This window comes from Onychostruthus taczanowskii, unplaced genomic scaffold (assembly GCF_017590055.1).
Source record: "Onychostruthus taczanowskii isolate IOZ18803 unplaced genomic scaffold, ASM1759005v1 scaffold4, whole genome shotgun sequence".
Lineage (NCBI taxonomy): Eukaryota > Metazoa > Chordata > Aves > Passeriformes > Passeridae > Onychostruthus > Onychostruthus taczanowskii.
Genome location: NW_024501459.1, coordinates 11,411,667 through 11,483,755, shown reverse-complemented (window position 1 = coordinate 11,483,755; position 72,089 = coordinate 11,411,667). Strand labels below are relative to the sequence as shown.

At 38.3% G+C, this 72,089-nt stretch overlaps 1 protein-coding gene across 1 annotated transcript; it reads right to left on the bottom strand.

Annotated features, from left to right (window-relative positions):
• Window positions 1-36,904: 36,904 nt before the first annotated feature.
• Window positions 36,905-58,206, bottom strand: PI15 (peptidase inhibitor 15). Its single transcript, XM_041412924.1, has 6 exons — window positions 58,035-58,206; window positions 57,140-57,481; window positions 41,704-41,822; window positions 41,343-41,475; window positions 41,062-41,177; window positions 36,905-37,327 (listed from the first exon to the last, which is right to left on the bottom strand). Exons 2-6 carry the CDS (start codon window positions 57,410-57,412, stop codon window positions 37,192-37,194), a joined length of 777 nt encoding a protein of 258 aa, XP_041268858.1. The 5' UTR covers window positions 57,413-57,481; window positions 58,035-58,206; the 3' UTR covers window positions 36,905-37,191.
• Window positions 58,207-72,089: the final 13,883 nt, after the last annotated feature.

The following is a 72,089-nucleotide window of genomic DNA, read 5'->3' as shown; positions in this document are numbered from 1 at the left end:
TTTTTTTGTAATGCAGCCTCTGTTTCTAGGGTGTCATAAGAAGCAATCCAGTGAGAAACATTCCAGAACTGAAGCTTAAGTCCACACAATAGTGACACTTTTTGCCAGGAGCTAAGAGAGCTCAAATGCAATGGGCTTCTATGGAAAATCTGAGCATCATCTCAATTTAAAAAAAAAAAAAAAAAAAAAAAAAAAAAAAAAAAAAAAAAAAAGTCTTGTGCCTCAAATCCCTTTCCCCTCTGCTGGGAAAAGTTTTGCTCAAGGGAAAGATTTGCATTTGACAGAAAATGTCTAACAAGTACACCACTGTTTAGAACTTTTAAAACTAGATAAAATGCTAAAACCAAAAGAACTTCTGATAAACATGCCTTTTTTAAAAACACCTAAATCTATTTTCTCTGAGACAGTTGGAATAAGATTGATTTTGTTTCTGTGTACTTAAGTTTGTTTCTTTCATTCTCATGGGTCCTTTGAGTAAAAACCAAAACGAGACTTGTTGTCTTCTATAATTAAATTTAAATAGATTACGATAAATATTTACTTTGTGCAGGCTGCTTTAAATAATTGGCATAAAGTGTTCAGAGGCAGTCTTTGAAGTTCCTACCACTTCGGAGGAAGTTATGAAATTTCACTCTGTATTGGTGCTAAAGATTCCCTGGGCAGACTGACAATAGCTTAGTAGCATTATGACAGTGAGCACTAGAAAGTAGGAGGATCAAGATACATTTAAATGAAAATTTAACATCTGTCAGACACAGTAAAATCTCTTCTGCTAGGTTTTTAATGTAAGAATACATTGAGGATGCCATTCTTACAAGTTTTTGAAAAAGAAACATGATTATTTCCTTCCTTCCTTCCTTCCTTCCTTCCTTCCTTCCTTCCTTCCTTCCTTCCTTCCTTCCTTGGAAGACATTGCTGTAAATATTATCACAGTTGTAATTATTGCTGCATAAAAATAGACAGTTTCCTTTTTAAGGAACTGATTTGTTGTATTTGCATAGACATTTAGAAAACCATATCAGCTTCTGCATGAAATACAGTAGAAAATTTATCAGAATTGTCTCAAATGTTCCTTTATAGCATACCTAGATTATACATGAAAAGTTTCAAAGTCTGTGAGCGTCCCTCATGAAAAATAACTAAATTATTTCTCAACTTTATTTGTTTAATGAACAATTAGTTGCTTTCATGATTTACATAAGCAACAATTTGAGCTTTGTGTGGTTTATTTGTATTCCTATGTGATGTTGAATTTCCCACTCTTGATTTCTGGATTGTTTTTCAAAGCTTTTCCAGGCACAGTTTGTTGTAGTTCCTGATCTTCTAGTCACAAATAGCTTCTTTTACTTTTGAGAATACATTGGATGTCACTGCAGTGAGATCCACAGCAGAGCACCTGCCTCTGCTGCTGTGAGCGAGCCAGATCTGTCCCATGCTGCTGTCAGCCATCCAAATCTTGGTATTGACCACTCTTGCTCCTAGTCCTCAGCACATAAGTACCATTTATCAAGACGAAGAAGTAGTCACTGTATTAGGAAGTCTTTATGGTCCATGTCCCAGTTCTACTCCCTGGTGTTTTTCCACCATTCTTTTTTTTTCTCCATTGCAAAGTGGCTGTGCCATTTCTTCACATCCTTAAACAACTCTCCTCGTCTAACATCCAAACCAAGTGTCATTGAAATTCATTCTCGCTCTTACACTTGGAGAAACTTCAGTACTTTCTTCTCAATTAAACTTTGTTACATTTCTGAGCAAGAAACCTACAATCCCTGAAAATAACAGCAGCATTTACTCTAAATAACTCCTTATCCACAAAGAAAAAGGCTCCAGTGGATTTCTTTATGGTAAAAACTTCCTGTAGGTTCAAAAATCTCATGGAACAGAGGTCCTAGACTTCGAAAAAAGAAGAAAAATCCATTTTGCAGAGAATTATATATTCTGTGCTGGTAACTCTCCTTGCTTATTCTGTCTATTTAGTCTTCTTACAAACAGGGTTGTGATGTATGTGTAAACTATGTTCATTCTCATGCTATTTTTCGTATGTTCTTCCTTGAACAGATGATCATAATATAGCCAAGCCTACCTGCCCAGTTCCTGTGTGACCAGCAGTTTCTCATTGCTTATTTTATTGGTCAGTTTTACTGCATGAAATTATCCTTTGCTTTGTTTCTGTCTTGGGTTAATGTAAGTTATTATGAAGGAAGAACCATTTTCAGCAAAATATGTAGATATTTTAACAGCAGCAGTGTAGACATTGCAAGATAGACAAATGGTAAGGAAGGTATTGGAAGGCCCAATAAAGAAAAATTTGATCCCTTGAGAACTCAGTTTACCCTTCTAGGCTCAAACTAAAAAGTGCTTAGATTTCATTCTGATGAGCCACAGAAACTGCTGTTTGTAAAGGATAGAAACATTATGGACCTGTAGAATAATTATTTGCAGGCTCTTTTTAACTTCCCTGTTAATGCAGTTGTCTATTCTTCCCTGCTCCATTAAAGGATATGACTGAAGTGTGAATGTAGCTGAATCCTGAAAAATTACAAGAGTCATAAAAAGGATAGATGGAAATGAGTTGTTGACTCTCGCTGCCTGGATAAGATCTGAGGAAGGAGGAGCACTAAATGAAACCATTCAGCTGAAGCTGCTGGAATGGAGAAATGTATGTACATTCACTTTACTGACCTCTTAACAGAGTTTTGTGTCTTCTGTGCTTCAACCTCCAGGTTATCCATACCTGAGGTAGCTATTTAACGTCATCTACATCTGATGTAGAGCACACATGGCTCAAAAATTGATTTTTTTAATCCCTAAATTTGTTTAAAAAATGTTAGGCATATGACAAAACCAACAGAAAATACATGTGTTAAGGGAGATGTCATCTTTCCTTATGGAGGGAGATTTATGCACATCAGCCCTCATTTCTTCTTGTGGCCACTAGATTTTATTTCATAAGGGGAATATGCTGCCAGCCTTACTACTCCATCAATATGAAATTCATCATGATCTAGAACAGCCAGATGCAGTCTTAAATTGTTACGTAAAATCACTTAATCACTGTAAATCACTTTAATTCAATAAAGAAGACTAAGCCTATACATGGCAGTTCTGTGCTTTCCTTCTCAAAAGACAGAGTATAAAACATCATAAAACACCTCTGAGCCATTTACTCAATCCAGAAGAAATTTTGGAGCAAGCAAAGGAAACCTACCGTGAGAAATTTTGCTGGTCATGTTCCAGCCTCTAGCACATGTAAATAGAAATAACCTTACTGTCAGGAGAACACAGGCAGTGAGGCTGTTATGTTTAATCCTTTTGAATAAGCTATTTAAAGAGGGCCAAAGCACCATAAAAACAATTAGAGGCTGTTTACCTGTTGGTTAGAGAAATCTTTGGATCTGTGGGTTTTGCTGTAATGGGAGAGGAGGAAGTGGCCATTTCTACCACCAAAGACTGCTAGTTTCTCTTCTGGATGTAAAGAATCACTTTTTAAAATATATTTTCCAAATATGAATATTGTCTGAGCAAAACACTTGAAGAAGTTTTCTTTGGGTATTTTGAAAATGCATGATCCAAAAGAAATAGTTATTTTGGAATTGTTTTCTTTTCAACAGTGTAGATGCATCTATGAATATGATAGTTCTGAAGCTGTGTGTTTCTGCTGGGAGTGAATCTGTTGGCTCTAGGCTGGGGAGATGAAGTGTTGAGTTCCCACAAACACACCACAAGAAAGAAGTTTTTTACTTTTTTTGCATGAAAGACAACCTGCATGTATGAGTTTATTATTCAGTGCACAGGACTCAATGCCTCTTCTTTCTCTCTAGGCTTCAAGAGCTTCGAGTTTGGTCCCTATGAGTGCTCTAGCCCAGTGAAAGCCTGATGCACATTCTCTGCCGTACCACGGTCACTGAAGGTGCCAGGGCAGTGGGGTGTTCTCCATCTGTAACAGGGTGAGCTGCCCCAAAAGCCCTCCTGGCAGGCTGTGGTAAATGATCAGACTATGTACAGAGCTGCCTTCAGCCACTGAAGAATTGATAAGGCTTCTTGAGGACACGAGCTAAGGCACTTGCTGATCCTGCACTAGGCTGGAGCAAGGCTTGACAGCGGAACGGTGCCTGGGGGGAGGGAAAAGTCTCACAGCCAAGACCCTCATTAATCCCTATTTAGCATATTAACTTTCATACTTCTAAGAATGCAGATGAAAAGAGAACATGCCTTATATGTACGATGGCAGTCACCAAACCCCACCTATAACATGTAGTTGTTCCATCCCTTTGCAAAGGGACAAAAATTATTCTATAAGAAGAGGGTTTTGGGAGCAAAACAAAGAAAAGCTTAAATTATCTTTTTGACAGCCATACTTATGCAAATACAATATAAATTGATTATCTACTTGTCAATTAGTCCTCTTCAGCCCTATTTATTTTTCCTTTATAGGTCTGAAAATAAAAAAAATACTTGAAAATATGTGTGGAAGAATCATATTAAATTGCTTAAACTTTTTAAGCCAGGAAAATGCTGAAAATGTACATTTATAATTCTGAAAAAAAAACCTCCTTGCCTTTTGCTTTGTTTTCAAAACAGATGGAAGTAGCTTAAAGTACCTCAAAGTACCTCAAAGTTTTCCTCCTTGGCTTGGGGAGTATATGACTCCTTCCATTCTTCTCAGGAATGTTTAGACATGGGTTTACTAAATGGGTTTACTAAAAATAATCTTCAAAACCTTCACTAAATTATTTCTTAGAAAATGTTAGGAATGGTGAATAGGATGCTGCTTTTTCCAGATGTCTTTCCATTTACCTCATTTCACCACATAATTTTGCTGTCTTATACTGATGACAATTGGATTTACCTAACTTGATTAATTATTGTTTAACTGCAAAGAAATGTTTTAACAAAAAAAAAAAATTTAATGCTTATATTGTTTTAATTTTGAGGGGTGGGGATGTCAGTGGGTGGGTGTATTCTTCTATAATATTTATAGAAGTAAGGAAATTAGTCAGGAAATTAATTTTATAGCATTTTATAGATAAGCTCTTTAATGAATGCATTGGAGTTGGGGTGAATGCTAAAATTAAATATAACTCTTTGCTGAGCAAAATTTAAGAAGCACTCAATCTCCATGAGTTTGAGAGTCCTGTACCAGATGTCACTATTGTTCCCAGTTGACATTTGTTGGTGAAGAATAGCTAAATCTAGTTTGCCTAGATAAGAAGTGATTTAGGTAGAATACTCACAAAATTAGAACTGCAAGATAGAATAAAATAAAAAGAAATTTATTACTGTTATATTGAGAGAAGGATGGCTATGTCTTCTTCAAGACTCAAGGATATCTAACCTAACAGATGGGCAAATCTAAATAGGTAAATATTTTCATAATTCTGTACTTCAGAAAGAAAACAGAATTGAGATGTACTATGACTGCTCTAAGGGAAGTCTGTGAAAAACAGAACATTTGTGTTTGGTTTTTGGAAAACTTTTCTTTTACTCTAATCAACGCAATAAAAACCTAATTAAATAAGCATATAAATAAATCTCATTGTTTATACTGTATTTTCTTGCTTTGATCTCTTTGTAAATGGGAAAGCCCTGTATTGCTTGTCTTAACAGGAAGAGAGACTATTCAAGGATGTCCCACTTTCCCATTCTCTTGGGGCTCCTTCAGCTGACCTTTTTCTTGACTTACATAAAAATTTCAGATGTAAGATTTCCCCCTGCATTTACTGCAATATCATCACAACTTGGAGGGGTGGGAGATCCGTGGTCCCATTTTGTGGAGAGTTCATCTTTTTTCACTGATGACTTTGATACAGAATCACTAATTTGAAGTTGCTTTGCTCATCAGCTTTCTTTAAGATCACTCAATACACTTTATGCCCAATAGATGGCAGTGAAGGACTGGAAAAGCCACCAGCTTTGTTTATGATTTTACTTTTAATGTCTTCTGCAGTGAAAATAATGAGCTAATGCACTACAGCCTAATGCTGCCAAGGAACAGCAGGAAGAATTTTAAATTATCTCCAAATTCTGACCTGATGTTTCATAGGAATCTAAAATTTTCATATGCATCATAATCTAGACTTTGCTTTCAATTTTTTTTTTTTTTTTTTTTTTTTTTTTTTTTTTTTTTTTTTTTTTTGGTGACTGTTTTGGCTTCTGTTCCTCCTTTCTTAACTCTTATAATACTTTCGTAACCTTCACAAAATTCGGTGCCACTTTTTCTAATTAGATGTCAATCATTGTTGACAAGGTGATGATAAATTCCAGTGCTTATCTCTTGATTAAAGTGGCATAATCTCTTCCATGTCTCCAGGATAGTGGCCAATTGAACCTAAGTATATAAAGAAGATCTTTCTGTGTTCACACTTCTGAGAAATACAGAATATTTACTGAATTACTTGAAGTTTTTGTATTAACTGCACAAAAAAGTAGGTTTTGCAGCAATCAAGAGAATGAATTGTGTTTGAAGTTTAGAGGAGGAAAGTTGTTTTCCACTGTATGTAATATTCCAAGTTTCATTACATAGCAGTAGGATTTTTTCATAAAACCTTAGAGTAAAAATGCCATATGTCATTGACTGATTGTTCTAAGGGCCTTGCTGTCTTTCCATCATGAGGCTTCAAGCTAAAACAGATCATTTATTTGCACTTCAGAACAATGTGTGTTGCAAAAAATGGTAATGCCCTATTTTATGATTGTGCTTTCACTCTGGCAAGATCTTCAAAGTAAAGTACCTGCAAAGCAAAATTTGCTATTTAAAAACTACCTGAAAGGGAAGAAGGTATGAATTATTTACAAAAGGATGCACATGACATCTGATAGCCATAAAAATTACACATTGTTTATCCACACTGTATAAACATGATTTATATTTCACAACACGTCTTCCCCTTCCATGGAACAAATGCTTCCTTAATAAAGAGTTGTATTTATAATTCCATTTACTAAAAATTGCTTTCTTTATTGCTTCTTACAAGAGTGTGGAATTTCTCTAAGGTTTCAAAATTTTGTCCTCATTTTTTCAGATTGTTGGCCAACTTTAAAGGAAGATGTGCATACAAAAGAAACCTTGAGAGGACCATTATGAGACAAAGAAGCAAAGGGAAGATAGTATGGAAAATACCAATGGAAGGTTCCTAAGCAGTGGTTTTACCTGTCAGATGGTTAAATTCTTTGAAAGAGATTTCTACCAAACTAATTTCACTAGGTGACCTCTGTTGTCAGGTCATAAGGACTAAATTTAACATCTGTTTTGTGATATGGAATGCTTCAAAGCACACTCTAAGCAAAGACATTGGGGATTTGCCGCTAGTGGTAGGTTTCACTGCTCCCTTTCTAGCAGTAAAAGCCCAAAATACAGGCCTGCCATTTTGTGCTCCCTGCAGCTATTCCACACAGTCCATAAAGGGTGCAGTTTGCAAAAGAGATTCTAATTTTCTGCTTTGGTAGTAGAAAATTAATAAAATTGACCATGGTTTTTTCTTGGATTTTTTGTGTGGTAGGGTTTTTTCTTTTTTTTTTTAACCATCAGTTACTATGCAGTAATATTTTCCTAACTTCAGTGTTCGTATCATTTTGGCTCACACCTCTTTCCTGTAACAACATTATAATAGTTTAGTGGTTTGGATGGAGATGATACATCTTTAAATATCAAGTCAAAAATCAGCTAAATAGTTCAAAGAACTGTTTTGGCATTGGATCAAAATTCACTCAAAAAATGTAAGTTTGTATTTATACAATAAACTGTGCTAAACAATGTAATTGTGGTTCATCATGTCAACTTGAATAAACTTGAAAGGTTTCACTATTTTTAATGCCATTGTAAAAATGTACCAAATGTGAAAAACTGAATACTGTGTATTTTCTATTGAACCACAAAAGAAGTCTAAGTCCAGATAATACTAAGGGTCTCATTTAAAAACCACAAACTGTTGAGAATTTAGATTTAATACTAAAAATACAGTCTAAACTTATTTTGTTGCATTTAGGTACTAAAGAGGTGGAACTACCTACACAGAACGGGGTTAGTTAAGGATCCTAAACAGAGTTTGAAAATATCCACAGACGAACCATTATATGTCGCCAGTCCCATTTACGGATACTGCTATATTAATGACACAATATTTGTTTTAGAGGCCACCAAATATCTCTGCCAGATTAAACATTTGTAATCTGGATCCAACTTTAATATACTCTTTCAAATGGGAAAGCCACAAACAGCTATAGGCAACATCAACACAGTCTCCCTCAATCTGTTAATTTGTCAGAATTACAGACAGGGTAGAGCCAATAATAATAAGCACCTTCCATGAGGACATTAATTAGAGTGTTAAAATAATGAGACTCCTTGCTATAAACAAATCTGAGTTTAGTGTGTTGGAACAAAAATCCTACACTATTTCAACAAAAGATTGGCAGTAAACAGATCAGTCCAGATAAATGAGAGCAGACTATAAACCTCCTTCCCTCCTTTTATCCAAAGATGCTCATGATCTGCCACTTTTGAATACACCTGGCCATCTCCTTTTTTTATGACTTGGTCCTTGCTTACCATTTTAGGCATGTCTGCAAAGTATATAAGCTCACTTAAAGACAGAATATAACTCTCTCACAAATGTCCACTTCCCTTCCTTAGGTGGAACTAAAGGGATTGTCCTGTATTTTCTCTACAGCCCCTAGATTTGCTTTTTCAATTCCATGGGCTTTTGATGACATGGCAATAAGGCAAATGGAGAAAAAAGTGGGAAAACAATATAAAATGCAACACTAATCTCTTACCAATTTCAGCAGTAGAGACCTTTTTGTGGACAAGAGCTGTGATCTGGACTAGTGGGATAGATTAGTGATACAAATATGGGACACCTGCCCATGATACTGAGCTCAGTAGTAAACAGCTCATTTTCTGTGAAAATCTTCCTTACTCCCACCCCTCCAGTTCTGGCATTTCTGTCCTCTGCTCTTAAAGAGGAATACTTCTGCAAAAACAAAACATTTTCAGTGAAACACTGTCTTTGTAATGCAAGGTTAATTTTTGAAAGGTTTGATCAATATTAAGGTTGCATTTGGGATCCATGCATATTATGGCTGAAGTTGTTGTGTGGCAATACAGCAATTCTATTTGTGTCTGGTACCTGCCTCACCAGGTATAAATGTTCAGAAGTCACTGGGACAACCCTCTTACAAAAGGCAAAGAGCAAACTAACAGCAGATATTCTGCTTCTGTTTTCCATAAAAATTTGCACTGAGATTGCATAGAAATAAAAGAGAAGCTCAGTCTGTAAGGGTTATTTTGCTTTCAGTCTGCTTACCCAATATACTACAACTCAAAATGGAGACACTGTACGTTTTTTATTATATTTTGTCTTTTCTGTTTATCTCTGTGTTGCCTGATGTATTGGTTTTGCATGGCCTGGATTTTTTGTAGTGGGGTGGGGGGTGCTGCAGGGGTGGCTTCTGTGAGAAGCTGCTAGAAGCTTCTTCCACATCCAGCAGACCCAATCTCTATTGGCTCCAAAGATGGACATTCTGCTGGCTGAGGCAATGAAATAAAAACAAAAAGCTGGTTCACAGTTTTAATTGCGGCCAGAGAAGAGTGGAGTGAGAACACTGCAGGCACCAAGGTCAGTGCAGAAGGAGGGTCAGGAGGTGCTCCAAGCACCAGAGCTGGGATTCCTCTGGAGCCCATGGTGATGGCCATGGAGAAGCAGCTCTGCCCCTGCAGCCCATGGAGATCCATGGGGATGCAGAGATCAACCTGCAGCCTGTGGAGGAGCCCCACACCAGAGCAGGTGGGTGCCTGAGTGGAGGCTGTTATCCCATGGGAGACCTCTGGAGGGAGAGACCCTGCTCCTGTACTGGAGCAGCCTGGCCTCGAAGGACTGCACGGCATGGAAGAGTCACCCGTGCTGCAGGAGTTTGAGCATGGACTGTTGCCCGTGGGATGGAATCACATTGCAGCAGGTCACAGAGAGCTGTTGCTCATAAGATGGACTCACTCTGGGGAAGTTCATGGAGAACTGTCTCCCATAGGAGGGACCCCACAGTGGAGCATGGTAAGGACTCCTCTCCCTGAGCATCAGGAGAAGTCATGGGTGATGAAGTGACCATATCCCTGCCCTGTCTCCTCATGCTGCTGGGGTAAGAGGTAACACTGAAAGGAGGGAGGGGTGGGAGGAAGATGTTTTTTAAGAGCTTAATTCTCATTGTCTTGCTTTAATTTTATTAGTAATAAATTAATTTCATATCTGTAAGTTAAACTTATTTTGCCCATGGTGGTATTTGATGAGTGATCTCCCCCAGTCTTTATCTCAACACATGAACCTGTTGTTACATCATATACCAGAGGGCAGCAAGTGAGCAGCTTTGGTGGGTGCCTGGCATCAGGCCAGCGTGAACCCACAACACCTGACAATGCAGTCATTGTTATTTTTAATCAGTACATATTGACAATTAGGGGTGTGGTTTCGTGGTAAACTTGGCAGTGTGAAGTTGACAGTTGCACCGAATGATCTTAAGGATCTTGTCCCACCTAAATGGTTCTGTGATCCTCATAATGCTGTCAGTCAGTGAAGGCCAGAGAGAACAAAGAGGTGGGAGGTTGCAATGGATTAAGATGGTTGAATGGGTGGATAAATAAGCAGAAAATGGATTGGAGAAGGGGCTGGTGGGACTGAATGCTAGGAAACAAAGACTGAAGTTTGATAAATGCAGCATTTTTTAACATATTGAGAAAGAGCAAGGAAGAAGACAACAGGGAAAGTGGAAACCTACTTGCAGAGCACCACAAGCAAAGCATTAGTTCTGCCTTATTTAGCCCACATACAGAAATCTGTGGAAACTACATGGTGTAACGTCACACAAAACAAAACTGCAAACATAGTGACACATTTTCAGATTTGTTTGGGAAAAACTCCTGATGACCACAGTGCTAGTTTGCCTGTCTCCAAATTAAGCAAAGCAATGCCTATATCTGTAAAATCAGAGTTTTGGGCTGCTCTGATTAAGAGCTTTGTGGCTGGGGCCCATGTGTTACAGAACAGGGTGCCCTGTACTGCATGGGGGTTTTAAATCATAATTACAGTGGTTAATTTTTTTTCATTATTTGATGTTAAAATAAACTTACAGACCACTTCCTTATCTTTTAGACAGCATAAGATCCATAAATCCTCCCTTTTCTGCCTCACTCTCTAACATCTGTATAAGGATGCCTGTGTTCTGTCAGTTCTCCAGAGGCATTGAACATGCTCCAACACTGAATATGCTCCAAGCAGGGCAATTGAGTCCAGGAACTCTGGCACACCCAGATGTGGGGACACTCTGTGAGTGATGGTATAATTATTTGCCTCCATTTTCAAACTACAGCTTCCTGAACTGCTGCATGATGAAGTGGAGCACCTGGAAGTGCTCAGGATAGGCAGGTGCCTGAACAATACCAAAACACTAAGAAGTGGGGGGTAGAAGTTAAGCACGTTTAGAAAAGTGGATTTAGACACACCCAGATGGAGAGACACAGGACCTCCTAATACTGAAGAGAGATTTACTTCTTTCCTTACTCCCTTGCCTTACTCCTTGAATCATGTACATTGGATCAGACAGAAAGAGATCAGCACAATAGGCAACAAAAACACAACTGGGATATTTACCTGCATTCAGATATTGAATTATGCAAATACTAATAAGGTTTTTTTTAGAATGGGAATCAGTGCTGCTAAAATGATGGCTCCCACCAAAAAGTACAGCTTGTAAACAGAGGAGCTACAAACTCAATTCCCTAATGCAACATCTTAACATTAAAATTAGCAACATTTCTGCAAAGTGAAGTTTCTTCCATTTAGGACAATGACAGAGGCCTATTTGTGCTGTTTGCTAGAAAACAGTGAAGTCTGGAAAAAATCTTATGTGTGAAAGCCACTTAGTAGTGAACTCATTAAAACTGTTCAGATTTGTCTTTTTGGCATTGAGACGTGTTCTTTTTGTCTGTAATAGTCTGCAAGCACACAGTCTAAACTATGTTGACACTGAAGTACCTGGGTTTTTTTGTTTTGCTGCTTGGTTTTTTTTACTGCAGTTGCTTTATTAATGGATCTATACCTTGAAAGATCATAGCTGGAGGGGGTGACATTGAATTATAAAATTAGTTTTTAGTGTTGTTATTGATATGCCTCCCAGCACATACGTTTAAAAGAAGGTGCTCTTGAGAATCCTGGTAGATTGGGAAATAAATCAACTAATCTATAGTTGTGCATTATATTTTTTCTACTTTTTCAGGAGCTCAGATAGCCAACAGATTTGCAAAATCAAACTCTGTTAAAGTGCTCTAACACATATATTTTCATCCAATGGTTAAAATTGCATATTGCAAAGTATTTTTAGAAGAAACTCTAAGGAAAAAAGGTCCTCATATTCTGTCTTATTTCCTCATCCATAAAAGAAGCTGGTTAGTGTTCTCACATATGCCAGGCCATTTTTAACCAACATTTGTTCATGTGCAGCCAGCAATTACAGAAAGTTGCAGGACATCCAGAGACACATAAGAAAGCCTCTGCCTCTTCTAGTAATGCAGAAATGGACTCCAACAAACAAATATTTATTCAGATCTGTGAGTCACAGATGCTTTAACTTTGGGATACAGCTTCATCTTCAAGCCTGCAAAGTTCATCCAGTTCATATTTGCCAACTGCAGCACCGCTGTGTGTGCTCTTTTGGTTTGCTCCAAAAGCAGAATGATTTTGATTCCAATTCATTCAATGTCTCTTTTAGGTAAAGATATAGGAATCATTTATGTAGAAAAATTGAGGATGCACATTTAAGAACTTATTTAATTTTTCCAATATATGATATAAGGAAGCAGTGCAAGCTTTAGCCTGTTTGTTATTTCTGTGCCTGATCTGAATTTGACATATTCTTGTACTCAGAGACTGATCCAACACCTACTGAAGTTAGTGGAAGGATTGTGTTCTTTTTCCATAATAGATGCTCTCAAATTACTTTATTTGTGATGTGCTAATGTAAAATAATTTCTCTTGTGTTCATTAAAAACCAAGAAAATTACTATATATAAAAAAATTCTTAAAATATGATAACATTTAAAATTCATAAACCAATTTTTTCCAAAGCAATTAATATACACAATCTTCAAAAAATTAGTCATTTAAAATATTCGGATGGTTCAGAAGACATGCCTGTGTTCACAGAGTATAATTTTTGGTGATGTGGTGTGAGAGTCGCTGTCTACGGGGTGTAATGATCTGTGACCACAGACAAACTGACCCCAGGATCATCAGCCAGCCACAAACACAACACTGGGATTTAAATGTGGCTTCCAAACCCACAGACCTCCACCCAGAGAGCTAAAACAGCAACTCTACTAGATCAGCTAATAGAGGTCTGATGAGCAAACAAACGAGGAGATGCATCATGTTTTCACTGCAGCACATGTGTACTTCAGTGATCACATCATTAGCAGGTACCAGAAGGTTAAGCAAAATAAAAGCTTCTCACACAGACCTATATTTGACAGCAGCCTTGGGATATGCTTGGTCTCTTTTGAAATAGATGAGCATTCTTCTCGGCTATTGGCTCCTTTGGAGTCTCTTCTCAGCCCTGCCTAATTCATAATGGCTCAGTGTTTTCTGTCTCTGTAACTAGAGGTGGAGTGCTGTGATAGAGCCAAATAAACAGGAAAGTAATGGGTGTGCTGTAGAAAACTGAAGATTCAAAAGGCATAGTAGCAAGTCTGCTAAAGCCACGACTCTTATCTGATGGAAAAAGAAGAAAAAAAAGAAAACTGAAGAGGGAGAAAGGTATAATTTTCAGTATGTCATACAATGTTGTCAGCTCCAACAAAGAACTCCTCCCCTGACAGGTTTCCATAAGAACATATTAAAACTGGAAACAGCAAAATGCTTCATCTGAACAGCCTTCATCAAGGGTTTTTGTCATATTTCTCAATTCACTTGTGGAACTATTACAATAAAGTTACCCAAAGACAATATTTACAAATATTCAACATCAGCATTAAATATGAAGTGAGAAGAATGGTGAAAAACAAATCATATTTGGTGCAAACTCTGAAAGACTAAAAGCAAATTATGCCGTGATATTGCAGAAATGTACTGAGTGGAAATCTAAAAAATTAAAAAGTGTACTCACATTCTCCCTTGATGTTTACATTAAAAGTTTAATCCCAAAGGATTTGGAATGAGTTTGTTCATCTTCTTCAATTAACTCTGTGTTGAGTTTTGTTAAGAGTCATCTGTGTTCCTTAGACACATTTTTTCAGAAGGCTTTCAAGTAATTTCAGTGAAAAACATATAAAATCAACAAGTAATAGCCAGATCTTCAATGGGTATAAAATCAGAACTCTAGTAATCCTGTCATTCTGGATCAGGAGAAGAACAACTGTTAAAAAAATAAAAACAATTATATTTTTTTTTCTCCAAGCATCCCAGCCTTTTCATTGCCTGTTAAACTGTTATCTGACCTTTAGATATTCAATGGCTACTTAAGCATCTAAATTAAAGTAAAACTTAATCTCAAGTCAATTCTAGCAATCACATATCTAGGACTACCAAAACTTATCTCATTTGGTAATGTTGCTATGGAACTAAAACCCTTTTAGTGGGTATGTACATATCTGCCTGAAATCTGACTGCAGTAGACTTGAGTTCCTCTCTCATAGCTCAACTCCTTCAGGACTCATAAAATGCACATTCCTACACTTCTCCCAAAATACACTTTGATTTGGTAGATGATCATACTTATCAACACTTGCCCATTTCCCCGCTTCCCACATTTCTAAGCAAGCTGAAAGAGTAACTCCTGTTTTACTCAACAGGCCAGCCATTAAAGTTCTGGGTGGTTTTAGCATTTTTCACCCCTCCTTCACCAGAAGTTCCTTCCCACTCTATAAATGCCAGGCTGTGGTATATTTCAGGGTTATCTGCGTGTCACTGTGGCAGAGCCTCGCACTAAATTCTTGCATTACCACAGCATCCTGTAGCTGAGGTTTTAATCACTATTCAGGCAAGGGCAGGGACCAGAATTTGAATCCAATCATCATGCACAAAACAAGGACACTGAGAAGTGACATAGATCTCTACTAAAACCATATCCTCATCTGCTGTTTTGGAAAGGACAGATCTCTTCACTTTATCCACACGGATTAAATATCAACCAGAAAAGTCTTGAGAATTTATAACTTTGCCTACAGTTTATATTTAGAGTCAAGTTATTTATTCCAGTAACAATAATTTTTTTCTGGATAATGGAGTTAAAAAAGGCTATTTTTGCTGATTTGAACCTCTATAAAAATAGTCAATGTATTAATTTATTTTGGATTTTGTTTTTGAATAAAAGTCTCTACACCAATCACTGAAAAATATGGAATAATATTTTATATACATAGGGTAATATACTTAAAGTGTGTATACTGTAACAAAATAGTTCTCTAAAACATTGGACACAGAAGGAGCAAAGGCAGAATTATTTTTACACAGAAACACAAGTTTTCCTACTGGAATAGTTTGGACCATACTTTGCTTCTGGGTTAGCAGAGGAAATAACACAAAAACATTCCTTCGGAAATTTTGAATGATACCTGAGAAGTTCCCAGAATTTGCTATCAAATACATTCAGTGCCTTCTGAAAGAAATTAATAACATAAATCTCAGATCAAAAGTCTTTCTTCCTCAGGAATGGTCACTGTCAATTCTTAAAAGATTATTAATTGTGCTAAATTCTGTCTTTCTACCCTTTAAGCCACAAAAACATGACTATAAAACTCTTCACTAATGCCTCTATAATGAGACTCAGTAGTTCAATGCCATGAAAGGTTTGATATCACTGATGGTTTCCTGTCCCTACAAAGAGGTTTCGAGTTTTACCAGCTGATGGAAGTTTTTTCCCCTTTAATGAGCATCATGTTTATAATGTCTTTCTGCCAGCTCCAGGGAATGAAGCAGCTAGAGATTAATGTCATGCTCTCCAACAGAGGTGCTGGAGTAATATTAAAAGAAGCTGTCTCCTATTCAGCACTATAAATGAAGTTACATGGTGGAACTGCTGGGCCTTTTCCATATCTTGACTGCCTGGAGTTCCCTCCAGTCTTGTGGTGAGGGCACAAGGCAACTGCCAAGGAGCTAATGATCTTGGATACAAGGGGAGGGACCTTACCAAAAAAAAAAAAAAAAAAAAAAAAAAAAAAAGAAGAGTTCAATTAACACTTATTTAGCTTTTACAATAATTCTCAGACATAATTATACTGTCTGATGATAGATGTATGTGTCTCATTAACAGCATTACATATATTTATGTATGTTTTGGCAAGAGAGAGAGAATCCTAGAATTTTTCATAATGACAACCTTGTAGTTGTTAACTTCACCCTACATTCTTGTGATGGCACTTCATTCCAATATTTTCATACTTTTTTTCCTACAAATAACTCGGTTAGAAATACAAGATTGTTTTGAAACCAACTGTTATTTTCTGTTGAAAATAAATATCTCTTTGAGTTTCTCAGTAGGAGACTTGCTTTGAACTTACTCATGGTTTTCAAACTATTCTTTCAGAGTACCTCAGGTCCAAGCTTTCTTTGCCTGCAGCTTGATCCTCAAAAAATGGAGCACTTTATGAGCTACACTAAGAACATGCAGTTTCAGACTCCTAATGCAACTGCTATGGTACAGCATATTTTACCTGCAAATCCACACATGCTCAGATGCAGTGACCTCTTCACATAGCTGAGATGATGCTAAAATGTCCCTATGATGCTCTTAACAGTGATTTACTAATTCTGTCCACTGTGGCTTCAACAAGCCCCTCATGTAGCAATCAACAATGAGAGGAAACTTTTGGGGTAAATTTTAGCATAAAACACTGATGTCAAAGAAAGAAATATCCTTGCTGTCATTTTTTCACAAAGGTCCTGTAATTAGATGCAATGTGATCAGTAAGAATTTCATTTACTCTGCCTTCTTAAGGAATTTCAACCCTGAGTAAGCTCTTCTGTTCCTTAATGTTCTAGAATGGGCTTCTTACCTCTTATGTTAGCATTTCTGGAAGATGTTTAGCAGTAACATGGTGGTTTGGGGACAACAGCTGGATTTGATGATCTTAGAGGTCTTTTGATTTCAGTTCCTCACCCAGAACAAACTGTTTCACCCTCCCAATGCACCTCTTCAACTGACTGAAACCAAGACCATAAGTTCTTAGGGACAGACATTAAAAATGCTGCAGTGTCCATACTCAACACAGCACGACTATTCCAGTGGGTCCTTGGTAAATGGGAGAACAGGGTCAAGAGTCCAAGGATGTGAGGTATTCCAGCAGCAATTCCCAAATTATGTGAGGAGAGAAGAGAAACAACCAGAAGACTCCACCCCATGGTGGCACATAGGCAGGTCTAGTAGTAGGCAGCAGCAACCATTACACTCTGTTGCACTCCTCCTACTTCCTCACTGCAAACCTCAGTGTGCTTCCATGCTGCAGAAGGGAGTTGGAGTCAGGGTCCTGCTGCTTCAGGAAGGCCACACTGTCCCCTTTGAGAAGAGCACAGCTTTGTCTTTTCACTGACACATGGCCCTTGGCAGGTGAAAGCCTGCCAATTAGCAGTGTTACAGCTGCAGGGCAAACAGGGAAAGCAAGAGCTCCCACGTTCTAAGAGAGTGTGGCTGTTTTCTCTTTAGCAGGGTAGAAGAACCTCGAGAGACTGGAGACATGGGCAGAGAAGTGCTCTCACAAATTCAACAGCGACAAATGCAGAGTCCTGCCCCTGGTGAGGAATAACCCCACACACCAGTGCAGGCTGGGGGGCTGATCTGCTGGAAAGCAGCTCTGCAGAACTGAAAGTCCAGGTGGACAATAACCTGTCCATCAGCTAGCAGTGTGTCCTTGGGGCCAAGGAAGACAATGGTATTCTGGGGAGCATTAGGAAGAGCAGTGTCAGCAGGTCAAAGGAGGTGATCCTTCCTCTCTACTTAGTCCTACTGAGGCCACATCTGCAGTGCTATGTCCACTTCTGGGCTCCTCAGGACAAGAGAGACATGGAACTTCTGGAGTGGGTTCAGCTAAGAGCGACAAAGATGACTGGGGGACTGGAGCATCTCTCTTATAAGGAAAAGCTGCAAGGGTTGGGCCTGTTCAGCCTCAGGAAGAGACAACTGAGAGAGCACCCCATTAATGTTTCTGGGTATCTGAAGGGTGTCAAGAGGCTGGAGCCAGGCTTTGCTCAGTGGTGACAAACAATAGGGGAAGAGGCAATGGGCAGAAACTGATGTATAGAAGTTCCATCATGTGAAGAAGAACTTCTTTACTGTGCAGGTGACTGAGCCCTAGAACAGGTTGCCCAGAGAAGTGGAGAGTGTCCCTCACTGGAGATAGTCAGGAACCATCTGGATAGCAACCCTGTGCCATGTGCTCTAGGATGATCCTGCTTGAGCAGTGAGATTGGACCAGAGGACCCACTGTGGTCCCTTTCAAACTGACTCAGTCTGTGATTTTTGATTTCAGAGGATTTCTGTTTAATGGGATCATTTAGAAGAATCATCTGGGCTTTCACAGAGGGCTAGCAGACAAATTGTTCCTGTAAGGTGTTGACAGGGAATTTATAACCAGACTGCAAAAACTAATCTCATAAGTCTTTATTCTTCTACCATGTTAACAGAAATTTTGGTTTTATTTCATGAAAAATTATATTGTTCTTACAGAATAAGTATTAGGGGTTTTACAGTCTGCCGTTTAATAGGATTTTGCAATACTTGATTATAAGATATGTTAATAAATAATGAGAGGAAATTTAAACTAGTGAAATTTGAAAATTGCAAAACTACAATGATTGGAAGAACTCAATCATTAATACTGCAGGAGTAGCACAATGTAAAATACATTGCATAATCTCAACCTTTTGTTAGTCCAAAACAAATATCACACAATTACACAGCAATAAAAAACATATATTATAAACCTTGGCTAATACAGCTTCTGAAAAGATAATTCATATATTGTCTGACTTGATGTGATGACAGCTGTAGTTCTCTCTTTACACATAGTTGTCTAGAACACTTTGTTTTAAGGAAGAAGTGTGGGTGGTGAAATTACCTTTGTTTAGTCATACTGATTTCCAGATGATCTTCAAGATATTCACCCCTCATTAAGCTGAGAACAAGAAGGCTCATTATGTGGTGAAACTTTAGTTTAGAAACTTTGGGATTATTTTCTTCACATTTTCAACTCATATGAATGTGATAAACACTGTTCACTAAGGATGCAGCATTAAAACTTTCACAGATGGACTCATGTTAGTAATACAGCACGAGAAACTGGCCATAATACACAAAAATAAACTGAAAAACCTTTTAAATTAAAGCTGTCTAATAAATAGCTCTTTTGTTTAAAAGTAGCACATGTATATAAAAAACATATAAATGTATACCACACAGATTTTAATGACACTTTTTTCAAATGTGTCCACTTCTCCAACATTATGGCTCTCTTCTTCTCATTCCTATAGTTCCCCCAAAAAATTTGAATCTGTCTTTTTTAATTAATTGACTGAATTCAGATTACAGGGGTTAACAGGGACTAACTCTCCCTGCCATAGAAATAACTCCTTCTGTCGATACAAAATGGATCTTATTAGTTTCCCTTTTCTATAGATGAATGCAGACAGTGCAGGGAAGGTTATAGGTAGCAGACCATGTCTGGATGTCACTGTGCTCTTGATGACAAAGCTGTCAGCTTCTCCGTTCTGCTTCAAACAAAGCACAGGAATATCACATGATGGAACTGTAGGATTATGAATTTTCCTCCTTCCCTGAAAATCTTTAGTAGGCTAAACATCTGAAAGTTCAATTTTGACCTTTGTTTTGTTTTCTAAAATAAGGATTCATTGATTCATTGATTCATTGAAATACTGCTTGAGAGAATGACTCTATCACATCCTCAATTAAATTATTTTGACTGAAAACTGCGATAATTCATATAAAATGTTGAATAAAAGTTGAAATTTATTTGTATTTATCATCGTCAGTTTCTGAAGGTTGGCCAGAAAGAGTCTCTTTGTCCCACCAAGGGCATTGACAAAGTGCTCTCCAGTACTGACAAAGAGGTGAGAAATATAAAATGTAGGAAGATAATAATGAAAAGTATTGAGATGAGCAAGATGCCCCAGATTAGAAAAAAAATTATTGCTTTTTTTATTTTAAGTTATTCAATTTTTCAATAATGAGTGAGGACAGAGAGGCATTATCCATGTCTGTGAGGCAGGACAGACTCAGTCAGGACCAGAGGTAGGACACACAAATACCTGAGACAATGTTCTAGCTGTGGGAATGAATGATAACTGCTTCCTATAGCAGAGAAAATTGGTGTATGAGGCTTGACCAAGATGCTGAATACCTCAGGCCCCAAAAAATATGTGCTGACACTGAATTCTGCAGCAAAAAGATCAGTAAGCAGAGAGGCAGACAAAATATCTAGATCTGTTCATTTTCTTCTCCTACAGGTGAGGAAACCAGGGACCTTTGTGCTGAAAGGAACAGAGTAATGCTTAATGGTATAAAAGTGGTGTAAGAGGAAAAAAATGTGAAATGAGAATGCCAAAATTCCCCTACATTCCCTTTAACAGGAGCTGGTTTTAGGAGAAGGAAGCAAGCCAACTGCCTGGAAAAAGTGAGATTTCTTAAAGATAAAATCAAGCAGCAATACATGTTGTCCAACATGCATGTAGAAGGAAACAGAAGCCATGCCATGTCCTTTGCTCTTGGGAAGAGGTGGGTATACACTGCAGTCTTACTTTGTCTATATTTTTACCCTTAGATGTTTTCTCACTCTTAGAAGAGGTGTAATGAGTAGAAGTTAGAACTCTTGTCCCAGTGAAGGGAGGACCAACCTAGCACGATAAAACTTTTTTCTTTTGTTCAGTAGCAGTCATGTGCTTCATGCAACCAACTTGTCTTGTACCTTCATTGCATTTGGAAAAAGTGTTGTGTGTTGGAACTACTCTGCTGCGCTTTTCTTCGGTACAGTTTGGCTTCTATGATCTTTTTTTTTTTTTTTTTAAAAAAAAAAAAGGATAAAATAAATCTTCACTCCCTGACTGGCTATTAGAGGGCTGAATGTTTTTCAAAAGGAAAAGTTGAAATAACAGTCATAATGACAGAGTGATATAGAATGTGGAAGAAAGTTTATTTTGGTATGCAAAACTGGGCCATAGAATTACAAGTTACAGGGATTAAAAATGATTTTACCAAAAATGGTTTATCTTTGCCAGCAGATAATATAAGCTAGAGGTTTCTTTTAACTGTCACTCCAGTTAAATTTAATGTGCATGTTTCTATCATCTTTGTGTTTATTCTGCCTCTTACTCTTTCTGCAATTCCTTCTTCTCTCACTTTCTCTGATTTCTGCCTCCTCTTGGCTTTCTGCTATAGGCCTGCTTCGTTCTCATCCTGCTTTGCTGATCAGATCCTGCAGTCATATCCCCACTTCTTACTTCTCTGTATTTGTATTGATCTACCAGATTCATTTTTACATAAAATCTATCAGCAATTTCATCTATGTAAAAACAACTCCCAAACCATATTTTTTTATTTCTTCCTCAAATTCTAATCCCTATATCCAGTCAGACTTATATCTTTTATTTTGCTTTTAAAATCGCCTTCTGGTTCAGGGACTAGGTGAGAGGCATCACAGAAAAAATCAGTAGAATCTTACTTTCCCTTTTTTTAGAATATATAGAGTCCAGGAGCACAGTTCAGGTGTATGCAGATCTTAAGCTTCTGAAATACAAAGGAAGCTACTTGCTGAAGGAAGTGGCAGGCGAGTTTTTGAAACATATCTGAGCATGCCTGTTTGCAATCTCAGAACTGATACAAAAGTCTGAACAATAGGATTCCTTCTACTAAGTGAGATAGTTTCTCTTCTCAAAAGATGCTCAACTCAAAAAGACATTTTCATCTTGATGAAGGAGCGGGAAACCAGTTACAAAAAAATCTGATCTGAAGGTTGTTTGGTAGAGCTTTGTCTGTTTGATTTTCAGTGGGCCATGTCAAGAATGAGACCAGACAGATGCTAGGAACTGTTATCTCTTACCTCTTTATCTATATAACTTATTTATCCAACTGTATTTCAACAAGTTTTTTTTCTGTTGCTTTCTTAATGAACATGCTTCTTTGAAAACTATTTCTGCTGCTAATACTGCCATGATGCCATCCATTGTACCTGCAGTCAGCTTACCTCCCAATTCAAAGTGAAATGACTGAAACAAAATTGATTTTTTTAAGCCAAACAAATTTACCATCCCATGGTAATGACTAGAAGGAAGACCAAGAGCACAAGACAGAGAATTTGGTATGGATGCCATCTCTTCTAGCACCTCTTTGTCTCAGAGAGTTTAGTAGAGAGTGACTGTTTCTTCATTACCTCAACATAATAGTTCCCTCAGGGTATAGACTCCCTGACTTTTTGTACAATATAGTTTTCAAAAACTTTGATTCTGCCTAATGATTAATTCTGGTGGCCAGTGGTTAATTTTGCTGTTGGAGATAAACTGGCAAATTTTTCATCTTCTTCACAATGTCAGGTGTGCTGGTTTTAATATCAGCAGGAAATTAAACTCCAAATCATCCACTCCCCTTCCCCCTTCTGATAAAGGAGGGACAAAAAGGAGTGACTGTGGGTTGAGATAAGTATTTACTTATTATAAGCACAAAGAAATGGAATAAGAGCAAGGAAGAAGAGTCAAAGTGTTAGGGACTGTGAAAAAGGTACTTTGTGGCTGCACAGTAGCAAGTTGGTAGCCTTGCTCTGGATATCCTCAGATATCATTATTGTTTTGTTAGTAAAATTTTATTAGTGAAATTTCTCCATGTATGTTCTATCTTCTTATCAGCTTTCACAGACTACAGCCATGGTGGCATGACATGACAGGAAAGAGAAAAATCTGCAGTGCTGCTCCCACCACACACACTGTTGGGCAGAGCTGAACCAACTTCTACAGGAGTCACTGGCAAACTTTGCTACCTGGGATAGTGCCAGATCAGATATATGGAGCTGAGCTTAATTGAAAGCCATTTAATTTAAAGGATGAGATAGAACAAGAAAGAACACCTCTGGTTATTAAAGCATCTGCACAAACAAAAGAAAACTCAGCTGGTGCTATAAACCAAATGGCAAATAAGGAAAATTTGTGTGTTAACTGCAGGAAAACCAAAATCATCCTGTTGCAATAATAGCAAACTGGTAGCACTTGCACTGAGATTTTCTGATGGCACATTCTTTTCAATATAAACTCTCTTTATGTACCTGCAGCTTGCATAAACCTAGGTGTCAAGGGTAGGAGTGGAACAAGCCTCAGTGCTTTCACTGTACAACTTATGGGTAGGTAGAGACAGATAGAACTATTTTATCTGGGTTTATCAGACCATGCTTTCATTTGGCATCATTTACAGACATGGTTCCCAAAGTGTAGCTTGCAGAACACTCACTGGTGGTCCATGAAGAATTAGCTCATCACACAGTGCACATTTTGCTGCATTTCTTTTCCTTCCTTCTCCTTTCTAAAAAGACAGTTAAATCTGGATTCACTGCTTTGCTAGTGCTCCTTCTCAGGGCAAGAAAATGATGTACTACTTGTTGGAATGTTACAGGTTTCTGAATGCATTGGTTTAAAAAAGTTTATCAGTCCTTCTACTGGAATCTCCTGAAAGCTAGGAGCTGGCCCTCCTTAGCTATCTGGCAAGCACCTGGTGCACAGCAGTACGAAATTATAATACTTGTGTTCTTTTTTAAAAACATGACAAGGAGGCAATGCAAAAACAAATCACAGTAATGTACAATTATTCCAGCCTTGGTTTGTGCACAGTCAGCATGCTGAGATATTCCAAGCCAAGAGGATTTTTTCCTTGCTTTTAAAGAAAGATTTATTCATAAGGGTGAAGAGGGCAAATTCCCAACATTTCAGCCCTCAGCTGGCTTTTGTCAAGGGTTTCTTATGCACACACATGGTGAAGCTTGGCTAAGGTGCAGGGGGAAAAAACTTATGAAGTAAATTCTATGGATTAATATGTACTCTTTATAGTAATGTTAAGGTTTGCCAAACTTTTCATGGATGAGGAATGTGAAAGCTTAGGAATATATGGAGATCCAAATGTACTTTTACATGCACAGATAAATAGCATAGTCTTTGTTTTTCTACCATGACTTTACCATTGTATTATCTTACTTTGCCATTAATCCCACTACATAAAGTCAGTAACCCTTGCAACTACACAGCTGGAATAAAAGTAGCAAAATCTGGCCTTTTGTGACCCAAACACTACAGAGCTCACACCCCTCCCCCACCCACCCTCTCTGTAGAGTAAGATCCATGCTTATCAGATGAGGCTCTTCTTCACTTTAAATTTAGAAAACATCCCAGAGAGTGCACTCATGATGTTTAAAAATCCTTCAGATTAATTTCTACTTCTTTATTTGAATTTTTTCTGCATGAATAACACGCATTTCAGAGCTGGCTTCTACCTAGCAATTCTGGGACTTGCTCAGCCTATGCAAGGTTTAGAGATGCCTATGCAAGGTTTAGAGATGAAGTGATACTCCTACCTTCAAGTAAGGTGTATATTGTTCCATAGCAGGTGGTGGATCCTAGTCTGTGTTCCTTGAAATGATGCATTTCATATTCTATCTTTAAAAATAAATGCGTAATGTTAGACATTTTGCATTGCATAGTGTTAGACATTTCGCATGCCAAAATCACTGTCCACAGCAGCCACAGTCCTGAGAGCAGGGGCTGAGATTTGTAACTCTTCCAGTTAGGTATCCAAACCACCACTTTTGTTTTCCCTTGGGCCTCTTACATGACTCTTCTACATCTGGCTGTGCAGTTGTAGATTCTTGCCAATGATTTTTGACAATGCTCTTCTGCACTTACAGAAAGTTTTATTTGGGAGTCTACAGAAAGTGTGATGAAGGGCTTGAATCCCCTCTGGACAAGGATGAAAGTAACTCTGAGGCTCCTACTTCTCATAAGGGTTATCTAAAAAATAATACACAGTATGTAAAAAAACGAAACATTTCCATAAGCAGCACTTCCTGCCAAAACTTCAGCCTCTTCTCTTCTTCCTAGACAGCAAAAGGAACAAACTCCATGGTCTGTTCCTCTTATGAGCCCTCTGTTTCTTCTTCTAGGAAGAAGGATCAAGCCCTCAATACATGGGATGTCAAAATTGATTTTTTCTTTTACCATTGAAAACAGGTGAACATGCTCTGCTTCTATGCAATCTCTATATAAGGATATTGTAGGTAGAAAGAAAGAATTATCAGTCACTTTCTTAGAGGTAGATACTTACACTCTGTCAAAGTAGCTCTTTAAATAAACAAGTTACTTTCTGGAATTTTGCCTTTTTTACCGGCTGTTGTACCACATGGTACATGGACTATTGTTTCAGTACCTCTCACTCTTTGTGAGGAAGTATGAGATTTTTATTAATATAATGGTGAGAAATTTTGAAAATATGTATACATATATAAAAAGCATTCTGAACTACTAGTCAAAACTAATTTAATACATATTGTCTTGAAATCACATAATTTATAGGAAAATAGAGGGGAAAACATGTACTGAAGTTTTAAGAACCAGTATTTTCTGATTGGCAGACTCCAAAGTCTGTTTTAACATGGAAAAGGACATACCATAACACTAATAAAGTAGACGAAAATATTTTAAAGTCATAGTTAAAATATAATTGAAGAAAATTTGTTTAACAAATACAATTGTAGGAATTTAGAGTAGAAACTAATGTCTAATGTCACTGGGTTTACAGTAAATAAACACCATTGTTTAGCTTAAGAAAATAAAGGCCCTTAAAGAAGAAGTTAACTTTTACCCAAATCAGATATTTTACTTGTATTGTCCTTTTCAGTTTAACAACTTTTATTGGTTCTGTTTCTTCTGTAAATGCAGCTTCAAAAATAAAGTATTTACACTTAAAGTGAGTTCCACAACATGACATCTTCCATGCACAAAAAAAAAAAACATGTGCTACAGTAGAAATTTTCAAAGACTCTGAGTTAAAATTATCTTTTCCATTTGCATAGATTCTTTCCAATGGGATTTTACTCCTTCTGATGGATTTTCTCTTTTTTCTAACTCTGCCCTCTCTGTTATAGGCTCATGCACCTTTTGGAGAAGAGGATAAAGCTTGTAGTATTTCTAAAATTCCTTCACTTACTGAGGAAAAGTGATACTTCTTAAAATGGTTTGTGTGCTGTTTTGGCTGGGGTAGAGTTAGTTTCTTCATAGTAGCTGGTATGGGGCTATATTTTGGATTTGTCCTGGAAACAGTGCTGATAATATATAGTTGTTTTTATTATTGATCAGCATCAAGGCCACCTCTGGTTCTCACCCCACCGCTCCAGCAAGCAGCTGGGGGTGCACAAGGAATTGGAAGGGAATGCAGCTGGAACAGCTGGCCACAACTGACCAAAGGGGTATTCTATACTGTTTGGTGTCATGTTGAGAAGTTATAACTGGTAGAAGAAGGAGGAAGGGCAAGTGTTGGGAGTGATGGAGTTTGTCTTCACAAGTCACTGTTATGCAAAATGGAGCTCTGCTTTCCTGCATGGTTGTGGAGTCTCCCTCACTGGAGATGCTCAAGAACCATCCTGTGCCATGTGCTCTAAGATGATTGTGCTAGAGCAGGGAGGTCAGACCAGACGACCCAGTGTGGTCCACCTTGCCTATCCTGTGACTCTTGACTTCATAAGATTGATGTTTGATTCCATAGTTCTACATCTGTATAGCAGTACATGCGCCTAAATGGCATTATTTCAGAGGAGAGTTCCTTAGAAGGCATCACTACATGGGTCTCTGTGAAAAAGCTGTTAGCATCTATGGATACTAGGACACTAGCTTAGGAGAAGAAGAAGATAAAAAAAATCACAAAATATGTTCTCTTACAAGAAGCAGGGAGAAAGTTATGCAATAAAATGAGCGAGGTTCAATAGAATTAGTATCCGCAGAGCATGAGTAACAAGCTGTAAAGATGACACAAAAGAGAGATGCTGTTGAGGGTGAATTGATAACCCAGTCATGAGAGAGGGGAATTATCTGGCTCAAAATATGTATGGGCCACCATAAACCTCTGGAAAACACCTGAGGAAGAGATAAAGATAAAAAGAAAGATAAAAGCATAAAGATAAAAAAGAAATTAAAATACCTTTTATGGAGGAATAAAAAGCTAAGAAGAACCAACTAAGTTGAAAACATGCATGTATCAATTACTGCAGACCATAGTTAAAACATTTTCTTGTCACAGAAAGGTAATAAATGGATAGAAAGAGAAGGAAAGATAATTATAAAGATTTAGCTTCCTTTTTTCCTGAAACATTCCTCACATTTTTTTTCAGATGACCTACAAGTATTAGAAGATGAGCGAATAATCAGGTTGAGTTTATTCTCACAAAAGAGTAGAGGAATTACATGCCTGGGTGACTAAATCATGGCAAGTACAGAAACTTCAGTAAAAGCTGAGTAAATAATGTTTTTATTTTTCATTAGAAGTATGTCACCCCGTTGGTTTATGAAGAAAGTTCATGCTTTAGACAAAAAAGAACTGAAGCAGGTAAGGAATTTGACACTTTCAAGAGGGGAGGATCTTTCATTGCTGGGCATTCTCCAGTCAGGCTGTTCCAGCAATAAAAAACAGATGCTTCCCACCTATGACTCCTGAGTTGCCATAGGAATTACATTTAGACCTTTAACTGGAGCTTTGTCATGCAAACAAGGCTACTTCAGTGTGATGGTTTCATGATATGGCTTATGGAAGGCAGTGAAACAGACTCTGGAGATGGAAATGTCACAATGTCATCATGAAGTCCAGCTCTGGGGCCCATGGAAATAAAAGTATTGTAGGGCTGCCAAAGACATCTTCTGTTCCTGAGCCACCCTTGGAGCATTCCTTGCCCTCAGCTCACTGATCTATACTGTTCCCAGGCATTAGATTTTGGTATATAGCTCCAAGTGACTACACTGGGGTTAGAATAATGGATAAAACAGATACACTCACTTAAAACCAGTGTGCTTATTTTGCTTTTGGACATACCCAAAATAATCAAACAGATATGTAGAAGAGGAATATTTTCCACTACCTGTGAGGGGAAAAATCCTTCAGGAGATGGCTAATGACAAACATTTTTCCATGTCTGATATATCAGCAGGATTCTGGCACTGTCCATAGGAAAAAACCCCACATGTCTGTGCACATTCAACACACCCATAGGAAGACAGTTTTTCTGCAGACTGCCATTGCAGTTATGTTTGGCACATATGTTTTTCACTGGAAAAGAGAAAATGTTGGTGGTATACAGCACACTAAACAGTACATTTTCTACTGGGAGGAGAATGAGATGAGAATGCCTACAAGATCATGCAGCTATGGAAAAAGCTGGAGATTTTGGGTAAAGTTAAACAAGTAAAAACCACTTCTGTGTAATGAAAATAGCAAATATGGGGAGAAGTTTACATGGCAAGATTTGCAGGTAGATCACAGTAAGTATGAAGAATTTATCAACACATCTGATCCTGTAAACGAGGTAATTCATAGACTCTTTGAAGAATGGTGCAGAAAAAATGGGAACAAAATAAAATCCAGCTTAAAGCCACCAGCCAAGGGTCCTACAGTGCCTAAACAGACATAAAGATATTAAAATTTTACAGAACATGGAATGTTACTTAAATAATGCAGACTATTTATTCACCCTCTACATGTATATTAGCACATGCCTCTCTGTGTTCTGTTCTATGTTCTAGTACAACAGTATGATCAAGTACAGACTCAGCTGCCACGGCTGCTAATGAAAGTGAATTTCAATTACATTCGCTTAAAGAGGACACTTCGGATGTTTCCTGGGTAAAAAAAATCTCCTGTCATTATTCAAGGTCCTTGTTGGCTGAAAATACCACCACCTCAGTGTCGCCAGTGTCTACAAAGTGCTGTAAAACAGCACTCCAAGGCTGTAGCTGAGGATGTATGGACTGCAAATGGGCCAAAACCTCAGAGAGTTTTGGGCTTACAGACATACTTTCAAACTTTTTTGACAAAAAAGTGCAGTGGAGCAAGTCCAGTGCTAGATTTCACAGACAAAATCAAATAAACCTGTCCTACCTCAGATGAAAAAAGGATTCAAAATGATGGAGTTAGAGCTCAGGATGAAATCCCACAGAAAATAAAAAATGCCATAAGGACTGCCAAGTTGAGAAAACACACTCTCAATTGCTATTATCTGTTAAGAACTCTTTATTTTGTTTTCCATTACACGTTTTCTTGATGTTTCTGTAAAGGCCTGTCATATGTGTAAGGAATGCAACTAGTACAATGGTTTCCCAGTGAAACACAAGTCAATATGTTAAAGATACAGGAAAAACTCATCTGGATGAATAAACAATTTTCAGTTTATTGTTACTTATACAAAAAAAACCAAAACCAGAAAAAAAAACTGAACAGGAAAAAAAAGCACCAAATTAGAATAAACTAACATCTCTGATGTCAAAGGGGATTTGGAGAATTAGAGATTAAGGAAAAACTTGTTTTAACTGGGTTCTCAGGCATTGCATGATTGCACAAGAAGGAAGTTGCCTCTCCTACGTTGTAAATGGCTATGACTGCACATTGACTATCTGTAGATATATGTGTTTATTACCCTGTGGACACATATCCTGTTGGCATGACAGACACTTTCTGAAAAAAACAAGGAAAACAGAATTTCCTAGTTTACATGAGAGGTTCTCAGCCTGGCCATAACCACTGTGCAATGACATAAAGGTACACCTAACCATGGCACCACAATGAAATGTGGACTTGATGCCTCCTGGCATGAGTGATGTAATTTTTCCTGCTCTAATCACAGCTTAGAACAACTCATTACATCTGAACTGTGGATTCCACAACTGCTTTCAAACTCCCACACTCCATCTCAATCTACTTTCCATACTGGTGTGTGAGCTACATACACATCAGCTTCTCCATGTTTTGGTTCCTCTTGGAGAAAAATCAAGGTGTGAAGGCCAGATGGAAACCATGATTAGAAAACTGGAAGACTGAGACATGGCACTAAGTAGAAAACTTCAATTATCAGTTCTGTTTCATTCTCAGATCCAGAGAAAATGAAAAATACTCTGGACGACTGATGTGTCTTAGCATTGTCTTTCCAAAAACTGTAGACCAATTCATAGCTCATGAGAAAGAAGGGAGAGAGGCAAGATAGAAAGAGAGAAAAATAAACAATTCTGTTGAGAAATAAGAAATTAGGCAAAATCACGTTCTTTTTGTCATGGTCCAAACAATACTGGGCTCAGATGAGGGAGAGACTAGCAAGAACACTGAATATTGTTGCTCAGATACTGATATTTGACATAATCCCATTACAATTGCCCAGAGACTGCCAACAGTTGTGCTGTATTTATTCAGTTGTTCATAATATTAATCCCGAATTTCTTTAAACTTCTACATCAGAAACAGGTGTGATGAAAATTATAAAATGTCATTACACAAAAAAATAGTATACTAGGGAAAGTGCATGGTGGCATTCTGAAAGAATCTGATTTTCCTTCTATCCATTCCTGTATTCTCTAAGATTGTGTCCTTCTGGATGAATGTCTAAATGATACATAAAATAACTTAGTGTCATGTTGAATTTTAAGAAAAGTAGGTTTTTTGTGTCCAGCTTGTGATGGATCAACCAAAGAGAACCAAGGATTTACACAATGAGTTTGAATAGCTTTTGTGATGCTAACTCTAAGCATTTTAAAAATGCCTTTTCTTACTCCCTCTGTTCTCTCTTGTCCTCATGACATAGGTTCCTTCTTATTTAAAATTTTCTGGGTTTTGCTTTCAAATGTAGCTTTTAAAACTTTGGTACAGCATTGGGAGGAAGAGTAATCATTCAGGAACAAAGAACTACCCTTTTTCTGACTGTAGCATTGTTCATTCCATGGAAAAAAAAACTTGGCCAATTGGCTATCATTCCTCTGTGATTTTCTGTGGATATCTCCTTTGGTCATAGTTCAGCTTGTCCGTCTTAGCCAGAGGCACATAAGAAAACATACCCTGTACACTAATTCTGATGAAGAGTTCCATCTCTCAATACCAAAAGACAGACTCCTACCCATATGGGTGGATACATCAAGACAGATTTCATAATGGAGCACCGGTGTAAAGCACATGCACTTATATAAATATATTAAAACTGAATTAAAATTCAGTTTAGATCTGTCCTTTATTGTCTCCCTGAAAAGCTCTCTTCTTTGGGGTACAAATGGAAAAACGAAACAACAAAAAATGTCTCAAAAGAATGTCAATTGTAAATATTGATAATTTTACTTATTTATTTAGATGCATAGATGTTACAAAATAGATCAAAATGATGTACAGTTTCCTAGCATTAGAAGTTGAAACAGGGATACAAATTTATATCTCAGGTATAACATATATATATAGTGTCATATGACAACATGAAAGAAATGATACATTGGTAAGTTCACTGCAACACGTGTTAGACGACAAGGTTTCCTCTCCAAAAAACCAGATACAGCCCCACCCACACAATTATCAAAAAAACCTGAACAAGAAAAATGAAAATACATAATGAGAGGGGGGGAAAGAGCATTTCACTCTACAAACACTGAACATTTTTTTACATGGGTTCAGATTAAAAAGCATATAAATATACTTATTTTCCAATCCCCAACACCTTTAAGCCTCAGAAAAATCTCTCCTTGTTGCATATGGAAAAAAAAAAATCTATAGATGGTTTGCTTCTTAAATGAACCCTGCCTTTAAGCACCATTTCAATTACATTACAGCGCCCTACATGAAACAAAGCTGTTTAACTCCTAAGAGCTATTGATTCCAACATTACCATTCACTCTTAAGTAACATTTTTATTACTTTAAACATCACATCTAAGATATTTCCTGACTTACAGGATGGTCTATTGAAGCTGTAGTGAGTTAGCAGCATGATGAACAGCCAGTGATTTGAATGACAATTGCTGTTTTGAGCTAAACATATAACCTGAGAGATATTCCCTCTCTTTCCTGCTGGCCAAAATAACCCTAAGTATCATTTACATGCACTTTCAGTATGAAAGTCCATGTAAATTTTAAAGAATTTATTAAAGGATTTTAAAGAATTTACAATCTTATTTCTCAATGATAACACGCCAAAATCTTCTTCCACTGAATTTTTTTTTTGGCAGGAGAAAATGAATTACAACCATTTCAGTCTGGATTTGTCACAGATCACAATCAAGGGAACTCAACAGAATGTGGGTAACAATCAAAGCTTTCTATCTGTTCCACTGACTTGTGTGAATTTAAAAATGCATTGCTTTTTACTTATTTTCTAACTGAAATTAACTCTACCCTGAGGGTGAGTTGGGAAATGAAGGCTAAGCAGAAAGAAAGTATTGAAATTACCAATAGTAACCAATTTCATTCATCATTTCTAGAATCAACCAGATAGGCTTTTGCCCATCTGCAATTCAGATGGATAATTGCTATTATTTCTTATTTTTTCAACTATTTTCTATTGAAAGAAAGCAGTTGGAGAAGGTTATTGCTATTTCAGGCTTCTATTGATAGAATTTCAACATTCTTCTTACAAATTTAAACAAGAAGGTTTGTGCACTTTGAGACCATCCATCCAATTACATATGATCTGAGAACTATAGCATACAAGTTCTCAATTCTGCAGTTTTAAAAAGCACCACAAAAATTTTTTGTGCCTGGATTCCAAGAACATCTCATTCTAGAACAGGAAAGCAAGAGTTTTGTCTTGAAAACTTAGCAATAATGGGCAGATTGTAACAGTAATTCAGGCCTTTAAAATTTTACTAGAGATCGTCATAGTTTAGTATCTGAGTAATGAGGCTTCCCACACCCTGGTTTTTAAGAACTATTTCTGACTTAACACTTCTGAAAATTCTTCTGACATCTGAATAACTCTGTTTTACCTCATACTCATAAAATTCTGTATGTTAGATAGTCATCAGCTAATAAAACTGTAATTGAATTATGTACTTACAAATCATGTAAAACTAAGAAATGGAGGAGTTGTGCACTGCACCTCTTTTCTCAAAGGAAACAGACAAAATCACGTGCCTCTAAAATCAAGGCTGAAAACTTTAGATTTGCATTTGTTTTCAAAAAATCCTAAAACTTCTTGGATTCCTAAGGAATGAGTAGTGGCATTGTCAACCACACGAGGGCATCCATGCTTGCAAGCTGATCCTCAGGGATGATGTATGAACACATAAAACTATCACCTATCACACACCTATTCACCTACCCACAGAGACAGACATGGATACAGACACAGATATATTTCTTCCATGCAGCCACAGTACTTTTCCTCTGCAAGGTTTCCTCTTTCCAAGCCCCATGGTATCTCCCAGTATTAATAGGGGATGGCATACAAAGTCTGATTTTGCTGTTCACAAAGCTCTGATGGAGTCCCATTATTCATTCCTGCATAAGTTATATTAAAATCCCTCTGGTTTTCACTGAGATGTGATCAAACTCACCTCTAATTCAGAGGGAAAAAAACTGATCTCAAAGAATAGATCCCAAGGATAAGTGTGCCAGGTCAAGCTCAGATTTTCTGAAGTCATTTATTTTTCAGAGAGATGATCTGGAATCACTAAAACTTGCTCAGCATCAGTCTGGAGTCATGACTCTCAGAGGTCTTACTCTCCCCATAATTTGTTCCACAGGCACTTGCCTGTTGTGAGGAGGGGAGGGTACTGTTTGTTTTGGTTTTGAATTGGAATACATTTTCCTCTCTGATGCACATAAAACTCTTATTAGAGCCTGAAACAACCGTAAAAAGGAGCTCTGAAAGCAAATCTGACCTAGTGGCAAGTTATATGTTTAGCTGAAAAAGATCTCACAAACACTGGAGTGTATATGGCAATATTTCCACAAAAAATAATCTGTAACTTCAGCACCAGAACACAGAGATTAGCACCAAAAGGTATCAATGGCTACCCATCACCTTAGATGTTTAAATGAGGCAAAAAGTCACAAGCAGATATTAATATAAACAGCTGCACTCAATAATTAATTATATCAATTTTGTTATATCATTTTTTACTCTTATGCCTCTTACAGTATTTTGACAAAAAATAATTTTTGCCTTATTTTAGCTTGTGCATACTTTTACAACTTTATATTTAGAACAGAAGTCTGAGCTAATTTCTCTGTCTTTAAAGGCACACCCCTCTGCTGAGAAGAAATTAGTACTTCAAGGCCATCAGAATAGCAACTGCAGGTGGTTTGCCTCAGCATGGCCTTGAACTCATCAAGCTCAGCATGCATTAGAGCTGCCAAAGACATCTGAAGTCTTCTGCAGGTTTCAGTGCTTTTTCTGTAGCAGCACTTGGTGTCAGGTAGTCAGTCAGGAAGCACTGGTACTGGCAATCAAAATAGAGCTTTACTGGCATTGTCATTACCTGGCCCAAGAGCAAAAAGAGAATAGAAATTGGGGCAATTCAAATAGGCAATACAGAAAGGCCTTCCACTTTAAAGTGGAAATTTCATGTGGTAATCAAATATCTGATGATCTGTAATCCTCTCTGTTAAATTAAAAATATTCAGCTAATGCTTGAGTGCTTGTGGCTGGTTTTATCAGGAGCTGCTCGTATGAAATAGCTTATTTCCAGATCATATTTTGCTGCTGTCAATTACAGTGTGATTACAATAGTTAATCCCTAGCACCATTATGGGATGTTGTGAAAAAAACCTACATACCTGTTAAAAGCAAAGTTTTCTATATTCACAGAAAACAAAATATTCCACAAAATCAAGGTATTTGTAGCAACTTAAAAAGTAACAGATATGATAACATATATACCCGTGATAATAATTTCAGCTGAATTACAGAATTATAAATTAATTTACAAGGTCTAGTCCTGTTTGGAAAGTGTACCATACAACACACAAGTTGCAAGTTTCAAAGTGCATAGTCATTTATTGTTAGACCTACTGTTGTAGGTTTCATGGTTTAACCTGAACTTTTTCTTATGCTCTGCTTCCTATTTGTATTTCAAATATAAAAATACTGAAAATGGCTAGATGCACTGCTTTAACTGTTCTATCTTTACCTCTATAGAAGACTTCCTATGCAGAGGAAAAATGCATTTTTCACCTGCATCTTTGTCAAAAACTGTGCTGGCTGAGGGGCTAGTCACCCACCAAGTAGTTTTGTCTCATTTACTTCAGTGTGTACACAGATCATGCAAAGAGGTTGTCTTTCACTCCCAAAATAGGACTGGCTTCTACTCCACCAAAGTATTTGACTGATTGAGTACTGTTCAAGTCCAAACTCCTTTGAAAACAAAAGGAAAAATGTTTATATTGTACCTATTAGGATAAAAGTTAGTAGAATATTACAGACAGTTATCCTTTTAAAGCATGGACACATCTGAAGGCAATATGCCTGTCTAGTTCTTGTCCTTTCAGATGTCACTAACCAGAAATATCTGAAGAGCCATAGATCAGCTGCTGATGTTCTCTGAGGGATCAGAGTACAGACAGAGAGAGAGGGGCTGCTACATTTCATACCCTATACAGCCTGTCTCAGATATCTTGCTGGACAAAAAGAGTAACTAATGTGAAGAATACTAATTCTCATCTTTATTTTTATATAATCAGCAAGTTACTTCATATTGTGGTGACAGACTATCTCAAATACCCTAAAAACACTGAACTAGTGACTTAAAGATCCATACATATGTAGCTCTAGTGAAATTACCTTCTGTTGTTCCACTTGCTCTACTTAGTACTGCTTTTCAAAGTTCATAAATTTCAGAGGTCTAAATGTAGCAGTGCAAGCAGTCTAAACACTTATATTTAAAGTGGAGTACATTCTGCCCTGTAACATAAAGCCAAAATTCAAGGCTATTTCAATGACCTAGTAACAGTGGCAGACATTTGATCTCTTCCATTTAACAATCTGTTTTTCAAGAAAAGTACCTGTATAAGATTTTGGTTATAATGTCTCTATTGGGCACCCATAAGGCATTCTGGTTTTGGCAGAAATTTTTTGGCAGATTTGGTTTTTAATAATGCACACAGATATTTTCAGGAAACAGTGCAATATATTGTTAATGGACACTGACAATTGCTTTAGAAATTTGGAATTTTTGCAACAAACCTATATGAATTTTGAAGATCCCTAAGGTCTTTTATTTAGAAATCTTCCTACCTGTTTTTAGATCTGATCTCCCCTGATTCTCAACTGAATTTCAGTCAGAGGAATAACATATATACTGGTAAACCTATAGTGTCAAAACCTCTATGGATGTCATGTATTGATGTATATTGCTTTGTAGCAATATATTTCTTCCTGTAAAAGAGTGAATATACTCCTGCAAAGCACCATTATAGAACTATGACTGTGTTCAGAAATACAGGAAGGTAGAGTCAAGCTGTGCTGTTATACCAGCATTTTTACAGTGATGTAGCCTTCTATCTAGATAAGACTTTAGGCACGTGAGTTAACAGCCACTGCATCTTAGTCAGTGTGGCTCCCCATTCTCTTTAATATTCCTGTCTGCACACAGACATGTGATAGCAGCAGCCATGTGCTGAACTCTTGAAACACCATAAATGAACTGATGCTGTGCATGAGGTAGGTAATATCCCGCAGTTTCTCTTGCACATATGTTTTCCTCTGCTCTGTGTCCCACTGACATTGCAGGTGAAAGCACAGGTGTAAACAGGAGGAACCATTGGGAGTGTGAGGACAATTTGTTCCTTTGCATGTCACACTCCATTTTTAAAGCACAGTATTAAGCAATGACCCTTCTCTTTCTAGAGCTATTATTTTTTAAAGGAAATAATATTCTATTCTCTCATGTGCTTTTAATATAGTCTAATCTTCAGGAAGCTACACCTGCTAAGATTAAAATGAGTTTGCTCTCCTTTAACAAAATGTTAATCTGAAAGGGATAATGTGAGTCTTAAATCCCAAAGTGTTAAAACCAAATTACACTGTACTTTGAAAGCTAATTATACAAAAGCATACAAAAAGAAAATATCAGAGTATTATTACAATATCTCTCTATATATAATATGTGCAAAATTCAATACACAAGGTTCTTGTTACTCATCTGTGAGTTTTCTTTAAAATAATGTTAACTTATTTAAACCAGTATAAGTAGTTTGATGTTACTCCTGGGAAACAAAGATTGTCGATACAAGAACCTCCATAGCTTGGAGGACAAGCTGAACATGGGACTCCAACTTTATATGGTGCTTCTCCAATCCAATTCCCCCTGAAAATAAAAAATGAAAAAGAATGCTTAATAATTGCAGAGTGGAAGAAAAAACAAATCATCAACCATACTTGTTTTGAGTGATTAATGTCTCCACTGATATACCATAAATGCTCTGTTACTAAAAACATGACATTAGTTTATTTCTGCAGTTTACTGATAAACATTGATCTAGCAATTCCCAGGAAAGAGCAGGAAAATGATCATGTGAATCCAGGCAAGTAATATTCATTCCACATCCTTTAGTCTCAGTGGTGAAGTCCCACTCTTCTTGCTTTTGCTACAACCAAGTGATTTTTGGTTCTCTGATCCCATGACAAGAGTATTTTTTACTGGAGGTCTATAATTATGAAAAGTAGCAAAATAAGCAATGGTGCAAGGTTTTCCTTGAGCACATTCTTCTCTGGCAGTTATCTTAAAAGCTTGTGCTTTGAAGATGGAAAAACAAACTGAGTGAAACCTTACTCTTAGGTTGCACCAGCCTAGGTTCACATTGTGAAGCTCTGAGGCTGAATTCATTAGAGAAAAAGGAAGATAAAAAGCTATTAAAAGGACAGGATTGGGGCATTTTCAGAGGTCTCACAGATGCAAATGAGAGAAGTAGGGTGTTTGGTGAATAGAGGTGTGCAATAGACCCTAGGGATAAAGGGGTACAAAGTCTGGAGAGTGATCATATGAAAAGAGGTAACACTGAAACATCTAGGAACATCTGAAAAACACATCCAGACTTTTAGGGGTTTAAGTGAACCACAAACTTTTAGAGAATCATGTAACACTCATGATGTAGGCAGAAAGTTAAAATTAGATTTTTATTTAAATGTTATGTCTCACAGAGCAAAGAACTTTCCTTTAGTTTGCATGTGACGTGGAACAGCAGTGAGTAATGCAATTATTTATGAAACATTTTGTCATTCCCCACCTCCCAGCCAGTAATACTGGATCAAAAGCCCTGGTCTGGGTTGTGCCTTGGAAGAAAGTAGGAATCTCAAATAATTTGCTCATTCCTACTTCTCTTCCAAATGAGTACAGCAGACTAAGTGCTTAGGAAATATATTTAGTCTGATAACAGATATGGAAATTCAGAGTTTGTTGAAAACTGCTTTCTGCTTCATTTTCTATGCAACACATGGCAGACTTGAGACCACTAGATAATCTGGGGCCTTTCTAAACTGAAATTATCCTCCTTAACTTTAGGGGGTTTTCACTCATTTCAGAAGCATAAATATTATTCTGTGTTACAGCATGGCATCAGTGAAAATTATTGGAGTTCTAAATCCTAAATCTTTGCCAAATTCCAATCTTAGTAACTCAGATTAGGACTGCAATATTCACTCCCTTCCTCTGTAGAGGAGTTTCTGATGTGCTGGTTACTCAGAAGGACACAGACTTCACTGAGTGGCAAAGAGACTTCTGAGTGTGTGCCTAAGGACCCTAAGCCCAATGCTCTTAACTCAATTAAATCTAGAAATACAAAATTAATCCAGGGAAGATGACTCAATATCATTTTTGTGACCCTGCAAGAAGTAGATGTGAAAATCATGATTCCACTTCCTGTGGCTGAAAGATCTGCTCAATATTTTACACAGAGAAAGAGCTTGCAACTTCAAGCTTTGGTTCAAGAAGCTGTGGGACTTTTAGATTCAGAAAATATAAAATGTCATTAATGTCATTGCTAGCTGATACACAAACACTAAATTAGTTTCCAAAAATGCCTAATGTATAAATCCATTTTATCCCTATATATGAAAGTGAGATAAGTATTCCAGGAAGTTTATAATTTTTTTTTTTTTTTCAAACTAGGATATATAAAAAAATTATCTTAGAATCTTTGATTTAATCTTGTCCATGTTGTGGAGCTATAAGTCAGATAGAGTCTTTGCTGCCTAATCTTTGCTCCCTCACATTCATTTCTTACAATCTTTTTCCAGTAAATATTGAAGACAAAAGGACAGAGAAATCTCCTTGATTTCCAAAGGTGGTTTTTACTCGAAGTAAATTTTCTTATGAAATCCTATCTCTTTTTCAGTAGAAAAACCTTTAAAAATTCTTTTTTACTCATGTAACAGCTAGAGTAATGACATATTCTTGCATATTCTTTACCACAAATGGACCTGTGCCACCAAGAGTTTATGGAAAACATGCTCAGTTAATTATACTCAGGTTCCTATACAGAACTGTGTCTTTGCCCAATACACAGTCAGAGCAAGCAGCCACTTACACTGTCTCTGCAGCTTTTGCAACAGTGGTGCAAACCAGACCGCAAACTGAAGCTCTTCCAGAGCCACACTTTACTGACTCATTCTGCACCCAAAGGCAAGCTTGGGATGATGTCTAGGAAATGCTGGCAGAAAATTAATTTCTGCATTTCAACCTAACACCGACCTCTTCACGTTATGGGATATACGGACACCTATAGGTGTGAGCTGTATTTTGACAGACCCTAATACGGAAGGCAAGATGAGATAGATTTGCACACATGGAACTTAGGCTGATGGACTTTATATGGAAGCAATGCTATGGATTATGTAGCATGGTCACATGTCCTGTGGGCAACATGTATCAAAGAATGAATCACAGAATGGATTGGGTTGGAACAAACCTGAAAGACAAACTAGTTCCAGCCCCATTGCCATAGGCAGGGAACCTCTCACTAACCCTACTGAGCTACTCAGAACCCCATCCTGTCTGGTCTTGAATATCTCCAGGGATGGAGAGTCCACAACCTCTCTGGGTAAACTGTTCCAGTGCCTCACCACCCTCACAGTAAAGGATTTCTTTCTAATGTCTAATCTAACCTACCAATCTTAAGCTAAGGCCATTCCCTCTTGTCCTATCACTATGTGCCCTTGTGAAAAGTCCCTCTCCAGCTTCCTTGCAAGACCCCTTTAGGTATCGGTAGGTGGATACAAGGTCTCTCTGGAGCCTTCTCCTTTCCAGGCCGAACAGCCCCAACTCTCTCAACCTGCCTTCATAAATGAGGTATCCTAGCCCTGATCAACTTGGTGGCTCTCCTCTGGACCTGCTCTAACAGGTCCACATCTTTCTTGTGCTAAGGATCCCAGAACTGGATGCAGCACTCCAGACGGAGAGCAAAGTAGAGGAGGAGAATCACCTGCTGGGGACATCTCTTTTGATGCCCAGGATATGGCTGGTTTTCTGGGCTGCAAGCATGCCCTGATAAGTCATATTGAGCTTTTCATCCACAAACACCCACCAGTCCTTCTCCTCAGAGCTGCTATAATTTCATTCTCTACCCAGCCTGTACCTGGGCTTGGATTAACCCAGTCTAGGTGTGTTTGGCCTTACTGAATTTCATAAGGTTTGCACAGGCCCACCTGTAAGTAAATCAAGAGCCTGACCTACAGCAGGATTGCTTACCTGAGCAAGTCTAGTCCACCATGCCTATCTATAAAAGAGTGAAGAAATAAGGAATTCAAAGTAAAGTGAAGTCAGCAAAAAGAAGGCAAAAAATAAAATAATAATAATAGTAGCAGCAATAACAGAAAAGCAGTTTTTTGTTTTGTTCCACACACATCAAGTTGATTCCTTTTCCTCCTTGTACACTGAAGTCATACATTTCCGTATGTTCAGATTGAAAGCTTGAACAAAGGAGCAGCCCACAGAAAAAGCACAAAGAGAGGTCATGCTGCCGAAAGAGGAGTAAGCAGTCCTATGAGAGGACCAAAACATGCACAAAGTATAAAAATAAACAAAAATAAAAGAGAGCAACTCACTTTGGGGCATAGTTGCATACCAAGTAAACAGCTCGCCGCCAAACAGATCCCCAGACGTTCATATTCTGGCATGTGTGGATTGCGCAGCCTATACGATTGGAAGTGGCCCAAACCATCTGAATAAATATTTATTATTGGTGAAGTCCAAATTGAAAAGGAATATATATATACATATATTTATAGATTTAGACATACATTTATTTGAGAGAGGGGGGTATAAATACATCATAGGAAAGTTTAGTTTTGGACATGAGATTTTGAATAGAGGAAATTTATATCACCTGTGTGTAGTGGGTGCACATGGGTCCATAACATCGCATCGGGCACCTAGGGTTACAGTCTTGAGGATAAGGGAAAGCATAATCCTTCACCTCATCATACCATGGCTTTACCAGCTGGAGAATAGATCGATACCTGGAAAGAAATGAAAGAAAAACATGTCATTTTAGATTTCTCTTCACATCACCAGGGTCACAGTATTAAGCAATAATATTCTTGAGCCAAACGAACATTGGCAGATATAGATATATTCTACAGATATAGACATAGAATACTGAATGACACTTGCATTCATCCAAGATCTGGATCTTAAAGGCTGTTCAAAGGCTGACAAAATAGTTGCTTTGTAGGATAACCTCTTACCTTCCAGTTCTTACGGACAGGTTCTGGCCCAAAAATCTCAGAAGATAGGAAGGACCATGGTCCCAAATGCAGGTAGCAGCCCAAGCCTCAGCAGATTTGGCAAGAGTTTCATCCCAAACCTGACAAAATAAAGTATCCTTAGCAGTAGAACAGAAAAAAAGCAGATAATTATCAAAGTGCTAGAACAAAAGAAGCAAGTACCTTAACTCATAAATATATTATCATGATACATCAGATCTAGAACTAAGAAGAGAACTGTGGAGCAGCATGTACAGAATCCAGCGGGATTTGCCCTTTTGCTGGACAGAATTCCTTCCCATATCATTAGAGGAAGCCAAGTATTCTGATCTCTCCCTTTTTTTCTGGAAAAGCCCTTCACCAAACAAGCATTCTCCTACCATCTTCCCTTCTGTGTTGATGAGATCCATGTGTGGAGAGGAGTGAAATGTTGGCTGGGACTCAGATAGAAAGTGTAGGAGAGGAACACAAGGAAGAACAATTCAGAATAGGTATTACATACCCCACAAAACCCCAACACATTAGAAATAGGATCTCAGGAATATCTATAGCCAGAGCCAATGTGTGTGGCAGCTCTTCATATTTGAGGTCACAAGGTCAAGAAAGGGATTCCACAAAGGCAAAGACTATGGATAGTTTCCAGGTACAGTATAGATTTCACTACTTTATTCTGCGCAGGAACTGGCATTGCTCACTGCCTGATATAAAAACGATAACAGCTCTGTAAGAACAGACAATTTGACTTAAGTTCTCCAATATTGGAACATGACAAGTGAACTTAAACACTGTCTCCTTTATATGCTTTGCCTGCTCAGTTACATGCTTGATTTGTAACTGCTGTTTTCTCCATAGCAAAACAGGTTTGTATCAGAAATAATGGAGATATTGGCAACAGAACCTACTGAACCGCTGGAACTCCTGATAAAGAATATCTCACATTGTTACATTACAAGTGCACACAAATCCTACTATATCTTAGTGTTTAAGGGATACCCAAGTAGGCTGTAGATTCTGGAATTACATGTATATTTGGAATACCCTTCTTGGAGTGTTTAGGTGCAGAATAGTTGTAGTGAATTGCAAGTAGAAAGGCAGAACACAATGTGGTAAAATTGTTTATGCAGACCATCAGTTCTTTTTAAACACAAACACAAACTCATATATCTTGAGTGGTTATGAAATAAAGAGTATGCTCTCTGAGGCATGAAATAAGAGGCAAAGTCAGAAATTAACTTATCAAAGGATAAAGTGGCCTACATCACAAATATTTTCTGTACAATGAGCTAATAATAATTTCTAACACTGAATCCAGTTTTAATTTCACCAACCTGAAGAGTGAAAAGATGGGTCATAATGAAAAGACTAGGACAATAATTCATGATCTGACTCTAGTACTTTGTGAAATTTCTCTTAGTGAGAAGGACAAAATTCAGTAAATGTTATGAAATTGCTAGACCATTGAACCAAGCTTTTGAAAATATGGGGTGGGTAAGGTACCTCCTTGATTAAAGATGAAGAAGCACAACAGAGACCAGTAAGACTCCTTAACACCAATCATTTTCCATTCAAGTGGAACCACCTTAGGGATGGTAAAATGGGTTGTGCTTAAAGAAGAGAAGGTTTATTTTACACCTGTTCGGAAAATTTTCCAGGACAAAGTCAAAGCAAATTGCTAGTAGAGGGACAAAAGACAGAAGTCTTAAGAAGAAGCATGCTACAGAGGAATACTCTTCAAGCCAGGGAACACTTAGACTTCAGCCCTGAAAAATTATGGGAGTTTCTTGGAGGAGCTGGAGATAAAAAATCCAAAACCCAGGATATGCTCTAGGGCCTAAGTCGAAGAAAACTCTGCAAGGACATTTATTTTGCTTTGTATCTCTGCCATTGAGTTTACTAGCTGCATGTGGCCAGTGTATAAAACCCCCTTTATAATCCCTGTGGTACAGCAGTGGTCCCAAAAAGAGGGCTTAAAGAGTAGGTACAAACATAAAAGAGTGCCTGGGGAGTGTGCCTGAGAGGCTGGGGCCACAGCCGGTGTTTGGAGCCTGCCCAGGGGAGCAGAGGAGCTCACGGATCCAGCGCGTGGGTCCAAACACAGCTGCCTGGTGTGCATCTATAAGGGGCTGCTCTGCCAGGACTGTGACACCCCATAAACACCCTCCTTTTCTGGGATTAATCATGCTTCTGGCACGAGTGCTCCTGCCAGGAGGCTGAACATGAGGTTTGCGTGCTTGCTCCCAAGTGACCTGTCTGCACTCCCACAGTAATCTAAACATGCACTGGATTCGCACAAAAAGCGCCAACATCCTGACTTCCACCCACCACATTTCTGTGTACTGAACTGCCTCGCAAAATAGCATGTTAGGTGTTTGAAAGAAATGTGAAGAATGGACTAGGTTTTCACTATTAACACTCTCTAAGCAAGGCACAGTCCCTGCCTTGGACAGCAAGGGCATTTCTAGTTCACTTTTGCTTCTCCTCAGCTTCATTTCTGGTTATCAGGAATCATCTGCAGCACTGAATTTGTAAAGGTTTCAGGTGTTGTTTCTAACTCAGTTAAAATGTTGTGAGTTTGTCATGTACAGTGCACTCTGCTTTCCATTATCTACTCACACTTGATCCCTCTCTGGACAGATCAAACTTTTGCAAAACATTAAAAAAAATAGAAACAAAGAGAAGGAAAATAACTACTGACTAAGGGATAAGGGGAAGGGGTGCATATGCAGAATCTTTAAATTTCCTGCATTCCTTCATTAGCAGGCTGGTGAAAAGCCTCTACAGAGTCCCCTACTGCTATGTAAATGACTTGTGTTTCATGGGAGAAGTTGATTGCTTCACCTTCCTGATTTACTTCATCTTTTCACACAAAAAGGTGCTCACAGTCCTTCCAGGACTATGTCTAGATGATCACCAGAAGAAGAGAACACATAAGGGAGACATTATAGAGTCTTTCAGCACCTGAAGTGAACCTACAAAATAGCTGGAAAGAAACTTTTTGCACTGGGATCAAGTGATAGGATAAGAGAGAATGGCTTAAAGCTGAAGGAGACTAGGTTTTGATTCGATATGAGCAAGAAAATCTTTGGTGTGAGGCTGGTGAGCCAATGAAACAGGTTGCCCAGAGAAGTTGTGGATGCCTCATCCCTGGAAGTGTTCAAGGCTGGATGGAGCTGTGAGCAAACTGGTCTAGTTCCTGCCCATGGCAGGAGGGTTGGAACTGGATGATCTTTAAGATTCTGTCCAACCCAAACCATTCTATGCTTCTACAGAAAGCCAAACAATTTATATAGGCTGAAAGTGAAAAATATTACCTCATAATGACCCAAAATATTGTAAGAGACTGTGACATTAGCTGACCCTTTCAAAAAAAGTCTGATCCTGAGTACACAGTTGTACTAACTTTTATCAGAGTTCAGACCCCTGTTTTGAGCATGTAAGAGAACAGAGCAAAGACATTTGGATTTTAAAGCCATATCGCTTCATTATGTGTACATGGATAAATAGCATACCAAGAAAAGCAAATATATCCTAGAAAGAGAAACTGAAGTAACTTGGAAGAGAGAGGGACAGTTTCTGTACAAGGAGAAATTAAAAAGCTCAAGATAATTAGCAAAGAATTTAAAAGAAACAGAGCGATAAACAAAATTACAAACTGAAATATAGGCAATGCAGTGTTCCTATAATACACATCCAATAAAGCTGCCTGACATGAACACAAAATCGTGAAAGAGAAAAAGGAAAAAGATTTTCATACTCAATGGGTTAAGATCTAAGAAGGTGACTCATCCTGAAGTGCTGATCATGCAAACTCCTAGTGCCAAAATATGATCATCCACTCCCTGGGGACAGCTAATTTTCATTTTCTAGGTTGCAAGTAGTTGAGGAAGAAGTTGCCTTCTATCCAGTATAAAGATGCCCCCCAAACTCCAGATCACTGATTTGGTCCAGCATGGAAACCTTGCCATTTCTCAACCGGGTCTAACTGAGCCACAATAGAGTTAAAGCCTGTCACCACACTTCCACTGACAACTTGAAATGAACATCCTTTGGCCAATTTATTTTTCTTTCTTGAGCCAAAGATTATTTTCCTAGAAAGCTCTCTGACTGTGCTCTCTGTACTGCTCCCTGCAAAACAACACTTCCAAACTACATCTCACTTGAAAATTGTCAAGAGGTCTGAATACAAGGAACAGGACAGTGTTTCTACATGGAGAGTTTCAACATCTGAGACCACTTCATGAGGCAGCTCTGGGGTGTTCTTTGCACTCACACAGCATGTGCATGCTGAGAGTTAGCAGTAAAATCTCAGCATTAATAAAGTCAGCAGGAATTTTGCCAGTGAGCCAGAATTTCATCCTAGATTTTGTTTGTTTCCCTCTGCAAACAAATAGTAAAATATTTAATATCCAAAATGTGTAATAAGCAATAGAGTGTAAAATCTCTTTCATGTACAGTGAAATTTCTTGAAGCACCAAAAGTGGGCTTCCTTCACCAAGGAAAACCTTTTAATATTTTGGGTCACAGAACCCTCATATATTTCCTTTTTGTAGCTGTTTCTATAGCTGTCTGTCAGTTGTTCTTAGATAATTTTCATGTAAAAAGGATGAAGTTGTCCTTTTGTGCTTGGTTGGAACAGGAGGCCCTGGTCACAACTATGCTCTTAGGTATTAAAACAATGGTGAAGCTGAGTAAACATTCTGATGACGAAAAAGAAAACAACTACAATATTACAATGACCTGTCCACAACATTTGTTGAAAAATAACTGGCTGTTCCCTTCCTACTTTGATACCTATGTTTAAATTTGAGGAATTACATACATAACAATTTTTAATAGAACTTAGAAACATGGTTCTGCTCATTTTCATTGCAGGCAGAATTGTAGTCCTCAATCACTTAAATGGAGCCGGTTTTCTTCACACTCTGCTCAATAAATGTCTTAGGAGACAAACCTAATCACTCAAATGACAATGACTTCTCCTCTCTGCAAGTACTCTGAAATTATTATTAACAGCAACAGGTAGCAAGAATTTGTGATCTAAATGCAAAGGGAACAGAATACACAGCCATACACTGTATTCTTTATTTTCCCATCCTGTGTGGATATCTGTGGGTAAACTGGATGTTTTTAGAAGCACTTAAATTTACAGCCCTCATTGTCACAAAGAAAATATGAACAAAATGTGGTAAGTAGGAGTGCTCCTGCCCTGTGTGAGATAGAAGATGTGGGCTAATTGTGGAGTTGATAGAAGATGTGGGTTAATTGTGGAGATATGTTTTTACCTGGTAGCCTAAGGACTGTGTTAATGATCATTGTAAAACACTCAAGGAATCCAAACCTTTGTTTCTGTTCTTCTTTTGCCATCATGATTTTCTCTCTTTCCCAGCTCATTTTTATTGCCAGTAAGTAGGAAGTTCTCCTAACTTGCAAAAGAGCACAAGAGAACCTCAGCAGAACATTGCTCTGAATATTAAATACCATCAGCAGCCCTCAGTGCCTCGCTGTTCGTGTTTGGTCTGTTTGTTGTTTTGTTGTTTTTAAATGACGTATCAGCTAAGATAATACTGTGCATATTTCCCAATGGTAAAACAAGTACTTTAAGCAACACACACACCCTGGTCACTCACTACCTTCCTAGGAATTCCCTGAGTCAGGGCTGCTGCCCATTGTGCCAGGACAGCTGTGGTGTGACCAGACCTTCAGCTGGCTGCCACCAACTGTACAGCTGAAGTGACAAACACTGGGTAGAGATGTGAAGACAAATCCAGCGCAAACAGGTGAAGTTCACTAACCACTTCCTTCTGCAACTCCCTTCTTTACAGAAGTGCAGTTATATGAAGAGATGGCAAATGCAATACTGGGATACACAATTTGAAGAGAGTTGCATGGCAACACTGCTATATTTTGAAGCAATAAAAGTAGCAATTTTTTTTCCAGTCTTGGCATCTTGCTTTTCATCTATAAATGTTTACTTTGGATTCATATTAGTGATATTCTGATTGTTATTTCACACAAACAGATCATTCATTCAAACAGCGATTCTTAGGCATCTCAGAAAGAAGGCCAGTATGACCTTCTTTTAGCAATGATCAGTTAAAAAAATTAGCCTTTCCACCTCAAACATATTATTTTACTCCCCAGTAGCTCCCTGCTTCTCTTTGTTTGCCTAGTTGAAGATCAAAAGCTCTTACTTCCAGAATGACAACAAGTGAGAAAGAAGAAAACCTTGACTCAAGCAATTTCTTCCTGTGATAAAAACACTGTGAAGCCAAGGGATGAAATCCAACATGTCCAGTCCATCTGTGCAGCTGCATTCCACAGTTGCTCGTGCAAGTCCCAGAGTGGATTAGCAGATGTAGGCTGCTACCCTCCAACACACAGGTCCTGTCCTCACGGGTCACTCAGCCTTGCACCGCTCGCACTTGCACGTGCGGCAGCTGTCTCAAATCCCACAGCAGCGTGCAGGGCACACAGGAGTCCTTTGCTCCCCTTCTCTTTCATACAGCCAGACATGCAGCACTGTCAAGTTTAGAAAAATCCTGTAGGACCTCCCACCATGTCCACTATGCCAAATCTTGCAGAAAGCTTAATAAAACAACCCAACAGCCCTTCTGCCTACATGCTTTCACAGCAGAATGACTGACAGAGCCTCGTCTTTGTGCTCCCACTTTTTTCAATACATACTGTGTGATGAAAACATATGAGCTCATTGGAACTTAGAGAGAGATGTGGCAAACTTTATATATTTATTTAGGCTCTGAGATCATTTGGACTTTAGACTCTCTCTCTCCAAGAATATGTTTTTGGTTTTTTTATCTCAACAGCCACCTGTTAGAAATTTTTGTATGTATATTGTAACTGGTGCCTACCACACATGCAGCTACTTTCTCACATGCATTAGGTAATAATTAGAAAGTTTACACAGAAAATTTCCAGTCTACCCTCTAGAGAAAAATATCTTGATGGGAATCAAAGCTCTGGATGTCATTCTTCTGCAAATAAACAGAGGGTTAATACATCAAGCTGCTTGTCTAACAATCCACTGCAACTCAAAGTAAAACTCTGAAATGTTTTATAGCAAATTTACTCTCATATATCCAAACCTCCAAACATCTGAGTCACACTTCTGAAGGGCTCAGTATGAGAAGGTCTGGCTTAATCCAGGCATCACCAGACATATTCCCAAGAAACCTCACTACCAGAAATACTTTTCTTATGAAAATTCAAGTCTGTGTTTTACATAGAAGCTTATATTCCTGGGTGTCTACGTGGTGCAAACACAAAGTGCTATCATTTGAAGCTTTACCACTGTTAGTAGTCAATTTTTTTTTTTTCTTCTAAATGTTGTCTGAACTTCCTTTCATGTTTGGCATCAGGCTTTCAGACAATAAGAAATAAAGAAAATTGGTATGCTGTCAGATTTAATAACAATAAGTTTCTCTGATATTCTACTATTTGTTTAGCTTTTGGAAAAGTTAAATATCACAGCTATATATCTGAAAATATTCAGTGCTTTTCTAACCTCCTGCAAGGCATATTTTAATTGGCAACAGCTTATCTTAGAAGTGGTAACAAAAAGGACCAAACTCTAGCTCCGTGTCACCCTGACAATTGGTCAGAAGTCTGAAAAGGAGTGTTCGACCTCTATCATTTTAAATATGATCAGAACAAATTGTATTTTCTTAGAAACATAAAACGTGAATGAAAATGTATTTGTTTTGTGGTGTTTCATTTTTCTTATATACAGAAAAAAATATACATTCTGCTTTTCTTTGTTATTAACCACTGAAGCTTTCCATCAAAAGGAAAAATGTTCTTAATTTCTTTAAAAGTTCCCAAAGAAAATACTTACTGTTTTCTAAACAGCTCTAGCTGAAAGATATGACAGCATGACTTAAAGAAAACACATAGAAGCTTCCTCTTTCTGCAGAATAAAGAATAATAGTTCTTTATTCTCAGAAAAAGAAAGCTCAACTTAAGATTCTTTCTCTTGATACAGATTAGCAGATATCAGTGACAGGTAGATAGATGTGCAAAACCAGTTAATTCTCAGTTTCATTTAAACAGACCTCAAACTCCATCCCAGGGCACCTGCAGATGCATTCATACATGGAGGAGCCTGAGCTGAAGGTTCTGTGCACAAAAAGCAAACAAGGGGCTATCCTGGGGCTTCCATTTTTTGCTGCCTCTAGGATACACATTTTCACAGACCTGTAATAGACTATTTATCTTTTCAGGTGGAGAAGGAGAGCAAAAACATTGAGAGGTTTAAGGTTACTATCATCTCCATTCACGTATGAAACAAAGTATTGTGTACTTTGGATCAAGATTCTTGTGAAAAATGCCCTGTCTCTGTTTTCAGCCAAGAAGTTCAAGAGGTGCTACATTTAATAATAAAGGAATGTCTGAGGCCTCTGGGCAAGCTGCTTTTCTATCTGAGACTTTACTAAGTTGTTTTTTGTTTGTTTAAACTCCTAGAAGGCTTTCTGCTAATACTAAATTTAAATAACGTAAATATTCTTTTCTAAAACACCACCAAGATGGATGTTTTAAAATTGTTATGCATAAAACATTGGAAAAGAGTTCTAGTACCAAAGCAAGTTTAACACAGTCATTCTTTTCCACAAAATTTTAACAACAACAGCATTTTTGGGGAAGTTCTTCAGATTTTTCAAGGAGTGCTTTCCAGGAAGAGTCTTTTCCATTCAACTCTTGAACAGGTCTTCTGTCATTCACTCTGAACATAACAGATGGCTTTTGTACTTCTTATCAGTAACATCCACTTGGATTTGACCCTAAATGAACACCAGTTACTGAGACTGAACAGCCTTTCCTAGCTTTCTGTCAATGAAACTGCAGGAAAAATGGGCAACACCCGACATATCAGTGATAGCCAAGTAGCTCAGTGCTGCATTATTCACACTAGTGCACTAGGAAATATGTAAGTAGCTAAACTCACCTGTGAGGGAAAAGAGACCTAGGTAAGTCTATTATGCCAAAATCAGCAGAAAGTAAGCTCCATTTATTCCTGCTTTCTCTCTGTCAGTTGCCACGTTGTGCCTCTCCTGCAGAAAAAGGCTGAGTATGCTGTGACACAACTGCTTCCTTTCCAGGCTGTGATGCAGACAGACACCATTAACTGTAACCATGTGAACCACATCAGCTGCATCCATACTATTTTAATTTTCTGAGAGGATCACTATTCTAGAATTCATTTGCCCATGATCTTCAGACATTCCTGGTGCTGCGTTATGGTACTAGGCAGAAGGGACATTAATTGGCTAAACAGAAAATCAGGTGGTAGGAGGCAGAAACTGGAACCAGTGAACACATTCCACTATTATACACCTGCTCATTTGTTCTTACCTCACTTGTGAATTCCCAGCATAGAACAAGCTAAAAGCCATGGCAGACTGGGACAGGAGGCCCATACTGGAGAGCCTCCAAGCATAAGACTGAGGTGGATTACACTTGCATTTATTTTGTACTCTAGCATGATGAAAAGCATATCAAGAACTTTGCACCCTGACTCGTCATCTGGTTACTTTATTTCAAACTTCACTATGTATGCAGGATTTAAGGGAACAGGGCTACTGAATGGAAAAAGTAGGCTGCCAGTAACTTTTACAGTAAATTCTTTGTTGCATTATGGCAGTTAGACATGCACAGTTAAAATGATGGGCCTAATCTTCTTTGACATCTAAGGGTCTTGTTCACTAATTTAACTAAGGAACTGTAAATGGAGTGCAACTGTAATTTGATCCAATATGCAGAAGTATTGTAATGACACGCACATGCAAATTGAGGAAAGATAATATGCACCTTAATGCCAAGAAAACTGTCAGTAAATATGTAAAGGGTAACTTTTTGAAATGAAAAATGACAGAAATTGTATTGGCAGTTTAAAAATGCATATAAAGATTAATTATCTGCGCTGTAGAAGGAAATATTTAGGTTAGACATTTGGAAATAATTTCTATTCCTAAGGTAAAATATTTGCCAAGAGATGTGACTGAGACAGCATCACTATATGTGTTCAAGAGTAGACAAGATGAAAACCATATGTATGTAATGCAGAAGGAAGTCCTGCAACAGGCCACGGATAAAGTACATGAATTAAGAGACTCTATCCAACTCATTAGACATAAATCTTGAAGGAACTAGCCCTGCAGTCCTTACTCACAAACATATATGATTTCAGTGGGACCATGTAAATAAGCCAGGGCAAATGACTCAAGAACAAAATGTCCTTAAAGATTTAGAATGGTCTGTAAGAAACCACACTGAAAACAGTAAAAAAAAATTGGTAAAAAAGTTGAAAAGTTTATTTATCAGAAATGCTATTGAATTGGAGAGAAAACCTAACTCAGTCTTTCCATGCCCATACAAAAGGCTTTCGGTATTAAGAACAGCTTTGGAAAACTTGAAGTAGGTTTGCTGGGGTTTTTCTGACTTTGTCTTACCCATCACTTACTGCATATTCCCAGAATATTTTTAAGATCACCTTGACAGCAGAAGAATTTTATCAAGACTTTCAAACTTCAAAGTGAAATAATAAGGAAGTTATGTGCATTTGTGAGCACTAACTGGGTTATACCTTGCTTCTCTGACCTGACTTTGGAAGTCACCTGCACTTTTGGAAGTTACCTGCAAATTTTCTCGGACAGGAAGTATCCAAATACACTACCTTGGCAACGAGAGTCATTCCTGGGCCACACAGAGTATACATGATTCCAGTATGACATGCGTGGACTCCTTCACAGGACTACAGGAGCTTCTTTTCGAACACAACTACTTTTCTTTTACAACAATAGGTCGTTTCCTTTGTTTAGTCTATTTTGGTATTTTATGTGGATTTACTAGTAATTAATATGCTGAAATTCTCCATTCTCTTCCAGTTCCTGTGCCATCAGCTCATGAGAAACACAAAATAACTCCTGGGTAGCTAAACTAACTCATTTCAGGCTAGTCTGGAAATCTTTTACTACTTTGAGTTCTACAAAGTGAGTCAAAGTGACAAAATTCAATCAGGGGCAGACTTTCCCAAATACAAAAGTGCAGTTACTGAACAAAAAAGAATTGAAACTGTGTCTAAAAATCTTTGATATATCAGCAGGCTCGAGTTTATCTAGAGCATTTTTTGCACTTAAAATCTTCAGCCGGCATTCCACAAACATGTTTTTGAGTATGCAATCCTGCCCCCTCTATTATACTTCAGACAGTTGACTACTGCCAGTCAACAATAATTATGTTCCTCCATACTGGACTCATCCTTGCAGAGCAAGCAGTGAAACTACTCATGGCTTGCCTTTACTATGGCTCTTCAACAAGTCATTCAGATCACCTCAGAGAACACTTAAATGAAACAGATTTTCCTATTTTGCATGGGAATGCCATGGAGGATGGTGTTCAGTGTGCATCAAGGCCCATTTATATCAGTTACTGCTTCTGCATGCAAAGCTTTAAAGAGCATGTCTGTACATAAGCACGGGCTTGACCAGCTTTTGGACAAACACAGTGATGTGGGATACAACAAAGACCATACAGAAGAAACTGGCCTTGAGTGGGGATGACTGTAGGAAAGGTAAAAATAACTTCTGATCCTCATAGGAACAGATATTTCATGAAAGAATATTTTGGAAACCTAAAGATAGTACCAATGCACATTAAAAGATATTTTATGAGACTCAATTTCAGTTGGCAATATCTTGCAAATATTTACTGGCCTACCAAGTAGCTGAGATGTTCCAGAAAGGCAACACAGGTCTCCACAGTACAGAATTAGCATTCAGAAAAAGGGATTTCTTTGTTCATATGCTTCCACTGGATCTACAGATGTACATAATTTTCACTCTAGACAGCTGCTGGCAAATCTACACCTCACTTTTTCTGAATCACGAATTTTATGGAATCTTTCTGCTTTCTCCACAAAAAATATACAAAGACAAGTAGATGATTTTCACCCTTTGTCAGGCCAGAAGTATGGTGTCATCTTTCTTTCTGCAGGCATGCCCTCAGCTTTCAAAGCACAAGCAAAGACTTAGGATGCGGAAGAAAAAGGTCCAAATTAAAAAAAAAAAAAAAAGACTCACTAATTATGGATTACAGGCCTGGAAGTTCTTGTTTTCTTTCATTTTTCTTCACATATACACTGACTAGATTTGCACCTGTAGAAAAACTTCCAGTTGAAGGCATCAGTACCTCCAGAACCAGAACCAAAAGGAGGACTACTTTAAAATCTAACACATTGGGTGCCAATGTCCCAACAGAAAGACTTGCCAAAGTGTAACTGGCACAAGACAAACCAGCTTCTTTCACTGGGGACTGATACAATGCCTCCCACCATGTCTGACTCCCCAGCTGTCTGCTTTCATGGGGGGCTGCATGCAGGCTGGGGCAGCACTCAGAGCCACCTCTCCCAAAGACAACTGGAACACTTCCCAGCTCTGCTTATCTGAACTTCCCTTGCCTAACCCATGTGCTCTTCCAGACCTCTCATCCAAAGTCCTACAGTACATAAACCTTCTAGACAGTAAGGGCAGAGAGAATAACGCCTAAGGAGTGTGAAGTATCTGTAATTGCGGTGAACATGTGAGAAGCAGACTGTACCCGAGAGAGGAACAGAATGCATCAAGTAGAAATGCCCCAAAAAAGGCTGGGTGTGGGCAACTAGAATCACAAGAACCAAATCATGCAACCAAACCCTGAAGGGGTTTTATTCCCACCAGGGAGGTGGAAATAAAAGCAAGTGGAACTGCACAGAAGTGAGGATGTGATACAGTAATTAATGAGAAGAACAGCTCCTAAAAGAATTAGGAAAAAACAACAAAACACAATTTACTATGACAGTGAACATAGAAAAGATGAAAAAAAAATATTTTTCTAGTGCTTCAAAACTGCTTAGTTTTTCTGTTTCAACACACTTTAAAAGATTTCCACAATATACTGCATCTGTAAGCAATTCCAGCTCTCTAACATGTGACATCTCTAACATCCGTTTTAGTCATTGTTAGGGAAAATGGGATAGGCCATTTTCTTCACTACCCCAGAACTTTTCCATAGTATTCAGGAAAGGAACACACACTCTGTAAGGTTCTTTCAAGCACAAATGCATGTTGTCTGTTGTTGATGACAATGTGTTTGTTGTCTTATTTATGAAAATAAGTATTGAGAAATGTAAGATCTTTTTTATATAGCAGCAGCAACTTCATGTCCCTGTAAGACACAACAGATGCTGTGTCACACATTGAAATTATTCAGAGACCAAAGAATGGACAAAGCAAACTCAGTTACTGATAATGGCATTTCCAGTCTCAGTATGGCTTACAGCACCACGTCATCTTCCAGGCCCCCCTACCAAACTCCTTCTGTAGTCAGAGAGGTAAGAAGTTCCACAGATGGTGCCATGACCACAACACAGATGGCAGAGCACACCATGTGTGATGTTGCTCACTGAGCATTTTTTGCTCTGTAGTTACATGGGACACACACAGACAATTTTAAAAGAGAATTCATGGCAAAGGGGTGGCTGCCACTTGGGGATTCAAGCTCAAGTTGCACTCTGGTTCATTACCTACATAGCTTGAGGTGCTGATCTGAATTCTGCAGCATGAAGTCACAAAGTACTTTCAGACTAGAAAACCAAGTGTAAAAGAAAGCTTTCAGTCCTTGCACTTGAGACTACTGTTGGGGCTGATGCTGCCAGGAACACGGGACATCCTATGGCTGGTTGCTACTGGCAAAAGCAATAGTAAGAAAGACAAGGAAAAGAACAGCTGCCAGCTGTAAAGAGCATGACTTCAATCTTGATTTTGTGTCTTTGTTGCAGCAAAGCTGCAGCAGAATACCCACCAATATAGATACAATCTTGGCATTTTACGTATATGAGTTCAATAAAATCCAGGAAGCTTGCTTTCTATCTACAACTATTTTGTAGTTGTAAATGTAGCTTTCTATTTACAACTATTTATTTCTGTTTTACTTTACTGAACAGGCTAAGAACACTGCATTCACAAAACCCTTGGGAATAGGACAGAGCGCTGGCTTCACTTAAGCAAAGTGCAGGAGTACATTTCTAAAACACACAAGCCAAGGAAGGGTATGGTAGGCTGCCATTCCCTCAGACATTACAACAAAGTTTATTTATACAGAATCAAAGGAAACATCAGTGGAGAGAACATGAAAATGATGACTGAGCTTGACTTCTGACCGCTATGGCTTTTCTGTCTCTGACCTTTCCACTTAACCAGACTTCAAACTCAGCCTACGGTCTTCATCCTGCAATATTCTGAGAGCACTCAGCATTCTGAGGTGCTGCTGGGATATGCTGAACAGATTATACGCTGAAATCCAGATTTAGGTAACATCTGTGATAGAAACATGTCCAAATTGTTAGTCATTAGCTGCTACAAAGGAGGAGCTCTTATTACTGATATCCCCTTTTTATGTCAAGCTGATGGTGTCCTGCTTCTCAAACCTATTAACTGTCTGCTGTCATAACTGTCTGCTGAGAAACTGTGTCTTTAAGCATTTATTATGGTGCTGACACAACTTGTCTGTACTTTCAAAACAGCATGAATACCTTAATTACAACATAAAAAAAAATTAAAAAGTTGGACAACCTATGTTTAATATTAGAGGCCCACATTATGCATGTATGCAAAGTTTGAACATAAAGTAGCAAACACTGCTTTAGCCAGCAGTATGAGATCACAGTGAATGTGCAACTTCTACCACACCTGCAGGAACAGATACTTCTGTTCCTGCAGGTGTGGTAGAAGTATTTTCCAATAAGGAGAAAATGCCTGCCACATACTCTTTTTGTGCACATTAAAATCCTACATACTAGAGAAACATGGAAAAGCAGCATTGCATTTGATGGAAAGATAAAGGTATTAGGTGTCAAAACCAACATGCAGTAAGAAAAACATGAACAGGAGACAGTGTATCAGATTAATTACTTTGCAAACAGTTTTACCATATTGCTTCCATAAATAATACATATCGAATAAATAGAAAGGTTCATTTGGTGTCTTTTTGCCCACATCAGGGCAATCCACGTCAGTGTACTCCACAAAAACTATGGAGCTGGTGATCAGCACTTTAAACACTTTGGTTTGCATGTGATCACATACTACTCCTCAGGCCAACAAGCAGTTAACTCACCACTTCACTTATTTCATTGGGACTACACATGGAAATGAAAATTGAACAGGGCAAGTAAGAGGTTCAGAGTTCAGTATTCAGCTTTTGCTTGCTGAAGTTAATGCTGCTTGAAAAACATAAGGACAGAACATTTTAGTAAGCAATAATAGATCAAAAAAATTGTTTAGTTAACTAAACCATTACAATTTGTTTAAGAAAATCAATCACTGATTTACTCTGATTTATTTTACTCTGAAATCAACAGTTCACTTACCATATATTCCATGTTGGAAGCAGGTGGGAAGACTTTGCCTCTGACTTGATTATGATAATCAAGAATGGCAATCATGTCATTCTGTGAAATGTAGCGCTTCCGCCTGGCTTTGGGAATTTTTGCAGAGTCCAGATGAGCTGCCAAAGCCGTCTTGATGTCAGTGAAATTATTGTCTGACAGGAATAGGTCAGTGGAGTTGGGTAACACTAATGCACTTGTTTCACAGAGAATGGAAAATAAGAGAGAACAACTGATTGCAGCAATTACTGTCATTTTGGGGCCAAAGGAGACAGATAGGCCACAGAGGTACTTTGCTTTAAGTCAGGGCAGCAGAAAGCAAATCTGTAGAAGAGAAAATACCAAAGATGTGATTCTGTACATCTGTGTAGCAAGACAAAGTGAAAAAGCAGGCTGTGATCAGAAAAACCATTCTGTCTGTCAGCTCAATCATAAAAACAAACAGAACAGGCAGAACACGTGTTGCTGAGCAATTTTCAATATCTGTATTAAGTGATGATGGTCTTACTACAACACACCAGATGAAGTACCATTATGAAGTACATGGTCAGAGCTAGTAGTATTCCTGAAATAGTGACATTGCTATCACACCCAATCAGTCAATAAACCACATTACAGATCTTAAATAGGGAGACTGCAAGAAACCTCACATCATGTTTTCCCCTGAAAATTAAAAATACATCCTAGGCTATGCCTACCCCATAGGCATGGAGTGTTTCGACACAATGTGGCAGAGATAAATCGGTAGGCAAAAGAAAACATATACAGCATGAAAGCAGGACATCTTAGAAATAGCATTCAAACCTTAAGTTCACCAAATGTGATGAGCATTGATAAAACTGCATGCAAAGCAAACTTATGGAACTGTATGGCTTACCTCTGGATAATACCAAGAAAAAAAGAACAGAGTCTATTATTCTCCCAGTATATATAGCACTCTCCTATGTGATGATATGAACCTTTGTGAAGAAGTGTCTCTTATTACAACCCCCCCAAAGAACAAAACTGTGCTGGTTGTGAAGCTTCTGGCCAGAGGAGCTGCTGACAGCCTTTATATGTTACAGCCTGTGCGAGCCAGTCGGGGCCGTGTCCCGGCGGGTCCCGCTCAGCCGGGCGGGCGGGAGGGGCCGTGCGGAGCACACGGCAGCCATTGGGTGGCACCCCGGAGGGTGGGTGCTGTGGAGACTCAGTCACACCCCCGGCTGATCCTGCACAAAGAGGCAGCGTGCAACACTCTCTATTCGGCATTTCCTACCTTTTTTTTTTTTTTCCCCCTCCGTGGCTGGTTTTTTCCTCATTTCCCGAGCATCATGCTGGCTCGGGGAGCGCTGTTTCACGCAGCTCCACGAGCCCCCACGGCGCAGCGTGGAGCGCAGAGTTTGCAAACGTGAGTTTGTTGTGCCGGTCACAGGAAGCGGAGCCCGTGCTCCGCCGTGCCCCGGCCCGGGCCGGCCCGACCCGTGCCGGCAGCGCGGTGGCCCCGGGCCCCGGCGGGCAGCGGGCGAGCGGCAGCCCCGGCGAGCGGCCCCGCTCCGTCCATCGCCGGCGCGGCAGCTGCCCCAGGGCCGATCCCACTCCGCTCGCCCCCTTCTCCTCCTCCCTCGCCCTCTGCCCTCCGGGGCACCGGCAGAGCTCCGGGCGGCCGTGGCTGTCCCGAAGCAGTTACCTGAACGTCTGCCAGTGGGAAGCTACGGGAGCGGCAGGACCGAAAGCTCCGGCAGTGCCAGGGAGACATCTGTTTCCCATTACCTAGCCTATAGCTGGAATTCTTTAAGCACAGAATGGTCCAGCCACTCACACAGCAGAGCTAAGGGCATAACAACTGAGGCCATGACCAAAGCGAGCAGAGAAGCAGCACCAGCCAGCAGTTGTGTACTGGGGACAGCGAATGGGAGCTACACAATGTCAGGCTGACCCCCCGCCAGGGCTGGGCGACCTGGGGCAGCCTGTGAAAGGAGGCCCTTAAAAGTGCCACTACAGTGTTTTGTGACATCATAAAGGAGCCAGGAGAGAGACACACAACAGGTTTGATATTACACCAAAATTTACGAGTGCTCAGAAGTTTCAGTAGCTCTGTTAGAGAAGCAATATGGGATTTAAGTATTAAGGAAGTGCAGTCCAGTAGTTGGAGCGCAGGGCTGGAAGCCAACACTCACGCTCTCCTTTTGGCTCTGCTGCTCACTTGCTGTGTGGCCTAACCCAAACCATTTAATCTCTGTGTGCAATCTCTACAACAGTATAATATCCTTCTACAGACATGTCGTAAGGATCAAATGACTAGTGTTTGATAGTGTACTTTGTGATGAAAGGTGTTAAGTATAAAGTATCATAATTAGTTACATTACTGTATGCATGCCCAGCCTGTCCAAAACTGCTACTTAAGCTGCAGGTATTCCTTTGCATGATTATACAAGAAACTTGAAGACATAATTTGTCCTTGCAAGGCTAGATGTTGGATGATTTGTTTCATTCAATTTTCTTTCTTCTGAAAAGTTCATATTTGTTTGTGTTAATGTCAGGAACTGTCTTCCCATTGTTTGAATACAATAAGAATTCTCAGCTCCTTTGAATTGCCGCAGGTCCTTTGATTTCATCTGAGCTGCAATAAGTTATCAAAGGAAAGACACCAACTTAACATGTCAGGAAGTTCAGAGGGTAGATTTTACTAGTTAGTCACATTTTAGAGTGCTATAATTATTTCCTCATACCTCATGGCAGTACTTGGAGGCTCATATGATACAGGGCACTATATAGAAGAGCAAGGATATACAAGCAAATGTGAAATAGCCATAGTTTTCACATCTGTAAAACTGAGCTGTACTTCCCTACAAACAGACCAGTTTATGAGAAAATTCTTTTATTTCTCTTCCCCTCAGATTAATTGTTTTGGTGTCAACAAGTAGTCAGTGCAACTACTCACCTAAATGTTAAAAAAAAAAGGTCATGAGCAAAGCTAATAAGCATTATTGCAAAAAGTTATTATGAATGTGAAAGACCTTGAGTATGAGAGTATCTCAGCTCAAGTGTGTTGTACTGCTCAGTTGTCAAGAAGGAGCTGCAAATAGGGAAAGCCTGAGAGCAACTCTCAGGCTTGACAAGTAAGATAGTGAAGACAGTCACACGCACATGTGCGTTCAGTTTTCTTTTGGAAGAGTCAATCAAGTGTCAATTGGCACAACAATCACCAGATATGCAATGAAATTTAGCAAGCAAAACCAATGCAGCCACACTAAGATTCTCATGATGGTCTGTGCCAAGGAGTGGAATGTCTGAAATGAAGAGGAATGAAGGAAAAACACATCGAAGACATCTGCAAGGAGAAAAGTAAGTGGATGGAACCATCTGTAACATACACAAAAAGAACTATTTCCTGACTCTTCAGCCATCTCCAAAAAGACAAAGCAAACAATCAGACCTGTGATAAAAGACCATTACGGGCCAGAGACAGAGCATTAGTGAGACTTTGAATGAGTCAAAATATCTGTAAACCTAATTAAGAACAGAATGTGCCAGCCGAGATGGCCACAAAATGGTTACTAAGCAGTCTGGAAAAAAATAAAGGGCAATAATTCTTGTGCTTAATGTCGGCAAATGTTACCAGTGAGAAAAGTTATATAATCAAGAATGAGAAAGAATGTAGAAGAAAGTAAGAAAGAAAAATAACTCAGTTTATCTCCTGAAAGACTTAGTTGTAGGAAATGGACTAGATTTCAAGGTTTCACTAGAAAATATTTACATTTTCATAGAACCAGTGTTCATGCATAGGAAAAAAAGGAGAAATGGCAACATAACATATTAGGATAAGATCTAGATTTTGCCTAGGCCATAAGCCTATGACAAAGGCTTGGCTGTACAAAGGCATGGGTATAAAGAACAGGACATAAGTTTATTAAATGTTGCATCTTTACCTTCACTGCACGATAAAAGTGATGACTCACAATAGTCATGGTTCTTCTGCAGTGTATTCCTTTCATTAAGACTATAAATCCTGAATTTCTGAGTAATGGGTGATTACCCATTGCTCAATAAAGTGGGATGAACTTCATCATGTTGAGTGACATTTATTTTAGTAAATGAATTAAGAACTTATAAAAGTTGAATTGTTGTAATTTAAGAATAGCATATTTACAGCAAAATAATTTTATGCTGATTGCTAATATTAGGCAGTTAAGCTTGAAATATTTATTAAAATTTATTTTACTTCTGGGTAACTTGACAATACCTACCTGGTATTTGAGATACTTTTGATATTATATCTGTATTGGCAGACAATAATTCATACAGTTGAAGTATAAAATGTGAATTTTTTTTTTCCTGTCCTTTATCTTCAAGCAGGGTAAAGTTTAGAAAACCTCACACATTCATATTGTTCAAATCACATCAGGCACATACCCTGGAAGGTTGCTTGAATAACTATAAACATCACTGATTGTGCTGACTATATCTTTATTAATTGCACTGGAGGTTTAAGCACTCAGATTATATATAGACAGTACTTTTGATGGCTTTATCTTCAACTGAATCCTATCCAGTATTTCAAACTGTACCAAAGATAAAACCTTCAAACAAAGAAGATAGAATAAGTATGATATGGACAATCATATTCTAAGCATTATAATTTTTTTCCAAACACGGTAAAATATAATTTTTACCAAACACAAACATTAATATCCTTAATATACTGTGTAGCCAATGGCACAGGATTGGGTAGCAACAGTAACAAAACTGGCATATGGAAGACTTATAAAACAATTTCACAGAATTGTTAGGGTTGGAAGGGACCTCTGGAAATCATCTAGTCCACCCGCCCGACAAGGCAGGGTCCCCTGGAGCAGGTGACACAGGAACAGTCCAGATGGGCTTTGAATGTCTCCAGAGAGGGAGACTCCATGACCTCCCCAGTCATGTTCCGGTGCCCTGCCACCCTCAGTGTAATGAAATTCTTCCTCATGCTGAGGTGGAACTTCTTATGTTTTAGTTTTTGGCCATTACTCCCTGTCCTGTCACTGGGCACCACTGAAAAGGGTCTGACACCCTCCTGAGAGCCTCAGAGTCTGACCCTCTTGACACCCACCTTTGCCATATTTATATGCATTAATAGGGTCCCCTCTCAGTCTTCTTTTCTGGACTAAACAGGTCCAGCTTCCACAGTCTCTCCTCATAAGAAAGATGCTCCCAGTTTGTTCAGGTTTGTCTGTTGTTACTGGAAATATATCAATAGCCTAGAAAAGAATTAGTAGAAAATGAGGAACAATTATTTATAATGAGAGGAAATGCTAATTACATGTATCAAGAACTCTGCTCTGCCAAGAAATTCCTGCCACGTAGAGTGCATGCTAAGGAGCTGTTGCCAGTCATAATATAACATTTCTTAGAAATGAGGTAATTAGCACACTTTGAGGCACTGATAAAATCAGTATTCTTCTCACTGACACGTCAGCAGGAGCCACTGGTCACAGTAAAGGTAAGCAAAAGGGTTAAGAATTTACTAGGCTAAGTATATTTATCATTTCAAGCATATATTTTCCAGAGTTTCCTTTAGTTATTATGTCACATTTCACTACTCCAGGCATTGCTTAGGAATCTTATCATAACCAGCATAATGAAAACAGATAAATGCATCAGTACTTAATTTTTTTTTTGATAAATAAATTATAAAACAAAATCTCCCTAAGCATCAGAGTAGTGTCTTCAGTGCTTGTCTTGTGTGATTATTATAATCAAACATAAGATTTTTTTTTGTTCTCTCGTAGCTCTTTGATGATGTAGTGTCTTTATATGTGTTTTAAGCATCTCTATAATTGAAAATGGAGTTGAAAAATCCAGTTTATGCCAATACTAAAAAAGCAACATTTCTCACTCCAAGTGCAGAAGTTCATGTTTCGTTTCTGCTGGATTGCAGAATGCTTTTTAGAACTTTGAAGAGTACTGAAATGAAAAAGAATCATATTTTAGTGGGTGTTCAACATTTGTCATCTGCCAGTCAGGTTCTTACTCTAGCATTATGTCACTTTAAACACTTCTAATATTTCTTTTTCTATATAAAGCAAAGATACATAGTAACTTGGCGCCCATTTTGGAGAATGGGTGTGTATATTCTGCAGTATTTCTCCTGACCTTTAGAGTATTCATTTTAGGAGCACAAGATCATAGAATCATTTAGAAAAGACCTCCAAGATCATCAAATCCAACTGTTAAACCAGCACTGGCAAGCCCACCACTAAGCCAGGTCTGTAAGTGCCACATCTACATGTCTTAAATATCTCCAGCAGCCTGTTCCAAAGCTTGACAAACCTTTCAGTGAAAAAAAATGTCTTAATAGCCAATAAATCTAAATTGGATAAGATATTAGACAGTCATCAATAAAGATATTAGACAGAACTGGCCCCAGCACTGAACTATGGGAACACCAGTTGTGACCAGACACCAACTGGATATAACTTCATTCACCAGTACTCCCTAGGTCCTGCCATCCAGCCAGTTTTTTTTACCCATCCAAGCCACGAGCCACCAATTTCTCCAGGAGAATGCTGGAAAATGGTGTCAAAACCTCTGCTGAAATATCTATCTAAATAGACAACAACAACATCCTGTCCCATTTTTCAACTTCCAGTTAGCTGAGACCCCCCCCAGTTAGCGAGGACTGCTGGTAAGTGATGGAAAGTGGCTCAGAGAGCACTTCCTCTAACTCTCTCAGCAGCTTTGGCTGGATCCCGTCTGGCCTCATAGACTTGTGTCTGTGTAAGTGGTATAGCAGTTCACTGACCATTTTCCCTTGGTTTATGGGGGCTTCATTCTGCTCCTCATCTCTGTCTCCCAGCTCAAGGGACTCAGTACCCAGAAAACAACTGAAATGCTATTAAAGAGTGAGGCAAAGAAGACTTTACAAGGGGATTTTCCTTAGCCCTCCTTTTGTTGCTTCGTGTTTATGGAAATATTTTTTATTGTCTTTTATGACACTAGCCAGATTAAGTCCTAGCCAGCTTTGGCCCTTCTAATTTTCTGTCTGCTTAACCTCACAATATCCTTGTAGTCCTCCTGAGTTGCCAGCCCCTTCTTTCAAAGGTCACAACCTCTCCTTATTTTCCTGAGTTCCAGCCAAAGCTCTCTGTCCAGTCAGGCCAGACATCTTCCTCGCTGTCTCATCACTCCTCACATGAGGATGGCCTGTTTCTGTATTTTACTGAAGAATGTCCAGTTTTCCTGGATTTCTTATCCCTTCAGGACTGCCTCACAAGGGACTCTGTCAACAGGTCTCCTAAATAGGCCAAAGTCTGCCCTGTGGAAGTCCTAGGTGGCAGGGCTGCTGATCTCCCTCTTTATTTCTCTGATATCTGAAAACTCTCATTTCCTGGTTGCTGTGCCCCAGACAGCCTCTGACCACATCGCCCACCAAATCCTTCTCTTTTCAAAGACAGCAGGTCCAGTGGGGACCTGTCCCTGCTTGACCCCCTCACCAGCTGTGTCAGAAACATATACACGCTCCAGGAATCTGGAAAGCTGTTCACCTTCTTCCTTCATACTCAAATCCCATGAGCAAAACAACCTTCTAGACCTGAATGTGTGCAAATGAACTTTGCTTAAACAAACTAAATTTAAAATGGAAAAAGTTTCTAAATATTCATAGAATATAGGGTTTAGTGACCAGTTCATTTCAGTCAAAGCAGAAAATGTGACATCAGCTTCTGAATCAGTTGCTGGCCTTCTTTGTGACTCTGGGTTGTGTAGTTTATTGCTTACAACTTCAGGCAAGAGTCTAAATCTGTGTCTTTAAATGCCCTTCTGTGTATTCTTCTATCTTATCTATTTGCGCTAAACAGCTAACTTTTTTTAGGCCTGGAGTAGAATAAAGTACTGCCTAAGTATTGCAATTTTTTTTTTCTTGTGAGAAATATCTCTGCTTAGATATAGTGTTGTCACACAATCTGACACAAGTCTCCCACAGACCACTGTCTAAAGAAATGGAGGAACAGTTTCTTAAAACATGAAAGTTGAAGTGGTGAGTTATTAAATGCCTAGTAGCTAATAAGCTAAATAATTAAATGCAGTAAAAAATTCTCAGAAATACAGCAGAAAAGTTGAGCATAAATTTTATATCTTCATAAGGATGAATAAATCAATTAAAAAAAATATATAACCAGAAGATATTTTCCTTTTTATGTATGTACTTTTGGGCCAGAGGTATGAGAAGCATTTATTATTCCAGAAAAGTGAAATGACATAAAGCAGTTATCAGCCTGTACTACAGATATTTTAGGAAAACACAACTCCTAGAGAGAAGGAGTCTTTTAAAATGTATCAGTTTCTTATGAAAACTTAAAGAGAGGATGAAACTTTTCAAGCATTTACAACAGATTTGAGATGCTCAAGTTAAATGTGTAATTTTGAGGTTTTATGGAATCCCTAATTCGAGACTGAATTGTAGTAAGAATCAGAGACCCAAAATGGAGAATGAGATTCTAGGAGAATGTGAGTTTAACATAAACAAGAACTGTTAAAATATGCAAAACTGAAGTTGAGAGACAAGATAGTTTGCAGAGTAGTTTCCAGGCTCTTTTGTATCTTCTGACACCTTCTTCTAACATCTTTGGGAAACTGTAGACAGTCTTCTTCAAACTTCAGAGCGACTGTTGGTGGGAAAGGGTGGCTATTCCATGATTTTTCTTCTACCAAATCTATCAGCTGCTAAATACTCATTCGGCTGTTTACACTAAAGCGTGTATGCATCTTTTATCTTGGCTGCCTACTGATTTGGGAATGTCAAGCAGCTGCATCTGGGGAAGAGGAGGCCTTGTCCCTGGCAGGGCTCTGGAGGGAGCCTAAAGACCGACCTTGTAGGAGACCATGACCTCACTTGCAGCAGTTGCACATTTGTTGAGGAGCCAGGATGCCGCATTCAGGAGATGAGGAACAAAGACCAGGAATACAGTGTCTGGCAAGATAAGAGAGACTCAGCAGAAAGGCTGAAACCCCAACTGCACAGAAGTTGGAGAAGCCCTATGGTGTTTGATTGGAAGTGAAGAAGCTGGAAAAAGTTGGAAAAAATTGTAGACAGGTGAAGAAATGCACCAGTGGGATTTCAGCAATGAGAGACGCCAAATCCTTCAACGGGGAAGAAACCTTTGTTGCAAGCTGGGCCTACTAGGATACTGGCAAGGAGCAGCTCTGTAGAAGACCTGGGGCCTTGGTAGACCAAATGAATATAAGCTAGCAGCATGGCTTCACATCAAAGGCGGACAGCTTCCTGGGATGTATTAGCAGAAGCAATTATTCACTTGTACTTGACAGTTTTTAGACCACATCTAGAACACTGTAGTGCATACAGTTTCCTCAGACACACCCTACCCAATAAAAGAAAGACACCAGTAAGATGGAGTGACTTCAGTAGAGGGCCATCAAGATGATCAGGGGCTGGAGCATTTGTCCTGAGAAGAGGATAAGAATAGGCCTTATTCAGCCTGAAGCAGAGATGGATTTGAGGAAAACCTGAGACCAGTCTGTCAGAAGCTATGTGAAGGTAACTGAGCAGATGGAGCCACTATCTTCAGCAGTGCTCAGCAGAAGAACAAAAGAAAATGGATATAAATTGAAACAAGAAGTTCATAATAAACTTTTCCCTTTATGTGGGCAGAACAGCAACAAAACAGGTTGCCCAGGGAGTTTGGAGGTCTGTGTTCTTGGAAGCTTATAAGACCCAACTGGCCAAATCCCCAAGCAGCCTGGTCTGAGCTTAGAGCTGACCATGCTTTGAGACTTTCAACCTCCATGATTCTATGGTAGCAGTGCAAAGCCAGATCAATTTCTTGAAAGAAAAGCAAGACAATACCACTACAGGAGTGAACTTGTAAAGCATAGCCTCCCAGATATAAACAACATGAAGTCAAAAAGGTGACAGTTTCAAAGAGACTGTAAGACAAAAGAAAAATGAAGCAGGAAATCAAAGAGACTGTAAGACAAAAGAAAAATGAAGCAGGAAAGAAACAAAGGTTCCATGTAGTATGAAAGCTGGTACAGCCCTAAACTGTGTCCTGCTGTTGAGCAGATGTTGAACATTTTGTTTTAGAAAGGTCTAGACTGCAGTTGTAAAGAAATAAGATTAGAACTACTCTAAACATGAAGACAGCATTTGCTCTACCAGACAGTACTGAATGCAGCAGCAACCAATATCATTTGGTCTGCATTTGTCGAGTAGTACTGCAGAGATAATTGCCTCCTGAGATTGGAACAACCATTTGATGAAGCTTTTTTATATCATAAGTGAGATGCACAGCCATAGGTCATGGCTAGATAGATGAACTGCAGGATAAAAAAAAAATCTTAAAAATATCCCAAAATCCAAGAATGCAGTTAAATATCAGTTAGAAAGATGATTCCTACTTACTGAATGTAAAGATAAATCAAAATCTTAGAAAGGCATTTCTTAAAATTGTTTCAGAAGATCTACATGAAAGTTTTATAATAAAAATCAAGGAGATAGGGATAAAAACTGTGACTAAAGGCAAGTAAAACTAATTAAAGGTAGCAAGTGAAAAGCAAAAATGACAGATGGCATAGAAGAAATTCTACAAAAATGTCAGTGTCAAACCTTTGTACCAACTCAGAAAAATTCACCATGAAGAAATACTTGTTTAAGCAAATGATAAGGAAAAAGTAGGTAGGGAATCAGTATGGAAGGATAACTTCTCAAAAGATTTTCCTCTTTCATGATATACAGACATAAGGCAAAAACTTGGCTTTTGTATTCAGTAACTTCAAGACTGAGAAGATCCAAATCCTTCCTTCTTCATTTTCCATGTCCATAGAACTACTCTTGCCACATTGATACGTTGGCATCATTCAGTTTCTGAGCTGACTTACAGTGTAGTCTTCCAGCAGTGGTGCAAGCTTGCCCTCAGAAAGGGAGAGCAAAGTCCCTGACTCTACCCTGTCCTTTAAGAAAAACATTCATTGCTATTGAACTGTTACTGACACTCACCATTAGTATTTGTTTTGCTAAGAGAAGGTCAAAGATATTGACTTTGTCTGACTTTGAACTTCATCTCAACCCTATGACACTAGAACCCAGGGGAAAGATCCTTCTATCTACAGAAGGCTTCTTCCCATTTTAGGAAGAACTCGTTAATTCTCTTTGTACTTAGGTCAAGTTACTGTGATTTCTGACATGATTTCATGTTTTGGTTCCCAAAACCTTTGAAGAGCCTGCTGTGCTATGCTATCAGGCCTATGCTTCAGATGGTAAGTAAATTATTTGCTCACAATGTGTTATAGTTTAGTTTTTGTCCATGCACATAGTAGTTAAATGACATTAAAAGACATTGATTTGAACTATTCTACATTTAAAACACCACTCCCATTTACTAGTTTTCTGTGAGAAAATAGAGGGTATTTATCCATATATAATTATATTTTGTGACGTTGCTATCTAAGGGAATTTTTTATAGAGGAAAAAGCAACTCTGCGTATTTGTTTGACTCCTGTGACTCTAATTTAACCTGGTGTGCTTGAAACAAAGATGGTGAGAAATATGAACACTTACTTTTTGCAGAATACTCTGTGCCCTGTGATAAAGAGCAGATTGATGTAAATTGGGTATTTTTTTCTTCACTCTCTCTCATTCCAAGGAGAGATTAGAAATCAAAAAAATTTTTGGTTTTTTGTCCAGTTCTGAGGTGGTTCTGTCCATGCTTTAGTCATTCTCACATAAGGATATGATAAGCAGTCACAGGCGTTTCAGATGAGAAATCCATCCCCCTGTGTAGATGTGTGAAGGTCTACAGCTACTGCTATGTGTACTTTTCCCCCCTCTTTTCATTTGCTTCCCATGGTTCAACAGCCACTGTGATGTGAAAAATATAGCAATATTCACCATGGTGTGAGATTTGCTTCAGAAAAAATGAGACTCCTATTTTCCTTTTGCTACTTATGGTTAAATATTGTCTTCTCTTAGGAGGTTCTGTTACAGGAATTTCAGGCAAGTCTAACCCTAAGGACTTGGAGACAAAGAGAAAGCCACTAGCATCAGACAAATCTTTTTATACTGATTACCTCTGGAATTTTTGCCTCACATAAGTTTGTTCAGTGTTGGCAGTTTAGGTGCAGATATGTAATTCGCTTTGGAATCTGGGTAGATCATTTTTTTAAATTTCTTTTGTGTTTTCTATATAAACTGAAAAATGCAGCCCCTGGATCAAATGTGATTCACAACATGTTTTCTTAAACAATATATAAAAGCCTTACTTTCAACACAAAGGTGGCAAGTACACCATATAGAGAGCAAACAACAACACATGGTGCTGCACTTGAAGAGTTCTTCCATATTAAAGAATTTTCATAGCTGTTTCTATGGGGTTTGTTTTTTGGGGTTTTTTTAATTGATAAAAGAAATGTAGCTCAGTCCTGTGATCTACTTAAAAAACTTTAATGAACTGTCTCCATTGTAGGCAAAGTGTGAGGGAATCACTGGCTTTTAAAAACTTTGTAACAACTCGATACGAACATTTATCAGGGAAGAAAGATAAATGGCACTTTTTATTTGTCAGTGAACTACTGGCTGGAAGAATTCTGGGGAAACCATATCTTAGGAGGGAAAGAGGATGGGTAAAAGGCATTTCTTAATGCTGAACAGAAATGATGGAAATGGTTTTATCAATCTTGATCCTTAGTTGAGACCTTGGACTTGGGCAAAAATATTTTATTGTTAATTTGTTTCCACTCATTTTGTGGCACTTATTCCTTGAGGCGAAAAGAGTTTAAGAGAAATTATTTTCAGTTATTTATATCACCTGGATTAAAATTATTGTCACTGGAAGGACTACTCTTGTATGTCTTCATTTTGAGATCATTCCTGTCATCAGTAGTTTTCCCCTAAATACATCTGCATTCAATTTGGAAAGAACTGGCAAAGACTAAAGGAGACACCTTCAACTCATGTCAATCTTCTATGTCCTGTTAGATTATTTACCCTTTTATGAATACAGGCAATACAATGGCCTCTTTGACCTCAAGCAAAGATCTCTGATAAAGATCTCTGGTAATACAACTAGACAAAATATCTTAAAAAAGAGGAATGGTGGTGTTGAGTTTGTTTTTATAGCAGGTTTGCCAAGTGATGCAAATGCAAATTGGAATTCCACATTCTGTATTAAAAAAAGACAGAGCACAATATTATTATGAATGTTTTTTTCTAGCGGTATACAACAATTCTGATATTTTGGTAAGAAAACTACATTTCTTTCTTCATCAAAGTCCAAGTTCATAAAATAGAATCAATTCCAATGTTAAAATCCTTTTAATTTAGTAAAATAAAGTAATTTTTTAATCAAACATTTTGATATAGTGCTAATCAGAGTGATTTCACAAAATTATTGTAAGCGCTCACATAAATCACTAAGTGGAGATCGAAACAGCTCATATGAAATCAATTAAGGTCCACTGACTACACTGGAGTTTCATCTGGACTCTGTTCATGCATTGCAACTGTATGTATTCTTTTCATTAATTTGCTAATAACTATTTTATACTGCGCAATGACCCTAAACTAGGAAGATTATCTAGTGTTTTATGGGCCATATACTCAAATAGTATCTCTCCACAACAAGATCTTGTTCAGTCTTTTAAGAGTCATCTCAAAGGGTGTGTTCCAAACATTTTAACCCTTCAGGTAAATTATGTCACCTGCAATTTTGTTTGCTTGTAGTTTCAGTTAACTGAACACCACAGATGTTCACAACACCTGAGCCACACTAAAAATTAGGGAAACTAAAATTCCTAAGTCACATACCAGGAGTTAATGACAGCAACCAGGTCTGCCAGAAAGTCAACTATTGGCTATTCAATTTTCACATCTACTAACTCAAATATAAACCAGACAATCCAACACCATCATCTTGAACAGATTTTTCATCAGTCCAGCTGTACCAGCAGTACAAACTACTTCTAGCAGATCACAGCAGGGAAAAAATAAAGTAGCACCACAAAAAAACCCTAAACCAAACCAAGCTAAAACAGAGAAATCCTAAACCAATAGATTAAAATCTAGAGCATTTTCTGTCAATTATCAGTGGAAATGTAAGAAAGCTGAGTACAACCATCCGCGTTAGGATACAGCTAAAACATTCAGTAAAATAACTCCACTCCCCTGCAGAGTCCAGTGTGATCTTTCCTGACTATACTTAGTCAAGTACTCAGTTTCAAATTTTACAGGAAAATCTGATCCTCTGGATCAGCAGTACTTACTGACTTGCAAGCAAAAATGCATCTGATTAAACAGCCGTGTTCATGTTCCATTTAATCTTACTGTGTACTGTTTTTCATGCCTGTGTACTTTCTCCAGCAGAAAAAAAAAGCATTATACTGGGAGTTATATGGTGACCATGTAGCTTCTTTTAGTTATTTTAAATTTAGGGTTGCAAGTTGCTGCGCAGCCCAATTTAGAGTCAAGGGTCTCATTTCTCAAATAGGCACAATACTGGTAGATTGTGCTGTGTCAGCTTGGAGATGGTACATTTAAGGACATCTGAGGATGAGTGAAATCATTGCTGATGGGAATGATTAAACTCTGACTGTAGTGTTTATAATCACTGTACTGTGCCATCAGTGAATGGTGGTGTCATAAATATAATGATATACAAAGTCAGATTTTACGAGTATTTTTCTTATAAGATTTTCCATTCCAAAACATCATTTGAAATTATGTACAGATTCAGAAAAGCATTCCTAGATTTTCAGCATGCTTCTTTAGAGCTGTAAAAATAAAAATGCTGCAATACAGGTGCAGAGAAAGGTAGCAAGTTTTTGCATTTTTTTGCTTTTCTGTGGTAACGTTTTACTTTCCAAGACATGAGAAAGGTCCAATTTTCTCAGAATAATCTTCAGTCAACGCAAAGATTAAAAAGACAGTGTAAAAATAAAGTACACCAACCCACAGACAGAT

Coding starts and splice junctions, on each gene's coding strand:
- PI15 (XM_041412924.1), bottom strand. CDS start 57,412: ATGACAGTAATTGCTGCAATCAGTTGTTCTCTCTTATTTTCCATTCTC. Junction 41,823..57,139: donor CTTCCAACATGGAATATATG/GTAAGTGAACTG, acceptor TTATTTTGTCAG/GTTTGGGATGAAACTCTTGC. Junction 41,476..41,703: donor CTGTCCGTAAGAACTGGAAG/GTAAGAGGTTAT, acceptor ATTTCTTTCCAG/GTATCGATCTATTCTCCAGC.